Source organism: Orbicella faveolata, unplaced genomic scaffold (assembly GCF_042242905.1).
Source record: "Orbicella faveolata isolate gen_17 unplaced genomic scaffold, um_ofav_v1 contig_25, whole genome shotgun sequence".
Taxonomy (NCBI): Eukaryota; Metazoa; Cnidaria; class Anthozoa; order Scleractinia; family Merulinidae; genus Orbicella; species Orbicella faveolata.
Genome location: NW_028301553.1, coordinates 1,725,324 through 1,780,330, shown reverse-complemented (window position 1 = coordinate 1,780,330; position 55,007 = coordinate 1,725,324). Strand labels below are relative to the sequence as shown.

The 55,007-nt window shown below is 36.6% G+C and overlaps 2 protein-coding genes and 1 long non-coding RNA gene across 4 annotated transcripts; 1 reads left to right on the top strand and 2 right to left on the bottom strand.

Annotated features, from left to right (window-relative positions):
* Positions 1-14,197: 14,197 nt before the first annotated feature.
* On the bottom strand, positions 14,198-15,872 carry LOC149108536 (uncharacterized). Of its 2 annotated transcripts, XR_016208728.1 has the most exons (3): positions 15,757-15,872; positions 15,242-15,371; positions 14,198-14,551 (listed from the first exon to the last, which is right to left on the bottom strand). It is a non-coding gene; the product is annotated as an uncharacterized LOC149108536 (long non-coding RNA). The 2 variants fall into 2 exon arrangements; XR_016208727.1 differs by lacking the exon at positions 15,757-15,872 and having other exon boundaries at positions 15,242-15,745.
* Positions 15,873-21,837: 5,965 nt separating this feature from the next.
* LOC110040597 (beta-galactosidase-1-like protein 2) lies at positions 21,838-36,631 on the top strand. The gene is made up of 17 exons (XM_020745850.2): positions 21,838-22,322; positions 23,313-23,381; positions 24,058-24,153; positions 24,998-25,106; positions 26,369-26,464; positions 27,448-27,535; positions 27,934-28,004; positions 28,580-28,730; positions 29,179-29,241; positions 29,571-29,666; positions 29,942-29,989; positions 30,821-30,873; positions 31,570-31,719; positions 32,535-32,733; positions 33,236-33,323; positions 33,733-33,973; positions 34,563-36,631. The coding sequence occupies exons 1-17, from the start codon at positions 22,009-22,011 to the stop codon at positions 34,635-34,637; spliced, it is 2,007 nt and encodes a 668-aa protein (XP_020601509.1). The 5' UTR covers positions 21,838-22,008; the 3' UTR covers positions 34,638-36,631.
* A 305-nt stretch (positions 36,632-36,936) lies between these two features.
* Positions 36,937-53,229, bottom strand: LOC110040608 (beta-galactosidase-1-like protein 2). Its single transcript, XM_089294799.1, has 18 exons — positions 52,724-53,229; positions 52,499-52,567; positions 51,187-51,282; positions 50,863-50,971; positions 50,498-50,599; positions 49,864-49,954; positions 49,307-49,371; positions 48,850-49,000; positions 47,789-47,869; positions 47,292-47,390; positions 47,086-47,121; positions 45,597-45,649; positions 44,738-44,887; positions 43,921-44,043; positions 42,843-42,924; positions 41,948-42,035; positions 41,415-41,652; positions 36,937-39,030 (listed from the first exon to the last, which is right to left on the bottom strand). The coding sequence occupies exons 1-18, from the start codon at positions 52,987-52,989 to the stop codon at positions 38,938-38,940; spliced, it is 1,992 nt and encodes a 663-aa protein (XP_089150925.1). The 5' UTR covers positions 52,990-53,229; the 3' UTR covers positions 36,937-38,937.
* Positions 53,230-55,007: the final 1,778 nt, after the last annotated feature.

Sequence of the window (55,007 nt, the reverse complement as noted above, 5' to 3'; positions counted from 1 at the left end):
ATGCCGAACAAAAATTCATGCTTGCTCAAATAAGAAGATCAACCGAGCGACATCCTCACGTACCGCGCAGAAAGATGCGCAGTACGTTTTCTGATATCTGAATACTGCAACCGTTTCAAGTACTGAAGTTAGCTGATCATGAGGGCTATAAAACAAAATGTTCAACGTTCAGAACTTTTGCATCTATTAAATCGTATTACAGTAATAATCATTCGTTTGCTTTCCTTGAGAAAAAAATCAATAAGAATCCATTCAATAGGAGAATTTTAAATATACCCTGATGTTAAAAGCTTGCAAACAAAAAGTCAGCGACGCGCTTATTCCAACAAAAAATAGCATTCCGCGTTGATGATACAATCGGAGTGCGTGCTTTTCTCAAGGCATTGTTGAAGTGATTAAAGGCTAAAACATTTTAATGAAGAAATTCCGAAGACGCCTTATAATGCATTCTAGATCTGTTTGATTCAAAATTTTTCTCGAAGCAGCGTGGAATGAATTTTAATCAAATATATAAAGAGGCGTCAAATGACACACCCTTAGTTTAAATTTTGTTCATCGTTGTACTGTGAAGCGAAGCTGCGGACATCTTTCATGTTCTTCCTTGAGATAAGTTTATATTTTCCTGATCTTGTTTGTATCATTTCTATTCATTTAATTGTTATTTAGCTTTAGTTTCATTTCTAAATTTCGCTAGCCTTCCAATTTTGGCCCCTAAACGGACTTGTGACCACGCCGTGAAGTTCACTGCGAGTTGCCCTTCGCTCGGGTCGCGGGAATCATCAAAAGTAAGTTGTTGCAGGTTGTTGGAATACTGGGTTAGCAAGTACTTTTTTCTAGTGAGCAATTATTGCATGACTCTGCTTGTTTCCCTGCCAAATGCGACAAGTCGGTTAAAATGAAATTTTATTTTCATTCTTGTTTAAATGAGAACTTTGACGGTCAAACCGCATTGCTCTGAGATGATGACGAAACGAAATTTCAAGTTTCTAAGCAGCTTCATCTAAACTCTGCCAGTTTCCATAGCCCTATTTGCAATTGCTTAAAAAATTATATTCCGAGCGAGTAAGTATTGCAGGTAGCTGATGTTTATGTATTTTTTGTTTCGTGCTTCTTTTGTAGTCACCGTGCCAGTGTCGCCTCAGATTTTGGATTTACTGCACTGTTGCTGTCACTTCAGTTCTCCTTCCCGACAACAACGGTTTGAAAATGCGCTTCAAACCAGACATGAAGGAGGAACGTATGTCAGGTATATATTGGCTAATGAATCAAAAGCAAGATTTCACCGTAGGACTTTGTAGTCACACACCAGGCTTTCAGGATTTTGCTTGTTCCCTCCGAATTTCCTCTGAAATTTTGAATCAGGTACAAACATGGCCATAAAAAGAGTAATTGTGTGCTTATGATGGCGAATTACCGCTTTCGAATTCAAGCTGTTTTAAACTAAATTATGCAAGATTCATTAATCCAGGAACTAAAAACTATACCACAAAAGCTCTGGACGTTAGCTTAAATTTATTGATTGAATGAATCTGAGTTAAAAGGTTTTAATATTCCATTTTTCATGTAAGCTTATATCATAAGCAGCATGGTTTATACAGATCCTTGCCTGCCCAGGAGATAGATAATAACAATGAAAAAATTTCATTAACGGCTAACAACGTTTCGCTAAGCTTAAAATAAAAATGGCCTTAAGTATTGTTTCTTGTTGTTTTCACGATCCAGCGGAACAGAGCAACAGAGACGTGTCCAAAGAAATTGTGTTGGAGCAGTCTCTTTCAGCAAAACAAACTACTCTGGACGTCAGATTCTTAGCGATTCAAGCCTCCACTTCAATTTAAGTTAAGTAATTGTGTTGTTTTTGGATTTTTATACCCCTGTCTTGTTGATAACCCCATGCAATTCTATGGTGTTGGACAATAGTCTGAACCAGTCTGAAGGGGCGATAAGGATTTTTGACACTTCGCTGGATGTCCAAATAAAATTTGGTAAATTGAGCTAAATTATTTGAAAATGCTTTACTGATGACAGAGACAATGGTAACATGTTTTCTCTAACTGTTTTAGTTGCAGCGTATGTGCTTTGAGATTCTGTCCAGCCACTCTGGAGCTCAACTAGATGTAGCAGTGGGTTTGTTTTGTTAATCCATTCCATGAAGGTGAGTTTTTATTCGTAAGCACTTTAAAGACTTTGCAACGCTTTTATTCGCGCGAATCGAAAATCACTGTGACATTTGTCCATTGGTTTTCTAGGGCATTTCTGGAAGTACCCAAGCCTGTACTAAAAGTTCAGTAAGGATTTGGTTTGTTTGTTGGTGTTTTTCTATTTTCCAGGTTGAGCCGTGGTTTAATGCTGTACTGGATCAAAGTGTGCAGAATGACGTGTCAGGCAGCCATGGGAAACATCTTATTATTTCAGATGAGTAAATGGTGGTTTCATACTTCTGTTGTCAAGTACTGTTATACTTTTTCAACTTAATGTACCTTTGCCATAGCGTGCATAAATTGTCAAGTGTCTTGGAAATTAAGAATACCATCAACCAGGGGATAAATGATGGTCTTGATGTACTTCCAATTCTCAGAACTGTCTTTTGTAAAATGAAAGACAGTTAGTAAAGACAATTGATATTTGTCGAGCCTGGGACTGAAAGTTGATATTGGTCGTTGAAGTGAACATTCGAGGGGTTATTTTCTTTTCATATCAATTGTATTGATGAACAAATCGACATCAAAAGATAAATTGAGTTATGGAATTGAAATTATCTCTATATTCATGCAAAATAGGCTTAAGTTATATTGAAGTTTACTTTGTTTTTCTCTAGGTCAAACAAGAGATAAACTAAATAAAGAGGCAAGTGCTCCTATAGTGCAAACAGTTGGATGGAAGTGATGACACATACAGCTCTTGGCCTCTAGTCCAAGTTGAATATTGGATACATCATATTTAAAGATAAGTCCATTTTAATTTACAATTAGACTATGAGCTCAAGGTTTTTATAGGGTAATAGGCCCTTTACACGATCCGGTCACATGGTACAGAATTAATTATGCTGGGACGCAAGTTACACAGTAGGATTTTCAAAACAAAGGAAAGTCGGGCTGGACTGGTGCGAGTTCCTTTGTTTTGGAAATCCCACTGTGTAACCTGCGTCCCAGCGTGATTAATTCCGTACCATGTGACCGGATCGTACAAAGGGCCTATTGTTTTCATACTTAAGGGCCCATTAACCGATTCATGCGCGCGCTCGCGCACGTTGCTAAGGATGTGAAATTTCACTTCCGGTTACTTACGTCAGCCTGAGCGCGGAAAACTCAAAAACTTGCGAATTCGCTTGCATTTTAGATGTTTTTCTTTGTGTTTCACAAAATGCAAAGTAAAAAAAGTACAAGCAAAGACAAAATAAGAGAAAGACAGAAAAACAAGAGCAACAGAAAGAGAAAAACTAACTCCGTGTGGCTTTGTTTCATCTTACCGAAGTGCGCTGGTAGTGTAAATTGCGCACGCGCTGATAGGGTAACTTCCAATATATATCGGGTGCACTTCCGGTTTCTTTAAATGCTAAAGGAAACGCGGTTTTTCATTAAATCCAGCCCTTTTCGACGAATTTCGATTAAAGCCAATGTTAGAAACATAGCTATGCATTCCTTTTTCGAAATCATGCTTTTTTCAGAAAATTACGAATTTTTCAATATTTTGAAATGCTCTCAAAATCTGGCCTTTTAGAAATGAAACAAAATCGATGCATAGCGTAATGAGGATTTAAATTAAAATATTAAATCAATGAAAAAAATCTCGATAAAGTAATTTGCCTGGGAGCCTTTGCATTTTTTCTGTATTAGTCACATGACCATGGGCGTGGCCTGATGACGTCATCACTAGTGTTACTGATGATGAAAAAGTTAAAACACATGAAATAACTCTGAACTAACTAAAAATGATGAAGTTATATGAGAATAAATTTTCCTTAGCAACGGCTCGAAAAGATCGGTTAGTGGGCCCTTAAGGTGGCCGAACACAGTTTTCGCGCGCGCTTTTGCTGATGCAATTCAGCGCGCGCACAAGGATTGCAAAAAACAAACGTGCCGTCAATAGAGGGATCATTTTATTTACTCAACACCCGCAGTATCTGTGCTATTTTTCTCTATAATTGAACGCAGCGTATTGATGGCTTTAGTCTTTTATTACAAAGATATGTTAGAAAAGGTATCGATGCACAGAACCCAGCAATTCTCAGCTTTTTCTTTCTTACCGAAAGAACCCAGTTAAACGCAGCGCATGCGTAGCAAGTTAAAAAATTGCGATTGAATGAAAATTGCACTCTCGAAAATACGCCTATTTCTCGAGAACCACTCATTAGAATTTCACGAAATGTGACACGAAAATACTTTAGGAAATAAGTAACTGGAATATTAAAAATAATTGAACTTTGACAAAGGAAATTCTAGATATTCCAGTGAACTTTCAACAAGGGATAATTAAAGATCTCTCTGTTAAATTATTAGCAAAATGGTGTTAACTTGTGAGAATTGTTACGAGCTTGTTGCATGCAAATTTTAAAGAAAATCTAATGACTAGATTTTCTGCAAATAAACAAAACCGATTTAAAGGCCTGTTTACATTCAATCATGTTGCCATGGCAACGGCACATACGTCAGCTTAACCATCAAAAAACGAAAGTTTGTGTTGTTAACTAGCTCTCTGCCATTTTTGACGACCAAGGGATCAAGGGTTTTAGAGAAAAAGGTGAATGAAACACAGGTATCAAAAACTGTGTTCAGCCACCTCGTGCAGACTGAAAAGTTGTTTGAAACTTGTAACTGTATTCACACGCTTGTCAGCTTTTTGACCGCAATTTCCAGTTTTTAAAGTCGAGTAGCATTCAATGTCATTGGTTTTGTATTTTCCTGAAACCTCGGAAAAAACGACAAAACGTTGCCATTTTAGACCTAACGGATTGCAGGATTTGCATTGGTGCTCAAGTGGAATTCAACTGATTGTTTTTGTTCCTTCTGTCATTTAGCACTTAATGGTTTCATCTCAAAGGAATGAAAATGTAATTTTCCTGTGAAAATTTATTCATTATCGAGAGTCTCACACACAGAGAATTTTATCATCTATACGAGGTTGCTGTGTTGCCAAATTATCAGAATTAATATTGAGGGCCAATTAACCGATTCGTGTGCGCGCTCGTGCGCGTTGCTAAGGAGGTGAAATTTCACTTCCCGTTACTTACGTCATCCTGGGCGCGGAAATAAAAACAACTCAATAACTTGCAAATTCGGTTACATTTTAGATGTTTTTTCTTTGTGTTTCACAAACGCAAAATACAAAAAGTACAAGGAAAGAAAAAATAAGAAAAAAGCAGAAAAACAAGAGCAAAAGAAAGAGGAAAACTAACTCCGTGTCGCTTTGTTTGATCTTACCGAAGTGTGCTGGTAGTGTAAATTGCGCACGCTAGGGTAACTTTCAATATATATCGGGCGCACATCCGGTTTCTTTAAATGGTAAAGGAAAGGCGGTTTTTCATTAAATCCAGCCTTTTTCGACGCGTTTCGATTAAGGCTAACGTTGGAAACATAGCTATGCATTGCTTTTTGGAAATCATGCATTTTTCAGAAAATTACGAATTTTTCAATATTTTGAAATCCTCTCAAAATCTGACCTTTTAGAAATGAAACAAAATCTATGCATAGCGTAATAAATCAATGAAAAAAATTCCGATAAAGTAATTTGCCTGGGAGCCTTTTTTCAGTATTAGTCACATGACCAATGGCGTGGCCTGATAACGTCATCACTGGTGTTACTGATCATGAAAGAGTTAAAACACATGAAATAACTCTGAACTAACTAAAAATGATAGAGTTATATCAGAAAATATTTCCCTTAGCAACGGCGTCAAAGATCAGTCAATGGCCCTTAATGGGTAATCCTGAAAATCCGGCCAAAAAAGAATAAAATCCATTGTGTTGCTTTATTTGTCAACGTGAAACCGCGAAATACTGTTTTACTGAACGAACAGAATAAAATTTAAGGGTGAAATGATTCAATAACAATATTCACTGAAACAAAAGTCTTCACTTACCAAAGAGCTGTTTAAGAAGGTCCCAAAACAAACTCAACATTTAAAACTATTAAGAATTAAATAGATTGGTTAGAGAATTGATTAAAATGATCAAAAAAATTTCAAAATGCTGCAAATACGGTAAAAGTGAAAATATCTACAGTTAACAAAAAGTTGAGCCGAAAATAAATATATTCTATGACAAATTTGTAGTTTAGAGCCGGGATAATCACACCTGGCGTCATTTCAAGAAGAATTTTATGAAGACTCTTTACCAGGTCATTTTTATCTTACACGCTCAACACTAGAAATATCATTTCGTATATATGAAGTATCTTAATTTTTTTTTTACGTATACCGTGGCTTCTGTTGAAGAAATGATACCTAGAGTTGTCTTGATGGGCCAATTTTCAGAGAATTTTTAAAGAATTATCAAAGAATCGTCAAAAATTGTCAAAGAATTTTCAAAGAATTTTTAAGGAATTATCGAAGAATTGTTAAAGAATTATCAAAGAATTGTCAAAGAATTGTCAAGGAATTGTCAAGGAATCATCAAAAAGTTATCAAAGAATTATCAAGGAATTGTCAAAGAATTGTCAAAGAATTGTCAAAGAATTATCAAAAGATTATCAAGGAATTATCAAAGAATTGTCAAAGAATTATGAAAGAATTATCGACGAATTGTTAACGATTTGTTAAAGAATTATCAAAGAACTGCCAAAAGAATTGTTAAAGAATTACAAAAGATTTGTTAAAAAAATGTCAAAGAATTTTCAAGGAATTGTCAAAGAATTGTCAAAGGATTGTCAAAGGATTTTCAAAGAATTTTCAAAGAATTTTCAAAGAATTATCAAAGAATTATTAAAGAATTATCAAAGAATTGTCAAAGAATTATCAGAGATTTGTCAAAGAATTATTAAAGAATTATCAAAAAATGTTCTAAGAATTTTCAAGGAATTTTCAAAGAACTATCAAAGAATTATCAAAGAAATGTCAAAGAATTGTCAAAGAATTGTCAAAAAATTGTCAAAGAATTGTTAAAGAACTATCAAGGAATTATCAAAGGCTTGTCGTAGAATTATTAAAGAATTATTAAAATATTTTGTAAGAATTTTCAAAGAATTTTCAAAGAATTATCAAAGAATTATCAAAGAATTATCACAAGATTATCAGAGAATTGTCAAAGAATTGTCAAAAAATTATCAAAGAATTGTCAAAGAATTTTCAAAGAATTATCGAGGAATTGTCAAGTAATTGGCAAAGAATCGTCAAAGAATTGTTAAAGAACTATCAAGGAATTATCAAAGATAAAGATTTGTCGTATTATTTTTAAAGAATTATCAAAAAGTTGTCTGAGAATTGTCAAAGAATTATCAAAGAATTATTCAAGAATTATCAAAGAATTATCAAAGAACTATCAATGAATTATCAAAGGATTATCAAAGAATTATCAAAGAATTGTCAAAGAATTATCAGAAAAGTGTTAAAGAATTATCAAAGAATTGTCAAAGAATTGTCAAAGAATTATCGAGGAGTTGTCAAAGAATTGTCAAAGAATTATTGAGGAGTTGTCAAGGAATTGTCAAAAGATTTTCGAAGAATTGTCAAGGAATTGTCAAAGAATTGTCAAAAGAATTGCTAAAAAATTATTAAAGAATTGTCGAAAAAGTATCAAAGAATTTTCAAGGAATTATCAAAGAATTATCAAAGTCTACTTGATTACGTATTGATATCATAGGGAGAAATTAGACGTCGATTGCTAGCTCTTGAGTTCAAGTAAAGGGTCCATTAATAATTTAAGAGCCTGTTTGTAAAAGACGAACGCATTGTTATGTTCCGCATCTTGCCCCAATTTTATAGGTTTAACATTCGAAAAAGGGAGTGTTTATGTTGACTCTTGTATAAATTGCCCATGAAATGAGGTTTCTCTGCCAAAGTTCAGTTTATCCTTATTCAGTCTTCCAAATGAATGAAATACACTCAGGTATATTAAGGAGTGGGTCAGTTGTTATTTAGTGTAAAACTTCCAGGGGTGGTCTATCTGGAGAACCATGCGTACTAAAGGCTTCTAACTTAGCTATGGTAAACGACGGCTCAAAACAAGTTTAGTTAATAGTGTTGTTGCCATGGCAACCAATCACGTGACCCAATAACAGCTCACTTCCGGTTTAGATTTTAAGGCCTCTGCAGACAGGGAAGAACGGTACTTATTCAGTATTTTATTGTGTAGTCTGACTACTTACCCAAGTACCATACCCAATGTAATTGGAGTGCATGTCCAAGTCACGTGACCAAAGAACTGTCACTAATGTAACTTTATACACACTATTTAAAGAGACTTTCAGCATGGTTTGACAACCGTTCCAATTACAATGGGTACGGTTCTTGGGCAGATAGTTAAACTACAGAACAATACGCTGATAAAGAAACGTTTTCCCCTGTCTGCAGAAGCTCTCAAAATTTAACCGGAAGTGGTCTGTTATTTGGTCACGTGACACATTTCAAGTAAAACAACAACGTTAAGTTATCTATTAAGTGGAGATGCAACCTGCAGCCAAGATTTGTCCACATTGTATGAACCGTTTCCAAGATTGACCACCCCCACCCAGTCCTTAATATACCTGAGCACCTCTCTATTTCTACAGAGCCTGTTTTACCTTAAGAAACATGGATCTTCCACAAAAAAGAAGGCAGTTAGAGCTTTGATTTATTGAAAGAATCTGAGGTACATTATTTCTATTCTCCTTAACCATTTAGTGGCCTTGGTGCAAGAATGATCAAAATCTAAGAAAGTCACTGAGGTTTTTGTTTTTATGAGGAACCAAATTCTCAGAATCAACATAAAAAAATATGAGAAAACCAGTGATGAGAATTAATATTTTGGGTGAGACAGGGTGTGAACCTCAATAGCTTTGTATCCACATAGCTCTTCTTACCTTAATTAGGAAATATTGATCATCATTAAGGATCTTTCACAAACAAGAAGGCAGTTATGGCTTTGATTTATTGAAAGGATCTCACTTATCAAATGGAGCCCAAGACAGTTTGCATCAGCAAGTTCTAAAGTAAATGTTGATATTTGGTCACTATTTTGACATCAAACTTCACATTTAACATGGCAGTGAAGGAGGGAGGAAGTTTATTGTTAAAGAGATTTTGCATCTAAAAAGAAAGGGTGTGTTTTCGGAGGGTGTGACTAATATTCGAGTTTGAAAGCACATGACAGTCAGTAAAGGTACATGCTAGAAGGGGGAGGGGGAGGGGTGCTGGATGGAGGGTAGATACCATGAGGAATATTCACTTTTCTCCGAGATCTCTTAAGCAAATGTAAAACCACAGCAAATCACTACGGTTCAGTTTGAAAATTTATGAAATTATCAAATGTATCTTACACGACTACAAATTTATCAGTCGACTGCCTGAATTAAAACATCAATATTATAATATTTTCCAGGTTGGAAACAGATCAGTATTGGAGGAAAGTACAGCCATCTTGGCCGATTGCAGTGTACTCTTAGACTTTGGTGCACATATAGGCTATTGGAAACATCAGATAAGTACATTATTTCTACTCTTGTTAACCATTTAACAGTTACAGCGAAAGAGCGGTGAAAATCTAAGAAAATCAGTCGCTGAAGGTATTGTCTTGATGAAGAATGAAATTCTCAGAATCAACATTAAAAAGGACACGAGGAAACCAGAATGATAGATGTTGGGTGTGGTAGGGTTAAATCTGAATAGTTACCCCTCAGTGTTTATCTTGGGAGTCGACCTAAAACTGTTTAATATTGTATCTTGTCAATTTCGTTAATAATATAATAATACTAATATTAATAATAATGATAATCGAATATTTCCCCAAGATAACCCTTCTGTACAAAGTATTGTTATCAACGGGGTCTTGCTGACTAAGAATTAAACGCTAATAAATAAGAATTATCAGTAGCTGAAGGTACTGGTGTTGTCTTCATGAAGAACAAAATTCTCAGAATCAAGAGAACTTAGTTCCTTCTCTTGTGAAGTGTCTCAGTTCAAAAGGTTGTGGCTTCACGAAAGAGTTCTGTTTATACATGGTATCACTGTGGATGAGTCTCAATATAAAACTAAAACTAAATCTGCTAGAAAAACTAAGGGAAAATTCTATTAAATTTTTCTTTCCTTCTCTTTTTTCAAGTAAACAAGGGCTTTTGAATCTTAAAACGAACGTTCCGGTCTCTCCATAATTTTCGAGAAAAATTCAATTTGAAAGCAACAACTTGTAAAATAATCAGTTACAACTGTTTGGTTTTCATTATAAACCGAAGAGAACATGTTGCAACACTGGATTGCAATAGGAGATTTGCATGACGGCGTCATCTGACTACAACTACCAGAATCCTTCTCTTTTTCATTTTCTTATTTTAATTAGGGCAATTGTTATTTAAACCCCACTGGGAATTCAAAATTTAAATAATAAAGAAAAAACGAAAGGAATTCTGGTGGTTGTAGTCAAATGACGACAACGTTCAAATAAGCTATTGGTAGCCAGTTTTTGTAAAGAATAAGAACATTGTGAGAATAAAGTCATCGAGTAGTTTTCATTTCAGTGCATAAAACCAAACCTTGAGCGATTACTCTGTCGATAATTTAGGCATAATTTGGAGGGTAGATACCATAAGGAATATTCGCTTTTCTTCAAGATCTCTTAAGCAAATGTGAAACCACACCAAATCACTACTGTTATCTGAAAATTTATGAAATTATCAAATGTATCTAACACGACTACAAATGTATCAGTCGAATGACTGAATTAAAAGATTGTTAATTATTACAGTTGTTCCTTTCCTTCTCCAGGTTGGAAGCAGATCACTATTGAAAGAAAGTACAGCCATCTTGGATTGCAGTGTACTCTTGGACTCTGGTGCACATTGACAATTGGACAAACCTTATTTAAGATAAGTACATTTCTCTACTCCCTTTAACCTGATTTAACAGTTATCAATCTAAGAATCAACATTAAAAAGAATATGAGGAAACCAGTATTGAGAATTAACATTTTGGGCATGCCAGGGATGAACCTTAAGTTACCACTCGGTCCTTTATCTTGGAGGTGAACTTGAAACTGTCGAATAGTTTCTTGTGAATTTCGTTTCAAAACTAAATTACTTTTCCGTAATGCGTATAACAAATTGATCAACAACCAGAACCAAACGTTTTTGGAAATAGTTGATGAAAAACAATATTTTTCCTGAAGAGTTCAAAGCAATGGTCCTTTCTTTCAAGAAAAATTTAAATGATAAGCAACAGTCAATTAAAACACTTGGTCTTAAGAATAATAAGGTTATAAAATCTACAGGGGATGCAAAAATGAGTAATATGTTGGTCACTTTCAAAGTAGGAGCTAACAATTTTATTAGTAAAAAGCCTTTACATTCTAGAGAACTAGTGATCAACTTATGATTTCGCCTTTCTGTACTGTATCAAGGCAGTATAAAATAGTAATTGAGCCAGTGTAATCAATTCATCTTACGGAAATTGACAATTGGTGAGAAAATGAACAATATTAATGTTCTTCATTTACAAAATAAGGGCTAATTAGTAATAAACTGTTCAATTCTCAAGAACTGATCAACTTATAAAATTCTTTTTCCTTACTATATCAATACATTGTCAAGCAGGTATGTGACGAGAACAAAGGAAATAATCAACTAAGGGATATTGTCTTGATGAAAAATTTGTCAATGTTGTCAAGTGTAATGGCTGGCATATAGAAATTACGACAAGCAAAAGAGAAATTACTTTTGGAAATTTGATACCTTTAAGTTTTTAAAAAGACATCGAATGAAGGGTTTTTTTGCACATTCGCTTGCATTGTTTAGGGAAATGGCATCAAAACACCAGCACTGAATTGCCAATTTCCAGTTGCATGTTATTTGACCAAAGCTGACTGTATTCATTGTTACAGAGTAGGTTCAAAAATGTACATTTTTCAGTCCAAAAGGGAACTCTTTGGTGTTTACCGTCAGATTTTAAATAACCTACAGGTTTTTGTGGCATATCCTGTGCATTTCGTGTCGATTCAGTGCTGGAGTAAAACCCTGTTAATCAGATTAAAAGTGTTTTCAGATTTGTGACAGCTCGACTTAGCATGTTTTTCAAATGCTACATAATGACTAAGATGTTCAATGAAAAGATATGAAAAATTTCCAAATTAATGCCAGGGTGGAATTTCTTAATTCTAGGCTTAAGAGTCTCGCAAACAATGATTCATGGAAATTCAATTGTTGGTTGAAATGTCTTGCACAAAGAAAAGTCAATATTCATTCTAAAAAAATTGCTGCGAAATTCTTACAAGATTATTTCTTTAAGAAACGTCCGAAAACAAAGAAAATTTGACGGAGTTCTGGAATTATTACCCTCGTTCTTTCTTAAGTATGGTGGTTAAATTAGAACATAACTTTGCAGTTCTCGAATTTTCAATACTTCCAAACAGTTTCTTGCCTTTTAAATAATCAATGATTTATCTTGTCAACAGGCATGCAGAGATTAGAGGGATCAGGCAAGGAAATGGGCTACAGTACTTCAAACTATTAAATTTCGACCTGATTTAAAAGAAGTCCTTGGTATAAATTAAGTGACACTTTTTACCCATATTATTAAACTTCAAGCAATCATACCAAGAAGACAATCTCCAGCTTGTTTTTACACGATAAGGTTTTCTCATAAGCTATGTCTCAAAATAAAATACACAGTAAAATTTTGCAAAACCTTTCTACTGTAAAGAAGGAGTCAGAGCTAATTAAAGAAGTTATTACAACAAGCTCTTAAAACCTTCTACAATATTCAATAGCTAAACTACTTAACAAGGAGATAAAAAACAAACTGCACAACAAGACTCTGTGCAGCCAAAACCTGTGTCCTGGTCCATTGATATAACATTAGATCAATTAGGTACAGGAAGTAAGATATATCTTATACCTCCTTTTTTGCATTTGTATATAAAACACCAAATTTTCGAAGGGACCGCGAAAAAACCTTTAAAAAACTAGATAACAATATACAAATGCGAGGAAGGAGGTAGTAGGAAGGAGGTAGTAGGGAGGAAGATTACTCTTCCACCCTCCCTCCTCCTCTCCGTAGGAAGGAGGTAGTAGGGAGGAAGATTACTCTTCCACCCTCCCTCCCTTAGATAATTTATTCATATATTCAATTAATTAACAACTAGAAACAAAAAATAATGATGAGAAATTGAACATGGTTTGAAAAACTACTTGTTTATTAAACTTTCATCCTTTGTTTCTTGCACATTTTAATTTAGTTAACTCCTATCTCCAATTTTTTCCACTTAAAGCAGAGCATAATGCCAGGAAGATTTAATTATGCAAAGATTGTTCGAGGAGCCCTTAGTCTTGTCCTCCACCGCGGACTCTCTGGAGGATTAATTCTAATTTATAAACCTCTATTTTCTTAGGGAGAAGATTTGGAGAGGAAGTTTTAATCTCATTCATGATCTTCCATTCGGCCTTTTACGTTCAAAAAGGTTTGTATTACTAAAACTTCCTTCCATAATTTTCTCTCACTAGGTTGAGGGCTAAGAGCTGGCGGTAGGACTAGACTATACATTTATTTCTAGAGTTAGTCTAGTCTTAACGCAAGTTCTTAAACCTTAACCCTCTTTGAGTAAAATTAATTTGGGAGTTTTCATTCGTATTACAACCCTTTTTGAGCGTAGAAGGACTCGAGAAAGATTGTGGATGAGAGTTAAACTTAGTCTTCAAATTCTCTCCCCAAGAAGGCAAAAGATTATGGAAGAGATTTAACCCTTCCCACTGTTTTTTCATTCAGGGGAGCTAAGGGTTGGGGGACAGGAATCAAAAGTTTTCGAACAATCTTCGCCCGTAGGAATATGGAGGATTTTCAACGGGAGTTAAACACTGTGTACAAGGGGTCGTGGAGGGGTGTTTAACTCCCTCTGGCGATTTTATCTTGGCATTGCCCTCCGCTTTAGGCATGAATGGTCGAAGGAGTAAACTAAATTTAAATGTCAAGTAAAGGACAACGACACACGTTAAACCGCATTCACCTTTCGGGTTCTGCGGCATATTTGTTTTTCTTTAGTTCGTTTCTTAGTTATCTTTTATTATAGGAAGGTTTAAGAGCTTATTGGAGTTTAGTCTTTAATTTACTCTTTGCACCTTCTTTACATCAGTAAAGTTTTCTTTCGTTAATTCAAAAATCTCGTCCGATCCTTTCTCTTTTTTCTCCTCTGCAGTGATTTTGATATCATATACATATGATATTTACAACTTTATTCGTTAATTAGCTATCTCATGGTCAGTCCACTACATGCATGTACGAGGCTCGAACGATCTACATCAAAATGAGTTATTTTTTCTTAAAGTTTATTGTTAAGTTTGAAGCATATATTTCAAAGTGTTTCTACACTTGTCTTGTAGCCTGTTCTTGCAGTTGTGCCGTGCCACTATTTATTTTCTTTACTATTCTTCAGTCTACCTGTTGATAAAACCAAATATTAACATTAAATTAGAATGTGTCAACTAGAATCAACATATATACGGTGGGCTGTGCAAATGCGATGCTGCTCTCATTGTTTTTTATATTTTGTCTTCAAATAGAACTTTAAGGTATTCGCTTAAGTGATTATATATTAATAAGCTGCAGCTATCTTCTGGCTTCAGATTTTCCTGACAAGGAGAGAAAAGCAGCAAAGGTGATGGTGTACGATAGTACCTCAGCTAATCACAATGCAGCATTTGCATTAGTATATACACCAGTAGAATTCCAATAATAATAAGCACGTAACTGTATCATTGTAAAGTATAATAACGTTTCCTTATTAGTCTTTACATTATACATTATACCCAAGAGTGATCAAAATCAAAGATATCTTCAAAAGGCCATTAGTAAGAACTCTGAAATCATCAGGTGGACTGCATTGATTTTCTCACCCGTTTTGTTCTTAACTACTTTTAGACCAAGAAAAAGACAACCTTTAATAAATCGACCCTTGCTTCATCTAACTGGAATGTTAGCACGATCTTGTTTCTTTATTAACCATCATAAACACGCTCTGCCCTAGTTGATCTGAACAAGTGACAGGAGTTTACTTTTAAAGTTTCTGTTTATATTTTTATGGACCTATAAGCACAAATCCAAATAAAGATAACGAGCATATTCTTTTACCATGTTTAAGCTGGACGCCCTCGCAGCCATGGGCTGGGTTCGTAGCGCCAAGTCCCTCTTCAAAGAAGTCCTGTGATATTAAATTTAAACCCTACTCGGCTGTGTTAATACTTGGGTGCATGGGTAGTATCTAATATTAACAAAGCGAAATTTCGTGTTATAGTTTTTTCACGTTTTTCCTGTTCCAGACTTCAGGCATGATGCCAGTGATTTATGCCCCAAACCGGTATTGATTGCAGTAAACGAAAAAAGAAGAACAGAAAAAACAAAAAAGAAAAAGCTTCAATCAGGTTACTAAGCATCCCCGCGCGTTTGGTCTTCTTTAGCCCGTCTAAATATTGGAATTGGTAACATAGTTCTCAAACTGTTTATTTAGCCTTGCGTTTCTTCTTGGAACAGTATCAGTTATAGCTTGTAAGGTTGCTCTACCTTGAGCTGGTACTTGACGGTCTTAAAACTTGCGAGTGTTTTCATTGATTACTAAAAGATCCTTTATTAAACTACCAAAAACTTACCACATTTCAGTTTGAAGGAAAGAACTTGTTTGGATGCAACGCTAAACATCCTTGCTTTTAGAGACCAAGAGGTCCAAAAAAAACAATCTTTAAAATGTGGATTAGAACACAACTTTCATCAGAAGTGATTTGAAATAACTTCTTAATGCAAATATACAAGATGTTGTTATGAATTACAACCAAAACTGCCATATATGTTTTTGTCTGACACGTGATTGATTCTTGGTTTCTTGGAGGTCCTCGTCACAATACCTGTACAGCACAGCAGCAATATCAGTAGTAATCTCACCTTCAAGTTGAGCTTTGATCATGCAAATACATTGTGCTTCAGTACTTTCATATCTTATGGTCAGCGCGTCTCAGAAGAAAATCTGGAGTCAATGTGTTTTCCACTGTCTTGGTATCAAGAAAAATACAAAATATCCTGAGATCATCACATATTTTATCAGTTCGGCAAGGCAAAATTTTTTAATTTTTACGAACGAAACATGTCAGAGATGTTTTGCGCCTGAAATTGCGAAAATCTTTTTTCAATCTAGTTACTTTTGAAAATTTGATAATACATCAGAAAAATTCCTGATTGCCCGACCTGGAGGTCCTGTGTTCAAATAAGTCGGGGATTCAGATGTTTCTCTGTCCCAGACTCCCGTAATGCTAGACATCTCATCTTTCACGGTTCTTCATTGTTAACAAATTTCTGAACAGGATACTTGAAAATTTTCTCAGCAACAGATTCAGGTAAAATGAGAAAACGATTAACTTATCTCAAATTAATGAGATGTTTCGAGTGTCAGGTTACAGCAGAATCCAAAAGCTACACGCTGCAATCAAATCAAAATGGCTGATGTATCTTTCGATCAGATACCTCAGTGTTTCACCCTGGCAAATAAAGAGCAAGAATCAATGAAATAATAGAGTTGTTCTTTCATTAACAAATATTAAGTCAATTTAAGAGAATACAATTCTGCAGTGTCACTTCCTAAAGTTAGCGGAATTCTAAAGATTGTTGTGTTTTGTTCTTATGGTTGCTTTGTTGCAATGAAGTATTCTTTATGAAGGAAAAACTAGGGAAAAATGTGATAATTAATAATAATTAACAACTTATATTGCGCCTTTTAACATGCAATGATCAAAGGCGCATTACATCATTAATTCCGAAAATTATAGCAAAGTTTTAAAACTAGTTTAAAAAGGTACGTTTTGAGTAAGGATTTAAGCTGTTGAACTGTGTTTGATTTCCTTAAAGAGAAGGGCAAGGCATTCCACTATGTGGGAGCAGCGACAGAAAACGACCTGATTCCAAAAGATGTCAACATCTTCCCACGAGGGAAATGTACCATCCCTCTGAAGGTCTCTTATGTCCAACTAAAATTTATCGAAGCACTGAAGATGCTGGTTGGAGAATTTTGAATACCTGCTTCTTAAATATCCGTTTAGACATCATTACCATGTTGCTACAAATTTTTGGTTGCATTTTTTTTATCAATATACGTCAAAAATCCAGGATTAAAAGATCATAGAAAGCCTGCGATAAAATCTAATCGTGATGGATCCAAATCAGTTGTTAAGTGAAAGTCTGACTGATTAAAATGATAGTGAAAAGAGTTCCAGTTCGGTTGAACTGCGTTTATAACAGGTGGCCATAAAACAGAATAAAAACTAGCCGCGATAGATCATCTGTCAGTATCAACTATCAGTGTTATTTGACCTCAAACTATTAGATCGTTAAAATTTGCAAAATGCCAGATCAGGAAATTTAACGGTAAATATCCCCTAATTGATGGTTTTCGATCTGTATTCTTCTGAATATTGTTTTTGAACAATATGTTACATCTAACTTGTGAAGAGAACATAAATTTTCGTCCCAATTTGATTCTAAGTCAGCGGAAAACCAAACTGTTATAGGTACAGTTTATATTATCATGTCAGTGAAATCTCTCTAAATTTCGTTAAAAGTCGATCAATACTGCAAAATTATCAGCCACAAGCACTCATTTTACTCAGAATATCCATTCACGCTAGCTGTGGAAGTTTTTTTTTTACCGCTTCTGTTATTTAGGGCTGTGTGTTATCGATCCATATTTTTTACCGGCACTTCTATACTATTTGTCAATAGTTTAGTAAACTGCAATGAATGATTATTAGAAAACTGTTTTCACAGTTCTTTTATGCAAATTGGGTTTGTAATGGCTTGTTTGTCTTTGCTAACATCGACGTCTTGTCACAAGTTAGTATCTCAACTGAATCGTTTGCATGTCTATTTTTCTTGTTTGTGAAATTCCTTTTGCAAAAATATCTTATTTTGCCGAGTTTTACGATCAAGTCTGTATCTGGTTTACGATGGAAAGGATGAGATTTAATACAAAATTTCACTGATATCCGAGGATTGCTTGAAATCACTTTCACACCAAAATGACGCGTTTGTGAAAGTGATAATTGAGATTAGAGATCTGGAAAATTCACTGAAAGCTGAGAGATTGGCTGTAACATTTATGATAGATAAAAAGTCGACGCAAATTTGAATGATAACTGAGATTCCAGCGATTCCGCCCCCGGCCCTCTTCTACATAGACACTATGAAATAATAATTAATTGACCTAATGTTTGCTGCTAGAAATATTAATTCTCAATCGTTACTGTTAACATTTTTCTTCATTAATGAAAAAATTTAATCCATTAATTTCAAGTCACTAAATTTCGCTAATTGACAGTGTATATGGTAAGGAGATTTAATAATTTGATCACTTGGACTGAAACCTGTTGGTGTAAACGACAAAAAAGGAAAGAAAACGTGATAGACTTATCTGAAATGAAGTGCTTCCAAAAGTGGCCAATCGCCAGGGTCCAAGAGCTGCACACTGCAATCCACAATAGATGCATTTTCTTTCAAAATACCTGTGTTCAAATTGCAGAATTAAAAGAGGAGACCTCATAAAGCTTAGTTAAACTATTTATCGATCTCTCAAAGCAAGCTTTTACGAACAATTTTAGCTCTGGTTTCAATACTGTGTCAATACGTGATAGAAGCAGCACAGTAATGTAATTTTATATATTTTTGATAATAATTGAACAATATCTGCCAGTTTGGCTTTGACTTCATACCCAAACTCCATATTATATCAACTGAGGGGGACTTATCTGAAGTGAGATATTTCCAGTGTCAACTTGTGCTTGCGTCCACGAGCAACACAGTGCAATCCAAAGACGCCGCTCAAATGTAAGCATTCTTGTCAACATGTCTCTGTTTAACCTTAAAATAAGAAACATCAATAAATTAAGCTGCCTCTCTTCGTTTTGTCAAATTTTTACCAAAAGGTTTGGTCCTGATCCACTTTCAAAGTACCACTGAACTGAGCTTGAGCAAGCCAGGCATTTACAAAAAGTTCAGCCGTAAGTAATCGTGCACCAAAATCGGCGACAAATTAACAAATTTGCAAACACTCTGATTAACCTATCTGAAATTGAAGTTGTCCCTTCACGAAGAGGCCTGCTAGGATGGTATAACAACGTCAGCCACACTAGCTTACTGGTGATTGGCTCCAATACTGAACACAATCAGCTCTTTGAAAGACTGCAATTTCGTTGAACTTGTTATCTTGTGAGTAACAACAAGCAAAATATTGATAATTTAGTAACCTTTTATAATTTTGGAGAGGTTAGCGAGTAATAAGTTAGGTATCATGTAGAGGACCTTATTCAGGATTAGTGCGTGAGCCCGAAACTAAAAATTGAATACAGTCGTGCAACTTTCAACACGAGTCTTGGCATCTTTGTTCGTTCCTTTGCAACTGAAGTTTGCCGGGCTTCTTAACCATTCCCTTTTTTCACCGTGCTATGCAAGAAGACCTAATATTTGGATATTGCAAGAAGACCGATAACATTTTGATTACTAGCTGCCTGAAATCGTGGAATTGTAAATGTAACTGTGAGAGAAATAAGAAATCTTTGAAGTACTTATCTGAAAAGAGACGTTTCCAATAGTCAACTTATGGGCCAGATTCCAAGAGCCACACACTGCAATCCAAGATGACGGCGGTACTTCCTTTTGGAAGGATATCTAACCTGACGAAAAAGAGGAGACATCAATAAACCATCAAATTATTTTTATCATGAAACTCAGCCGAATTGTCAGTCATGATGTAGCATCTTCAGAAAACAATAGAAAAGAGTTGCAGTGTCCTTCTCCTGTTTCTAAAGCAATAGCTAAAGTGAAAATGGAGGGATTTTGTCTTTCGACTTTAATAGATCAAAACTGTGGAAGATGAATGTACCCTTACTGCGCCTTTCAATAACATGCGGACTCTAAAATTCAAAGTTCGCTACCGTCAATCAAATGTTCTGCGTCTCCTCCCATCTTCCGAGTACTGCCGAGCACGCGGTAATCAAATCAAAACGTTGAGCACAGCTCAGACAACATAGTCGGAAGCTGCGATTACGAGCGAAAAGGCATAACTTGCGGTTGAAACGGGCTCAATATTAAATATTGGTAAGAAACATTTTAACTAGACTGAATCTTTATGAATTGCTTACGAACGAAAAAGCTTGTTAATTGTTTATAAATCGGTATTTCATCAACTTACTTATTACATGGCGCTTTCATTATGGCGTCTCTTGGGCGTCACTGATGAACACCGAGCCGAAACGCTAAACGTGCAAAAATTAAAGCGACAGCTAAACGAGACGAAAAACTGCAGCAAATCAGTACACGAATAAGCAAGAGAAGAAAGATACAGTTAGAAACTGTGGATTTACCTGAAGGGACTCAATCGATGGAAGATACAGGTTCGCTTTGTTAGCACACATGCAACATGACCGACACCAGAGTGACGGGTGTGTCCCTTGAGACTTTGCTATATAGGCAATTAAAATTCACATCAACTGTGAGAAATATTCTTCGCTCACACCGAATTTTTCACCATTGTTGTGCATTGAATAATTGGCAATTGGGAGAATAGATTGCGTGAACAAATTCTTGGTTACCATAGCTTCCTGACTTGTAATAAATCTACGAAAAAAACATGTTTCTACGTTTTAGGAGTCGACCATTTGACTTTTGAGGCGGCTGGGGTGGGTAATTTGATATAGTTATGATTTTTTTTTGAACCCTGTCATGCAGCAGGAATTTGTTATTCTCTCGGGACATGTGCGTGCATGGAATTTTCTCTCAGTGTAACATGCTTTTTTCTGGCTAGCTAAATGTGCGTGAATTTTTCTTCAGAAGTGGTTGTGGGCATGAATTGCACACATGGACATTTTTTTTTTTCAAAATCTACCGTGTTCCCTTTGGATGAAAGAAATATAATAATAATAATAATAATAATAATAATAATAATAATAATAATAATAATAATAATAATAATAAATAGGAGAAACTGACCCCTTAACTTGAAGACCAGCTTGTAAACGTTGTAACCAGCTCGTTAGCTTCAAAACCAGACTTGAAAAAAACAATCTTTTTGTATGCTTTTTGCAAATCGATAGCAATCGATAAGCGGATTGTTCTGTGGGTTCGATTGTTATCGATTGCCGATATCAATCGATAGCAATCGGCGATTTAGCCTCCGAGCAGGCTCTTGCGAGAGATCAGTCAGTCAGCGAGTGAGCGAGCCTTGTTCGTGCCACCAATGACGAGAGCCTACTCGCAGGCTATCGGTGATTGATATCGATTGAATCAATTGATTCCCGATATAGATGTTTATCGATTGACTACGCCTGGTGTATGAGCAGCCGTGTGGGGACGGGAGTATTGCGGACTAGCTGGGGCCTGTTTCTCGAAGGTCCCCGGAAGTTTTCGCACCCGGGAAGCCGTGGCAAAATGTCAAGCGTTATGATTACAAAGCTGTTTTATTCACATATTTGTAATATCAACAGAGGTTTCCTTCACACAAGAAGTTTCAGGTGTATACACCTCTCTATTTTTAGATACAGATTAACCAAAAATGGCTTTGCGGGCCCGAAAAAGTTCCCGGGACTTTCGAGAAATGGACCCGTTTATAACGGTGCCAGTTTAACCCCACCCTACCCTGCTTGAGATGGCATTGTTAGTCCCCAGTTCCCAAAAAAGTACCTGTTGGCAAACCAGAAACATTTCTTTACATAAAGCTATCAGTCTGATCGGGCTTAGTAATCGCCGAAGTAATATCGACTTCTTATTTTACCCGGGTGCCAGCAGCCTGCAGGGAGCACGCTGTTAGGACCAGGCGAACTGAAGAATAATACTTCTGTAAAGTTTGGTGAGCTGAGTCGACAAAGATGCGAATTTTCACCTTTCGCTTACCACAGATCAGCAAACAACAACTGTTACTGCTGACAATCGCTATCGTATGTTTCATCGGTTATGTGCTCCTTGAAAGAAAACCTAACGGTGGCGATTTTTCAAACTTAAAAGACAATAGCAAGGAGAGAATATCTAGAGGTGGTTTAACTTTAGGAGAGAAGGAATTTTTCCTTGATGGAAAGCCCTTTCAAATCCTCAGTGGGGCAATACATTACTTTAGAGTTGTTCCAGAGTATTGGAAAGATAGATTGCTAAAACTCAAAGCCATGGGATTAAATACCGTTGAAACGTGAGTAAAATTTTCGTTTACTTAAATTGAATCTGTTAAAGTTAAGTATTAATTACCTTGAACACCTCACCCGTATGTAGGGTTTAGTTCAAGATTTAACTGTGTGAAATTAATTTATAACCTGTTTATTGTACACAGTAGTTGTTTATTTACGTCTTTTAATTTTCTTGTAAAGCAAAAATATACTAGATTCTGTGACGACGTTGTTAAATACCTAAAGTGCACCTCATTGAAAACTTTTTAACTTAATTGTTGTCAACTCAAATTAGTTTTTAGTTAGTTTAAGTTAACTTTGTTGAGTATGGATACTCTCTTTGCTGAGTCCCGGGGGTTATAGTAACTTTTGATCTCAAACCCCTAATCATTAATATGACAGCAATCATCTAGCTGGCTAAGAGACAAGGGGAGACAGCAACTTAAATTATAAACATATGTTTATATTCAGTGATATAGGCGAAGATTTCCTTGAGCTTTATATGCATTTGATTTCAAACTTGTTGATGCAATGGATTTCCAATTTTTCAAACACAGGGAATGGGAGTTGCTTCAAGAAATAGGGAGGTCTGCAAAATAAAGTGGAAATTTCTCCCAACAGTTTTGCTGAGGAAAAAAAAATTTGCTTCGAATAATTAAGCATCGCAAAAAATTGAGTGTTTGAGAAATCAGGATTCTACTGTTCCTAAAAATATCCATATACTCTCCCATAGAGGGGATTGGAATTTCCTAGGGGTGGAGGGGTTTGAAATTAATGTGTGAAGTTTAATTGAAATTTCGAGAGGGGGCGGGGGATCCTTAAAAAGCTACTGAAATTGGAGGAGACATGGATATTTTTTGGAACTACACATTATCAAGTTGCCAGTAACGGTAATGCAATAACTGATTCCTTATGACAGAAGTTGAGCAGCTACACTCTAGCTAGTTTGCATTATAAGATGGGTTGTTATTTTGTAGTTTCAACAGGGCTGACTTTCTAATCTTGCATCAATACAGGTATGTAGCATGGAACTTACATGAGGAGGTAAAGGGTGAATTCAAGTTTGATGGAAACTTGGACATAAAGTAAGAGGTATTAGTGAACTAAAAGTTTATAGCAGTCCAGAGTTCAAAATGGACCACAAAATTGTCTTCTTATTTGTGGCAGAACAAGTACAGATATTTTATAATAGACTAATGACCATCTGGTCGGTATAGCCATAATCTGTAGAGTCTGAGATACACTATTTAAATTCTCTGTTATTCTCTGGCTATCCTTTGGTGCTGTAAGATTTCTTGTCCTTTTACCAAATGAATAGTTTTTCCTAGATACCTTAATTGCACGCATGAAGTACGGCTTTGGAGTGACTTGGTCATAGTGTTTTCTCTGATTCTTACCTTTCTTAATCTTTGACAGGGAGATCTCCGATATACCTTGTAAACAGATCTTTATCTCAGTCATATAGTAACTGTACATGAAGTATCTTTATGCTCACTCAAGCTACATGTGACCCACAAATTTACTTCTATCAGTCTCGTTCACATCTCAGTAATATGCATATGGTTTGTGCAGCGCTAATAAACTTCCATTTCTGTCATGTTTTGGATTCCCCTGTAGTGTTTATGGTTTTTGAAAGAAGTATTTCGTTTGCATTTTTCTACTGTTTCAAATTTTTTTAGTCTATTAGCATCAAGAGAAGCTTACATTATTTGGGAAATTATCAGCTAAATCTGCTGTTCTCTTGTGTGTTTTGTTTTAAAGGGCTTTTATCAAGTTAGCACAAGATTTGGGTCTGTATGTTATTTTACGACCTGGACCCTACATTTGTTCTGAATGGGATTTTGGCGGACTGCCAAGGTAAGGAAAAATTTAGAATAGATAATTATGTGGTAGTGGAGTAACATTTACGTGTACTTTTTACAGGTAACAGCTGAACAGTAGGTTAGTAGCCGGTTAATTGTTTTTAAAGTACATACTTCTATTTAGGCTCACTGGCATGGTTGGCCAAGGCCAGAAGAACACTCTAGTTGTCTTGTATACAGGTATCTCTCAATAATGGCAATGGAAGCACAGTACAAATATTTATTAAGAGATTACCCTTTGTAAACCCTTAACTGTTTGCCTGTTACTGTTTACCTGTTACCCATTATGTACCCTATATAAGAATGCATTGCATTGTTTGACTTGTACATGAAGCACAACAGACACATTCAAACTCTGTGATAAGGTAAAGTCTGCAGTGAAACCTTATTGGCCCATCTGGCTTGCTCTTGTCTCTGGTTCAGCAATTAGGATTATTTCTACTCCTCCCTGAATGTGATGCTAGTTAGTCCATCACAGGGATTATCCAGAGCATTAAATTCACCCATTTAAACACCTGGGTGGAGAGACAAACTACTGTATTAAGTGTCTTATCCAAGGAGATAGCACAATGACCCTACCAGGACTTGAATCTGGACCATTCGGTCTGGAGTCCAACACACTAACCATAAGACCTCTTTATTTCCCACTCAAACTTGGTCCAAGATTCATGTACACTTATATCTCTGTGTTATCTTTACTGTTCAAATTAAATGTGCAAAGGGAGAGGGAGAGAGAGAGAGAGAGGGAGAGGTTGGGGGTGAAGTCAAGGAAGGTCCAACATTCATGTACACTTATATCCCTGTGTTATCTGACTTACTTCTTATCTTACTGTTCAAAGCTGGCTGTTAAGTGATCCTCACATGAAACCAAGATCGATGTATCCTCCATTCGTCCAGGCTGGTGATCAGTATTTAAAGGCACTTTTACCAATTGTTACTCCTTTACAGGTAATGTACAAATCTTTTGACCTTTTATTTTTAAATGACTCCGTTATTATCCTTCTCTATACATTGTTCAAATTCCTGGCAGACAGAAGATGGGAAGACAATGTAGTCTGAATAAATTAAAAATTAAAGGTAGATTTTATAAAATGAAAACTATCTTCAGGTTGGAAGGAGACACTCAATCAAAGCAAATCATCCCCAACCCAAAAATAGAAGCATATGAATGTTTATTATATAGACACGAGTATTTTACTGGAAAATACACCACTTGTAAAATGCACACGAAACCACATCCAGGACATGAGTGGCATGTTTTCCATATCCTCACTAGTGAAGATATCGATGATTTCACTGATATCAAGTTTGTCTCTAAAATTCTTCTTCAGCAATCTGGCTGTTAGTGTAATGTTACTTAAGACAAGTTATTAAATCTAATAAATTAAACTTCCAGCCAGAATGTATATGTATATTGTACAGTACAGGACTCCTACAAATACCTCTGCTACCCAAATTCAAAAGGCCTTGAGTTCTTAGGGCAACTATAATTATAGCAACTCCTGGGGGAGGGGCATACTCCCTATAATGGCCTATATGTGGAGCCTCCACCCAATGATGATGATTTCACTGATATCAAGTTTGTCTCTAAAATTCTTCTTCAATTCATTGGTACATTGAAACATCTTTGGGTCTTCCTCGAAAGTCTTTGGCAATCTTTCGAAATCTTCGGAAATCTTCGGAAAATGTTTGGCAACGTTGGTGTGACCTTCGGACAAGTTTAGGAGAATCTTTAGAAAGTGATTGGAAATCTTCAGAAAATCATCAAAAACACTGTCATCTGTATGTCTGTATAATAAAAAGAACATTACACGTTGCCTCAAAGATATGAATTTTATGTTCTTGTGGCAAGAACAATATCTCACGAGTGAGCGCAGCTCAACTCATGAGATATTGTTCTCGTGAGATATTGTTCTCGTGAGATATTGTTCTCGTGAGATATTGTTCTCGTGAGATATTGTTCTCGTGAGATATTGTTCTCGTGAGATATTGTTCTCGTGAGATATTGTTCTTGCCACTCAAGTAAAAAATATCCTCTATATACTAACAATAGATACAAGTCATGTTGGATTTAAAACAGACCAACATGATTAAATTGGATGAAACTGTGAGATTGTTTTTTAAGTGTCAGACTAGCTAAGAGACAAGGGGAGCTTGTCAAAGTACAAACCTGTTAAGTTGACGTTTTTTATTTTGTTTACCTGCACTAGTATTCCAAGGGTGGTCCAATAATAGCATTTCAGATAGAGAATGAGTATGGCAGCTATCCAGGTGCAGATGTCGTATATCTAAAGCACCTCAAAATGGTTAGTACCGGTACCTGGAAATCTAAGTCTTTGCATTTCATAACAAATTGTTAAATCATTAAATTATATTCGCATGGGCCAGCAATCTGGCTGTTAGTGTAATGTTACTTAATACAAGTTATTGAATCTAATAAATTAAACTTCCGGCCAGAATGTACATGTATATGTATATTGTACAGTACAGGACTCCTACAAATACCTCTACTACCCAAATTCAAAAGGCCTTGAGTTCTTAGGGCAACTATAATTATAGCAACTCCTGGGGGAGGGGCATACTCCCTATAATGGCCTATATGCGGAGCCTCCACCCGAAACTGGTACTTTTTTCAGGCTTCAGGTATATTAAAGGGTAAGGATTTTACAAGTTGAGCTATATGAAAGGGTAGGGAAATCTCTCATTTAGGTACTTAAAAGAGATTTTAATTAAAATATTTCTAACAGATGCCTTTAATACAGAATGATACTGTAGTATCATACTGTAATAATTTATTAAGCTCTACATAATTTAAGTCATTTCAGAGGTTTAGAATAGAGATGCAATGTTCTTACACGTAAGTAGGTATGTGAAAGGGGTACTTGTTTTTCAACAAAAGGTACATATACGAAAGGGGTACCTTTTCTGTTAAATTGGTATACAAAAGGGAAAGGGGTTGGACCTCAGGGCAGAGCCTTGCCATATAAAAGTTTGTAAAGTCACCCCTCTCCAGGCAGCAACAACAATTTTAAGACAACATTCTTGTGCCTTATTATTTACGAACTGCACATGAACTACATGTAAGATAAGTATAATCATTTAAAGTGGCTGCAGAGGATTTATATGACCTGATACATGGCAAATAAGAAATTCCAAATACATTTTGTAGCACATTTTGTATCTTTAGTTAATAACATGGGTGACTATGCCTAATGTCCCATTTGGTTGTAATGTTCTATAGCATTAGTAGAACTCTGTGTTACTCATTTTTGTGTTTATATACATGTAGGTAATGATCAATGGAGGTATAACAGAATTACTTTTTACATCAGATAATTATTGGGGAATGCAAAACAAACTTCCTTCACTGCAAAATGGTGTGTTACATTTAATATTATAAATTTGTTAAATAAGCTGCGTAAGACTAGCCATGAACAATGTATTATCACAAGTAACTGTCAACTTTACATCGTGAATTTGTGTGGTCGGGCATCTGTATGCATTATAAGGCGAGATTACTATCATCATTTTGTTAGCGAAGGGGACTTTGGGCACAATGCCCAACGAATTTGCCAAGCAGAAAGGTCTCTGATGAGGCCCTTGCCCGGGACAAAATGAGCTGCGTAAGACTGGCCACAAACAGTGTATTAATTATCACAAGTAACTGTCAACTTTAAATAAATGTAATTTACATTAAATTAAAATGTGTGGTGTGCTACAAAATATTAACTTATTTATTAACATGTTTAACATTTTTGATATTTTTAAACTACAGTGTTAAAAACAATCAACTTTGGAGTTGAAAAAGATGCAAAAGTAAGACTGACAGAGTTAAAGGAAACACAGGTACAGTAGGCATAGTTTCATGTAGTGTTAAATCTCTCACTGATTAAATGGTAAGTTACTAGTAATCTTCTCCAGCTCCCATTAAGGAGGTTAGGCCTGGATCAGGCCAATGTTTCTGTAGCATTAAGGAACTAGAAGTATTTTACTCCCCCTGGATGGAACACATTGTGCAGCATTATCCTTTTATATAAATTTCCTCCCACAAATAATTGCCTCATGATCTCCATGATTCCAGAATACTCTAAAGTCTGCTACTAAACAATTAGATCGTGAGCTGAAGATTTCTATCGCGTGATAGTTGACGAGGGTGCAGCCCTCGTCAACTATAACACATAGCAATCAAGAGCGAATAATGTAATTGTTTTAGTACAAATCTACTAGTCGTTCAAAATCCTCTTTACAGACACTGTCATTTTGTTAACAAGCGCACACTGCTTCGCTACTCTCTATCTCAGGATAGATAGTGAGTAGCGTAGCCAATCAGAGAACAGCATTCGTTATAGAACGCTAGTAGATTTATACTAAATGAAGTTAACTCTGTTTAATCATTTCCTTTCTTTGTTTAAATTGTGAAGCCTGACAAACCTGTAATGGTAATGGAATACTGGTTAGGCTGGTTTGATCAATGGGGTAGACAACATAGTGTCAAAGATGTTAAAGCAGTAGCTGACACCATGGAGGAAATTCTCAAGTTTGGAGCCTCTTTTAACCTCTACATGTTTCATGGTAATGAATGTCAGTTACAAATGAATATATGCAACCAAGTAAATAGTGAATATCCCTACAATAGAACTGTGATTCCCATGTAATATAGTATGAATATTAATATTTCAAACAAATGTAACATTTTGACCTCGTAAGTCTGGGTCAATACAGTTACAAACTGCATAAATATGTGTTTTTGAATTGAACTTATTCCCTGTAAGTTAATTTTAAAATTTTAACTCTTTTTTAAAAGAAATTTGAGTGAATTGTTCAAGTTTAAATATTCTAGTATTGTACAATAAAATTTGTCTGCTTTGTCTTCAAGTTACCTTTTTTATAATCTAAATTTTAGCCCCATAAACCTCTGACACATCATGCTTTTAATACTCACATTTCTTTCCAAATGTTTAAATTGCAAATCGTCATCACTGATAACTGATGCTCAATATCTCAAATATTTTATTTTTAGGAGGAACAAACTTTGGCTTTATGAATGGCGCAAATGGACTTGTACCAGTAACAACGTCATATGGTACAGTGAAGTAAAAAAATAGAACTAATCATGCTGTTAATATCATATCTGACAAACATTTCCTCATTCCCTTACCATGCTAAAAGTGCCAGTCTAAAAGAAACTGACAGGCATCTCTTGCTTTTTAGCATTTATTGAGCATTAGCGCTGGAATTATTAAAGAATAGAACTGAACAGAGATTGCCAACTAATTTCCAACTAATCTCCAACTAATACAGTAAGAAATTCATGCAGACTAATAATTATCTAATATGAATAATTTATTTGTTATAATTAATATCTATGATATTATTATTTAGTATTAAATAATGTGCCTTTTTTACTTACAGACTATGATGGACCTTTGTCAGAGGCTGGAGACACAACAGCAAAATATCACACTCTTAAAGCCATGATGATTAAACCATCTGCTTCACAAAACTCCAGTAACTAATTAAATGAATAAATTAACAATTAAAAGAATAAATCAATTAATTACCAGATTCCTTCAATTACTGTTACAGACACATTTCTTATTATGCGGTGAACATGTATGCATATAATTAGAAAACTTATTTATAAGCTGTAAACTGGCATTGTCATCATTGGATTCTCTGACCTCAAAAAAAAGTAATGAAAATTTAAAAATGTTTAATGCTATGAATATAACAGAATATATATTGGTATTCAATGAATACTATATTCACATCTTTTTCACCAGTGCCCCAAAATCTTCCACATGTTCCAAATTCTCCAAAAAAGGATTATGGTAAGTGGCAGCTTGTGAGGGAAAGTCAAATGTACTGCTGTGCCACTGCAGGGACCTTATGGTACAGACGGCATTCTTTTACTCACTTTCAGTGGTGTAGGTTAATGCTTATAAATACAGTTGTTTCAAGAAAGGTTGTCCTATCAAGGCATAAAAGTGTATGTGACAAAAGGTCAAAAGGGATTATTAGTGATGGTGGTTTATGACTCCTTGTTTAATGCTCGAGACGGTTTTTCAACACTTGTATTCATGTTTTCTCCTTCCCTCTTGCTAAAACACTGTCAACCTTAACTGTAACACCAAACTATTACTACCCATAATACTAATCAGCATTGTCGCGTACGCTTCTACTCTTTTATAGGACAATCTTTGTCAAAACAGCTGTATAATTGGTGCACAGCTCTGGACACCTTTGCTAGGCTGGCTCACATCAAGTCATCTGACCTACACGCATTAGTTCATGGGATTGTTCAGTGCTATGCAGAAACATGTCACTAAGTCTGTACCTGTAGAGGCATAACACACTTTTATCAACTAACAAAGATGATTTAAGTCTAGTTTGCACTTGATCAGCCTTGTTGATTGTGTTCACGAGTAGCTTGATTTGTTTTATTTTTGGTTTGATCATTTCATTCAGGGCAACATCTGTTAATTCCTGGTCCAGTTCTCTTTCAATATTAAATGAAGCACTTGTTCAGAACAGTATTAAACAAAATATCATGACTAGCTTACTGTAACATATCACACAAAGTAGCCTCCCCGTAAATACCGCACTGTAAATATAACTGTGGTACTGCAAGTTTTTCTTCCTCTTACATTGCCACCCAACAGGAAAAGTTGAAATGCAGCAGCTAATGTCATTAACTGAACTTCTTCAATATCATGTAAGTGGAAAATGATTATTGGCTTGTAACAATAATTTGCCACTGTAAGGCCCCAGTTACCGGGTTGTTATGATAATAACTGTCCGATAGGCAATGTAACAGTGCATTTGAGCCATTAAAATTTTTAATCCCTAATGAAAAAGATGAAATGAGATCATAATTATTGTTAGTATTTATTTGTTATTTCCTTGATATTGCTTTCAAAAACCACACAATGTGTTTGAAATTCATATTATATTAACAAGTTAAACATCTTAATTTATCCCTTTCATACTAATAATTGGACCGTTACTTTAGTGTTATATTTTCACGTTTTTGTTTCATGCCTTAATCCTTAATAAGTCTTATTTTCGTCACACACTGTTAAACTATTTATGGCTCATTTATCTTGGTATTCTTGTAAAACTGATGATGTTTCATCCGAAACATGTCTTGTTTGTATAATATGAATTTCAAACACGTTGTGTGGTTTTTGCAAGCAATATCATACTTTGTACTGCTAAGAAGCCTTGGTAAGTTATTCCATGCATTTTAAAACTACAGTGATATCACAGGCACAGAAACTGGATTTAGAATTTATTCAGTTGTATGATTGTGAGTCTCAGGGTTTTTATTATGCAGGCTGTTTATTTATATTTATGACTGTACCCTCTATCTCTCTATTTGATCCACTTTCCTTTTGCTTTATTATATTAGATTCCTGTTGAGCGTGATCATGTCATGCCGATGGAACAATTGCCAATTAACAATAATGGTGGACAGGGTTATGGCTTTATCCTTTACCAGACAGAATTAGCTACATTTCCTGAAGAAATTGAGATGGAGCAAGTGTTTGACAGGGCACAGGTATTCATTGTTACTTTTATTAGAAGCACTTTTCTAGTCAGTTGGGGTGCTCAAGTGACCTGCATAAAAATGGGAATAATATTCCTAAGCACATGGTAGTTTGGTTTAAATTATTTTTTGTTGTGTCACAGTCAAACCTTGATTTGAAATTAAAACTGAATGACATTCATTGAAGTATAGCAAAGAGAAAGTCAGAATGATGACTTGCAGATGACTTTTTAAAAGCATTCACATTCACATTTAATGTTGAACTTGACATCTGTTCCAAAAAAATCACACAAAATCAAGACTGAATATTGTTAAGCAACTTGAGAATTATGGCAGGATCTTCAAACCCCAGATCCTGAAAAATCTTCAAGGATTTTCAAAGATTCTGCTCAAAGATCTTTGCAAGACTTAAGGACCTTTTAAGGATACTTGAAAGATTGTTATCTTTAAGGACTTTAAGATATTGAAAGATCCTCAAATATTCTGTGAAAGAGTTTCCACCAGGGAGAAGAATAGTGTTCCAAAATATGAGTTGAATATATGTAGAAATAATATATCAAACACAAGCAAATTAAGTGCTTCATCGCAATTTCAAATGCAAATAAGACAATAAAAAAAAAATAAGTCCAGTGGAGTGTTTCTGATGAAATTTGAGGAATGTGATGTCGAGAACACTTTCTTAAGTATTTGTTATATTGTTACAGTCCAAGCGTGGCACCTAAATATGGCAATGACGTGTTTGATTGCCAAATAAATGAAAAAGATGTTAATTAATTCAGAACTGAAACTAAGGGTTAGAGTTTGAAAACTGAATTTTTCCTTGACAGGTTATTATAGATTCTATGTTGATTCATACATATGATGCAAGTTTGGAAGACAGAAGTTCTGTTCGTGTAACAGTGAGTAGGCATCTGACTCAGCCAACAATTAAAGATTTACTTGAGTTGAAAAGTCACAAGTTGGAGATCTTAGTGGAAAACATGGGTCGAACAAATATTGGCTGGGACATGAAAAAACTGCGAAAAGGTAACATCAGCAAGTTAATTAGTATTTATTTGTAAATCGCTTGTCTGAGTAATTTGTATTGTGACTAGTGTGTCGGAGGAAACTTTTAACAGGCATGCGACTTACGATACTGATCCATGGTCCTCGTAAAGCGTGGTTTCCTTAAGTCTTTAACTCCCACCTGGGTCATCTTGCTGTGCAATCTGTGTGGGCTACCGAACAGCATGCTCGGAGGTAGTAGTGTGGGGGGAGGGGAGGGAAGATGCAAATTCCAAAGGTCAGCTCCAGGGCTCTTACACCATTGTGATCAAGGGCTTTAATATACTACTAAGGTGTGCTAGATGCACCGGGTCTTTCTCTCATTTCCACATACTTTTAAATACATTGATTAAATAAGTACAAAAGATCAACTCTGATTACAAGTAAAAGTAGTCTGTTGGAGTCACTGAGAAGTTATAATAGGAGAAAGACAATTTATTCCTTGTAAAGTTCTCAGTACATTTTCATTTGTATCAACTTTCAGGAATCAGTGGTGACGTGAAAATTGATGATAAAAGTTACAACAAATGGCGAATCTACCCGCTTGAATTCAAACCACACATCCTGTCAAGGTAACGACTGTATAGCAAAACAATTATATCTAACATCTGGAACAGAGCAGTGGTCGTCAACACTCGAATGTGTCTGGTGTGACAAGATTGCGCAATCAATCGTTATGGAAGATCGAAGGTTTAACTCCTGAGAATGTTTTCGAGCCAGGATGTCGTCAGTCCATTCAGTCAAACCATCCTACAGGAAAGTCTGTTAGTTTTTCCTGGCACATTCAGCTGACTGGAGTCTAGAGATATACTATCACGACACCCAAACGTAATTACTTTATTTGCTTACGGGCGCTTCAGTGCTTGAGAAATTGCAACTTCTAAAAATGAATAGAAGAAAACAGGTCTACTTCTTATTTCCTCTCTGATAAACCTGTAAGTAGTACACAATCATAATCAATATTTGGTGACTGCTTTGCAGAATCAAAGAAAAAGGAACATGGTCTGATATGTCAGCTGGGAGTAAGAGTCTACAAGGTCCACACTTGTACAGGGGAACCTTTCAAGTCAATGATGTACCTCGGGATACGTTTCTGAACATGGAAAACTGGACCAAAGGCGTGTGTTTCATTAATGGACATAACCTAGGCAGGTACTGGACAAAAGGCCCTCAAGGGACACTGTATCTCCCAGCACCATGGCTACAGAAGGGAGAAAATGAGGCAAGTATGGTAACAAATATTTGAAGGGAATTTGCGGTAGACTTCTATCACCTGACACAAGACATTTAGTGTATTTCAAATGTAAGGAGCTATACAAATATGTGCGGCCCCAAAGTCAAAAATAGGCTCTTGATTTTGATCACTTTGGTCTCAAATAGGGTATGGTTTTTACACTCTAGTCTTAAATCGGGTATGTTCTTTTTGGAAGCTACTTTTTCATCATTATCGATAGGACCATAAGCAAAAGCCCTTCACAATGCCTTCAACATCTGTCAGAAATAGGTAGCTAATTATAAGGCAGGTCTGAAACAGGGTGTTGATCCAATGGTAAGGTCTTATATAGGGTATCAAATTTTTGATCAGGTTATAAATAGGGTAGGGAAAATCACAGATTTTGGTCTTAAATAGGGTCAGGTTTTTGGGAAGCGGGCCGCACACACCCACTGGATTTTTCTGGGAGTACATCCCCCCCCTTTCCCGCTGGGATTTTAAATTCAATTTGTCGATTATTTACCACTTCTTAGTTCTTTAATAATTCACTAAATTTGAGCCTTTATGTTAATTGATAACTTTTTCTTTTGATTTTCAGCTGGTAATATTTGAGCTTCACGATTACAAGAGTGCAGAAGTGTCATTTTCAACATCACCAATATTTAAAGAATAAAACGCCGAGGCTGAAACAAAGATCTACCCAATAAAACAACTCATCTCTTGTAAATCAGTGAGATTGAGGAAGACGTCGTAAATTTAATAAACTCCGACTGGTCGTGCTAAATTGAAAACGACTGCGAGCGACGCTGCAAACACCGGGATTGGTACATGATGGTAGCCCGATGTCGCTATGTGTGTGCAAAGTTGTTATGGAAGTGACACTGTACTAGAAGAGCGAAGAAATGGGAAACATTTGTGTCAGTGGGGCAGAAGGATTTATAAAGTTGTGCACTTTGAATAATTGCAAACCGTTAAAACATTTTACAAGAATTAGGGCCTGGATAATTTTGTAATACATGTAATATTATTATAGACATTGACATATTATTATAGGCATAATGGCCTGAAAACGTTTGAAGATTTAACCGATTTTAGAGTAAAAAAAAGTTGCAAAAAGATTTCAACACTCATAATTTGCCGTTTTGCGGTTACGTGACAATGTAAAACATGTCAAGGTAAGAATAACACGAACTGTATTTAATATAACGTATTTAATTTCCTCATGTTATTTATGAGGGCAAAAGCCTTGTAGTCATAGGCTACCAAACAGTGCCTCTTCTGAATATCAAATTTTTCCGCGTTCGGTATGACACAATAAATCATTTTGGGAACAAGAACCGTTGTTCGTAAATCTTCCTCGAAGGACTCGTTAAGTCTCCGATTTTCAATATCCAATCAAAGAATAGCTCGAGCACTCGAGCGTGCTCCAAACGTTGTACGTCATCATCGTTTCGTCAGTTGCCCAGCAACATTGAAATGAGAACTGCGGGCTGAGTTGATTCGTCATTGTTACAAAGGGTTCAGAGTTTTGATGTGCAGAGCGGGGCCTGGATGGAACTTGATTAAATGCTAGAAACGATGTCAAAATTTCAAAAGTCAGCTGTTTGAACTTATAGCAGGAAAATCTGCTAATAGTTTAAAAACTGGGCAGGAATTTTAACTGACAGCCATTCGGACCCTCTATACATCGGATCCAGTCAGAATCTGATTGAATATCAAGATTCATGGACGTGATATTAAATGTAACGCACGTGACAAAATACGTCGTCTAGACTGGTGAATAGAGTGTTTTCATTATCACGCAATAAAAATAAAATCAAAAACCATCCAGTGGATAAAGTCAAGAAATTGTGATATTATAGAAGATAAATAAAGAAGGCAGTTTCTCCAAGTTTAAGAAGTGTGCGTTGCCCCAAAGTTGAGATATTCGTGGAAATGTGCCGCGCAAATTTACAGATCCTAGTATGGAGCCGCCATGTTGGTGTTCCTCTTTGGCACACCAATATGGCGGCTGGAAAATAGTGTAAACATCTGGAACTTTCTTTGGTTATCTAGGAGACTGATTGTCTCCAATGAACAAACAAGCCTTTAAATAAGCACTTTTCCAAATACTATAACGTCTTAAACGGCTTAAAATCACGAGATAACTACATATTTTTCGACAAACGCGATCGTAGTGGCGAGTCTAAAACACAGGTCACGGGTCACTGGCTATTACTGTTTTTACTAATACTGAAAAAACCTTAAACCTTTACTAATACTAACCTTAAGCCTAAACATTGTCTTAGTGCAGTATTTAAACCTAAGGTTAGCATTAGGAAGGGGTTAGGGTTGTGGTTAGGGTTAGGGTTATTGGTAACACAATGACCCGTGGCCTGTGTTTTAGACCCGCCGTGATCGTAGCTTTGTGTCACGCACCGCCATAACTTTGAAATGCAAAATGCGCTGGTTTCCAAAGACGCTATTGAGCTGGAAAGTTGTAAACAGATATAAATTTAGTACATCTTATGACTGACGAAGATAAAAAGTTTGGTGGCTCTTTAGTTTTGGCTTTAAGAATTTGATGACGTCACGTGAAAACGCTCTGTAACGCTTGAGTAGTAATGAGTTCAAGAAAGAAGTGGTGCAATAAGGAAAACTTTTATTAATAAAATATCTCAAAACGAACCCGCAGGAGTGGTCAGTCATTTTAGTGTGTACAAGGAGGTAGAGGTGTGGTACAAATGCCAATGGCACAATTACTTCCCTCGTCCCCCTCTCGCCCTACCCTTCTTCGCCTTCTCTCATTATGAGCAGATCTCGATTCCTCAAGTTACCGTTAGAAAACTGAATGCGCACAACATAGAGTGAACCACTGGAGTTCAATACGTCTGCAATACACCACGTGAACTATCACACTCAACTTCACCAGGTTTTCTCACTGGTCGCTGGGACCACTCCGACAAATACAAGTTGAACAGTTGGATACAAACTCCCTTTATATTTTTTTATTTTCTTTATCATATAAATTTCCACAAAATGTACCTTTGGATAGGAAATTTTCGTCTTATTATCATCATGTTCTCGCTATCATTAGATGTTTAACAAACTGACTTCAGTTTGTCATTCGTCATAACATTGTCGAAGTAGCTGTGGATCCACAGCTACTTTGACAATGTTATGACAAAATTCATGATCAATACCTGAGCAGACGCATGAAAAACTGACATCAAGTTGTTTTTTTTACGATAACCAACTGTCAAATTCTCTGCTCTCGCTAGTTGACGCAACGCATAAATTAAAAACTCCTGGGTCTGTCCGTTTACTGACAATGAATACTAGCCAATGAGCGCGCGAGAATTTCTGCAGTTATCTTAAAAATCTTTACTTCAAAGCATTACAAATGATCCATTCACGATGTGCAATTTAAAACTTGAAACAATACGACTGAAGTATCTAACGTTACTTTAGTATCACTCAACTAGTGGACTAATGCAAATCCTGCATTTTAATTGGCTACGCTACTAGAGGACTATTAGTAATAGTCCTCGAGTAGCGAAATTGGCGCAATCGAGCGTGACGCTCTCTTTCGTTTTATTACCAAATAAATATTTCTTCAACTTTACTTGCATTTGCTGATTTTATTATTGCCTTTTCTGTCCTACTAGTTGAGTGATACTAAAACAATTAGACCCTTCGCCCTCAAGGGCCACGGGTCTAATTGTTGAATAATACTAAAAGTTTTTTCCGTTTTTTATTCGAACAAATGTTTAAAACTGCGGACCTCTCTAAAAGTTCTGTGTAAATGACAATCTACAAAACAAATAAGCCCAGCGCAGATATTCCTATAGAAATGTATTAAAACCGCCTTAAAATTAGGGATGTAAATAACATGTATCCTCTCATAATAATTGTAATTTTCTTTTACAGTTGGGATATGTACGTGTAAGCTTTTAAAAGGGAGTCGATATGGGGGAATTTCGATAACTATAGTTTAGGTTTTCACATTTATTTAGGAAGGTTGTAGCTAGTCAGTTGAACCGCTAGGATATTTATTTATAACACCGCTAGGATATTTATTTATATTTCTTTTACAGATTACTTACTCACGTGTTTTCTAATGTGTAAGGGAATGGGTGAAACATATTAAATTTGAACTGCGGTGAAAGATGTAAAGACATGATTGATCATCGCAGTTGTGTGCACAACTTATAAGCAGTTGTGAAAATAAAGCCTGAAAATGTAAGATGAAGATAGTTCAGGCTTGAACGTTCACGTTGTGTACATAACTACGGCGATCATTCCTGTCGTAGCATATTTTGTAAGGGTGAATATTTTCAGAAATAACTATAGAAACTACCCTTACACTGAAAGGCTAATTACAGAGCGTCCAGAAAGCAATGTATATATGTATATGCTACCCACAGAACGTAATTACCCTGGTGATTCGATTTTCATCTGGCCCCCTGGACCCTGGAGCTGTGCTCTTTTGCGCATGCCCAATGGCTTGGTCCGGAAAGCGAAGGTCTGGGGTCCAGAATCCATATGGTCTTTAAGTAAGTTTCCCACAATCAATATTTATGCTTTATTTCGGACCAAAGCAGGTGATAAAAACACAAAAACACCTCTTGAAGCCGACCATTCCTTTTTAGCTGAAGAGTTATAACGTTTACATAGAGCGCTCTTTTTTTGAGCATACAAAATCCAATCTGAGCCCCGGGAATTAACCGACTCATTGTGGTAATTCAAATCAATTCAACTTCAGTTGAAGACTTCTTTCCACTTCAATAAACGTTGTTGGGTAAAGTGGGGAGTACTCTAGCAAATATGTTGAGCCTGAAAAAAAATCGGGCTTTAACTTCAGAACTGCAGTTGCGTACAAAACTTCGATGACCATTCATGTCTTTACATCTTTCTCGGCAGTTCCGGTTCAAATATATGATCTTTCATGCAATCATTAGCTTACATAATTCTGTTCATAACATCACTTTTTTTTAATGTCTATAAACAGGTTCTCCCATAATCTTTGGCTCTGTGACAAATGAAACATCGGGAACTTCACATTTCTGCAATTCAAACACCACCAACTGAAAGAGAACCAAAATTGTTGTCTATAGAATCTCTCCACGCTCAAACTATTGTGACATCAATGAGTATTTTAATACTTCATCATGTCCATTCATCGTGTGGGGCATCAGTATTTTCATCTTCTGGTACGAAGATGTTTTAAACACCAAAGGTGTACACCACATTAGCTTCGATGCATGGAAAATGAATCATGGTGCCCGTCGGAAAATAGAGTACATCAAAATACCTTAAGAGGGTGTGGACTAGGTTCAAAAATAATCCCTGTACACTTCTTACGAACTGAGCAAGAGGGCCGTACTGGGGAATATTGACCCGAGGTCGTGGCAGTAGGGACCAAGCGTGACGAAGTCCGTAGGGCCAATATTCCCCAGTAGGGCCCGAGCAAGCCAGGTTATATTAGTAAGTAGTTTATTATATGGCACTCGAAAACAACAAAAAAAAACCCACACGGTTTATGACCCTTTCAATGGAAACGGTGCGAATAGCAAAATCCTGACCAGATCATCAAGAACTAGACGCTCTAAGAGCGTTTACTCGGGCTTCGTACCGCAAGTAAGCGTATTGAACACACTAAAAACTTAACATTGCGTCTAGATACCCGGCAGCCTGAAATTATTATAGAATTTCCACGAAATAACTCACTACTTAGAATAGTAGATCTTTGTTTAGAAATGTCAAGCGATTTCACGTATTATTTTGGCTTTGTAGTTGAGGAAATTTTCGAGCTTGGACATACCATAAAATCTCGATGTTTTGACATTCAGTCCAGAATGAAGATATATTTGTTCAGAAATACCAGGTGACTCTAAATAATTGTTTTGGTTTTGAAGTGGACGAATTCTCGCCAGTCATACTACGACAATCTCGACTCACGGGCAAGGTTGTTCAAAAAGCTAGCTACCCGGCGGTCAAAAATTCCTAGATAATCAATTTCTACGAAAATTACTGTTATTATTTCAAACCTCCCGAAAGTATTTAAACAAGTAGTTTGATCTCTGGTCATAAACACCAAGAGATTTTATTCAATAATTTGAGTTTGCAAGTTGTCCAACGAACTTTGTGTGACTCACAGGCACGGTTTTTCAAAAAAGCCACATATCCCCGGAAGTCAGAAATTCTTTCCGTTTTTTCCACCGAAATGTCCATTCGAACCTGCTGAGAATGCTCGATCTCTGCGTAGAAATACCAATCGCAATGGATTTCCGAACTGCATTAAATTCACATTGCCTCGGCATGGAAGCACATAACAGACCATAACATGACGACAGTCCGCTACAGGTTGCAATTTCAGACTGCCAGGTATCTAGCTTTTTGAAAACACTTCCCGGCTGCCGGGTAAAAACAAATAAAAGAATCAGGATACTTTTTAACACACAGAGTTACGCTTAGATGTTTACTATTCAAGTTGCTTCGTTGAGTATCCTCTTTATCCAATTGCATGTTATTTGCCTCATCTTCCAAGTTCTGCTTACGACGATTCGTTGATTTTTCGGCATCCGAGTTGTTCACCTCAGCATCATGATTTTCGTAGTTTGAACTCGTAAATGGCTGCTTTGTTATCTCATGAGAATGAGCATGAACTTTGCCTATCCGGCGGCTTTCAAGCAATATAATTCGTGGGCCAAACCGTTCTGAAAACGATCGACATCTTCTTCGAGTCTTTCCCAAACTTTCCTCGCAAAACACAGCATTCACATTGATATTAGGGAGCTTAAGCAACGACGACGGCGACGCCGAGGACGACGCCTAGTAAAAAATGTATTTATATTTCACAAGCGAAATTCGCGATTGTTTAGATCTGTTCAATACGCCAATGGCTCTTAAAACCTGCTTAAGCTAAATATGCAACGACGGCGTTCAATTCCAAATGGAAAAACGAAAAATTAGCGTTCGTCGTCCACGTTCCGTAGACGACGCAGAACTTGGTCATTTTACGTTGTTGTTTTGCAGAGGACGGCAAAGAAATGTACAAAGATTTATAACGTACGTGCACAGCTACTGTTTTGCTCATTAAACCTTTTGTTTAGTGACGTTCTCGTTGCCGTCGTCGTCGTGGTTTGCTTAAGCTCCCTGTTCACGAAGAGCGAATCCCCAGTTTTCTCGCACTACGCTAGGAACGCCTGCGACCATGACCCCCCATTTGGCGACCAAACACGGCGACGACGACGACGAACGGCTTGCATTTTTTGACTTTGGCTTTCCTACGGAAGCCCGAGTAAATAGAATAAACCATGATATACCTTGCCATATAATAAACTGGAATTCCACATTTTCCGTACCTTATATTTTTCGAACCGTTGGCAAAACGTTCTTACAAAGGTACCAATGTCCGTGGTTCAAAAAACTCAACATTCCACTGTACAGTACTTCATAAGTAACATACCTCGTTATGTCCCTTGTTTAACCATGGTGCTGGGAGATATAGCGTCTCTTGTGGCCCTATTTGCCAGTACCTGCCTAGGTTATGTCCATTAATGAAGCACACGCCTTTGGTCCAACCTTTCATGTGCAGGAATGTGTCTTTAGGTTCCTCTGTCACCTCAAATGTTCCACGGTATAGTGATGGTATGGAGGGTAACTCTCCTTCTTTCATTTTCGTCCAATCTGATTCTCTACTTATTCTACAACACAACGTAATAGTGTTTTTGTAATGGTGGTAAATAGTGTTACAATATGCATATGGTAGTTGTAATACAACAAGTCACAAGTAAAGCGATTTTCTATTGCATTCACTTAGCAAGAAGATTAAAAACTCGCGAAAAAAATCCATTACGGCTGATAAAGGTTTTTCTTCACTAAAATTTCAATGTGTATGACATTGCAATAGGTTCAATACAATATTTCGCTAGTAACACTGTTTTCGGTAACAATCAAGAAAAAAGATTAATAAATGCTTCTGCTCACTAAAATTTTTACCTTTTGAAAAAGTCTCCCTTGAAGTCCATTGGGTAGATTTTCCAGCCTCTTTGTTTTTTTCCATCTACCAGAATATCACCAAGTATACCTGGACAAAAAATAACATTTGAACACTTTACCGCGCCAATTCTACGTTCCTTAAAACAGTAGCTGAGCACAGACGATAAAAACTGCTTTTATTATAGGTTATCACATGATTTCCAGTGCAATTTGGAATAAATAAGCACTACTAATTTACAAATTATGCTTATTTATTCCAAATTGCATGGGAATAATCATGTGATTACCTATTAATAATACACTTTAAATTCACAAGACTTCCAATGTTCGAATGTTCGAAAGTCTTCGGCAAGCTTCGGGTGATCTTTGGCAATCTTCGTATATCATTGTAACGTTTCGGCAATCTTCGGAGGGGTTCGGGTGATTGTCGGAGGTGTTCCTGAATGTTTGGGCGATATTTGTTGATCTTCCGAAGTGCTCCTAAAACGTCCAATAACCTTCGGCTATCTTCGGACGGCTTGGAGTGAACTTCGTCTACCTTCGAAATACTTAGGACTACCGTCACTAGTCACGAGTTTCTCCGTTCTAACTTCGGAAATCTTCGTTGTAATTTGCACTGGTGTTTCAATTTTGCACTTGCGTGTCAAATTTGCACTCATGTTATATGGAAACTGCACTCCCGTTTAGCCAATCAGAATCGAGATATTTCTTCAAGTGTATTAGTAACTGTGTAGTAATTAAATGTACGCTCGGACCGTCCCTTGTGCTTCCACTGCCTGTGTCCACGAACCAGAAGTACAAAGTTAGAAATTCACAGGTGCTGTAAACATTGTCAGTATATCTTTTCCTTGGCAGAGATAACCAGACTCAAAAAGGGTAAAATAAATACCCTCACCTTTCCGTTGTCTGTTCATGTCTTTCAAAAAGTTCACACGTCCCATGTTTTCAACAAGAATGTCAAGCTGAATTTTAGAACCCTGCAAGGACAAGAAACAAATCTTTGCTTGTGTTCATCTGATTGTTTGTGAGCTCACGGCCTAATCTTTTTCCTTCCATGAGAATATTACGGATAATTTATACAAGTGTAATATAGAGATTTAGCCAAGCCTAAAAGCGGAGCTCCAGGGCCGGGTTGTCCAAAACCCGATTGAGCTAACCCAGGATAAGCGAGAAGTTTGATTTGAGTTTTGTAACTTTGCGATTAGGTTTTCTGTTTATATATTGTTTGGCCTTCTGTTCTGAGTTTGAATAATCTCAAACTACACAAAACATAAGCAGTTAAAAACATTTTTACACAAGAAAAATTTATACTACAGTTAACATTTCGGGATGTGTCTACCGACTTCTGAACAACCCAGCCCTAATTACAACAAGTAAACCTGGCTTGAACTCGAGATCCTATCGAAAACTAGTACTTTGGTCAGCAGTCAATTTTACAAAATGAGCCTGCGACAAGGTCACGTGATACTGGTCAGCAGATAACTTGTTTTGACAGGTGTCAATTGGCAAAGAAGTACGTATCAAAGAAGTACGCTATGAAACAAAGCTGCATGTCTCGGTCAACGTATTAGTAATAGTAATTGGACTGAGTACCATAAGTAATTGAACTGGAGTACAATTTAGGGAGTAATCGCGCGAGTAATGTCAAAATCGGACGAGTGCGAAGCACGAGGCTGATTTGAAATTACGAGCAGGATTACTCCCTAGATTGTACGACACGAGGACCAATTGCTAATTAATCAGTAGGGCTTTCCATAAGTTCTAAAAACTGTAGGAAACATTAAGAAGGAAACTGATAGCCATGATAACCATGAGATTATCCATTCATTGGTTTTCTTTTCTTTCCTATATGAGTATGGTTCTCCGCTTGGCGGCCCAAAGGGCCACTGGAGCCCCGCTATAAACTGTACCGAAGTCACCGTCGAGAAGAACAAAGAACAACATAAACTATGGTAATGAACTAAGTTTGTCACCTTTTCACTGTGCTTTTGGTGATCAAGTTTTATTGCCACTTTCCAAAGCTCTTTCTCGTCAATGTAATGTTTATCTCGTTTCATTGCATCAATTGTGTGGATCAGTTTGAAGTCAAGGAAAACCTACAACAAATCGAAAATAAAAGAGTTGAATTTTAGTAACAAATCTACCTTTCATTAAATATAGGACGCATTTGTACTACTGATTCGCTGTAAAAGTCAAGAACCTGTCTATACACTAAGAACGTTATTATAAGAATTGATCTGTCACATTCCAGTAAGTGTTTTCAACCTATAGTAGAACGGACCACCAGGAGTCAGCAACTTAGAGAATGTTCCTAAAAATCTCCTTCCAATACAAACTTGTGAAAACAGACTGAAGTGCTTATTTGTGTATAAGAGCTATCCCTTTACAAGAGGTTCCAATTGTGCGGTCGGCTCCATGACTTGATGGCCTTCAGTATGCATGGGAGATGTTACCTAGCTTCAGGTTACAGATGTAAAGTCCATGGGCAGCAAACGAAGGTAAACGAACTTTATGGGAGTGGTCTTTGACCGAGGTGCAGCAATGGGATACAAGGTACGAGTTTAAACTAAAGGTGGGGGGAAGGAACAAAGCGGATAGATGGGTTATTTTTAACATATTTATCCACTTCTCACTCTTTCCCCACCTTCAGTTTGAACTTCACTTACAGTCAACTCACGACAACATAAAGGGATGTGGGGGGGGGGGGGGGGGGGGTCAGCTCAATAAAGTGGAAGTGGTCACTGTACGAAACTTCAAGCCCAATCCAAAGTTCGGTGATTTCCGTACTACCTGTGCTCTGTCCTTTACGTCGTTGATTGTGATTTCTCTGGGGATTGTATCAAGCTCTTTTTGATACAGAATGAAGCCATATCCCTGTCCACCATTGTTGTTAATAGGTAGCTGTTCCATGGGTATCACATTCTCTGTCTCCACTGGCGTCTTGAAAAGAACAAACAAACAAACAAACAAACTTACAACAACTATTCCGAAACTGTTTCCAAAGTTATCCTGTTAACGTATACTTTGGAAAACAAGAACAAGAACAAGAACAGGAGCAGGAGCAGGAGCAGGAACAGCAGCAGGAGTAGGAGTAGGAGCAGGAGCAGGAGCAGGAGCAGAGGTAGGGACAGGGGCAGGAGCAGGGGGAGGGGCAGAAGCAGGAGCAGGGGCAGGGGTAGGGGGAGGGGCAGGGGCAGCAGTAGGGGCAGGAGCAGGGGCAGGAGCAGGAGCAGGAGCAGGAGAAGGAGCTATGTGTTTACCACTAGTAGTGAGGAATATTAGTTTCCAACTTGTAACAAGCTTTCCATTACAAGACATCATTATGGGTTATTGACCAAGTGTGAGGTCAAGATGGCTAGATATTGGCCTTGTTCTTTTTTTGCATGTTTATGGACCAAAACAGAGTCGAGGTCCATAAACTCGCAAAAAAAGAACAAGGACAATATCCAGCCATCTCTACCTCACACTTAGTCAATAAAGGATTTATTACATGGCTTTGGGGAAATTTTTCTTGCAGGACGAGGCGGGTAGTCCCGAGCAGGCAAGATAGCTCCATCTTGCCCGCCCAGGTAGCCAATCACAGTGCAGGATTTGATTCATCTTGCCCGCTCATGGAGCTAGCCATATAATAATATACCTTAATACTTACAAAGAAATGCAACATTTCTCCAAGCTGTAAAACATGCTGCATCTCAACATCCTCTGCAAAACAAAATATTTGATTCTAATATATATTGTAATACTATGCCCAATAAATTTATACCGTTTGAATTCCGAAAGTAATGGCTTCAGTTACTTTCAGATTTAGCTGGCAAAAGGGGCTGCTACTTTCAGATAGCTGTCACTTTTGGGTAGCCATTTCTTTTGGATGGTTAAAAACCGTTTGTTCAGTAATTCACAGTTGTTTCAAACAAAGTACCCACATTATAAACAAAGCAGGCTGTATATAAACAAACAAGGCACTACATGTTGGTACTGTAGGGCGAAAGTATAAACTACAGTTGAATCTCTATTAAGCGGCCCCCTATTAAGTGGCCAACCTTTATTTGGTGGCCAGCAGCCAAAGTCCCAGAAAAATTGTCAGCTATACTTGTACACTGTAATAAAAACCTCTATTCAACAGCCACCTCTATTAAGCTCCCAACGCCAGCTTCTTCCCGTCCCAAGGGTGATTTTGCTTTGTTTTATACCTCTATTAAACGGCCAGGAAGATTTGAAGTTGGATGCTTTTATCCAGATGAAGGTAAGAGAATGACAATGTGGAAATGTAACTGTTTCATTGGCTTTTGTTAACGTTATGGACCGTATTATAAACATCATTGTTCTACTTTTTCTCCACTAGCATTTGTTTGTTCTTATGTTTGATAAATTGAAAACTAGACTATGCCCAACGTTGTTTTCGGGTGAACCACTATCAAACAGCCACTTCTATTACTGGTAAGTGGCCAGTCGTCTCATCCCCGAGAGTGGCTGCTTAATATAGGTTTGACTCTAATTACATAATTTGTACAGTATTATTTGACTTTGCTGCCAGATAATTACAGCTTATAAATCATAGTTTCAAGAAACAGTCAGTCAAGTCAGGAGCACAAAAGTTCGAAATAAAATCACAAATAACTCTTCCAAATTGTTCAGTGCTGCAGGCAGGCTGTTCCATCTGCATTGCGATTGAGATAAAAGAGTTTCTCTTTTAGTGACTTCTTCAAAGGGCCGCTACTTTCATGTGGGCCATTACTTTTGGGGTTCAATAGGAAGATAAAAAATTAGGGTTACTTTCGGGAAGCTGTTATTTTTGGGGAGCCGTTACTTTTGGAATTCTATGGTAAATTAATTAATTGGTGTATGGACTAAATTTGTCTAGGAAGGGTAGCACACATTCAACTCTCAGAACTCAGATTAACTTGGAATTTGGAATTTTTTTGGAGGAAGAAAACCTGAGAACCTAGTGAGATACCGTCAGTAAAAGGAAAAGAACCAATGGCAAACTCAACTTACATATGATAATGGATTGTGATTCAAGTTAACATGGCCATTGTGCACCTTTATAACCATTATAAATTCACGCATTATTTTATGCAAATGGTTCCTACCCTCACTGCATCAGTAAAGCTTCATGTTAATATTATCAATGTCCCTACCATATGTTGTCCTCTTGTGGTGCTCATTAAATGAAACTGAAAAACAAATAGTTTGAGAAATATTGTCAATGCACAGCTTTTATTTTTCATTTACAATCGTTTAGTATTTTATGGGCAATTAATGGCTGGAGAGTGTTTGCCGATATTCCAATTATTGAATGAGGTCCATTCCACAATAACATCATGTCAGGTACATGTTTAATCACCTTCTTTGTCAACATCTGGATTGTATTTTTCAATAACTTCTTTCAATGCGTGGAACTTCTCAGTGATGTCACCAGCTTCTGACAATGGAGCATCGTAATCTACATAATTTAATAATTACAGGAAAACTTTTGATCAGTGGATTAATTTTAAAACACTATCAGGTTAATGCAGCTGTTAATGTTATGTTAAAAATCTATATTTGATTCTTAATCAAGATTTACACTATATACTGTATACCTCATATATTAAACCTTAGTTTCAAGGAATGTTTGGGATAATTGCATAAAAACTTCAACAGCAAAAAAGTTGCTACTTAAGAAGAGAAAAGTTGCTTGACATTATTTTAAGCTCAGGGCAAGAATGATGATTAGTTACTCATTGTAATACCTGAGGAAGTGTCAGTATTGTTTCCTAGCTTTCTGTTTCATTAAGTCAACAAAAAAATGGCTGGTGAAGTGAAATGATACTGAAAAACATTATGCAGTTGTTCACATACCATAAGAAGTGACTGTTGGCTGGTACTTAGACTCATGTGCGATAGCATTGCCACCATTCATGAAGCCAAAATTTGTTCCTCCTTCAAAATGATAAAACAAATATTAGTATCTGTAATGATCATAATTTCTTCATTATAACTTTCTGGCACATTTTATAATTACACAGTCCAAAATTCTTCATTTTAAGTCTTATAGGCCTGTATGGCAAGGACGATGTTAAAAAAACAGGTCAGGAATACAATCATAAATTATTACAATGTAATAGTAGCAATTAATTAAGACCGCTGTAAACATGCACTGTGAGAGTGTAACATGATGAACATTGCGAAAAGATGCTCGAATTTTCGGGCAAATTTTCTTCGAAAGTTCGCGGAGACAAAGAAAGAAATTCGCGCATTTCGCTCTCATTACTTTTGTACAATACTGCAGTTCACCCTTTCCTGCAAAATTGTAAGCACAAGACCACACACTACAGTTGAACGCCTATTAAGTGGCCATCCTCAGAGAAATGGAAGGTGGCCGCTTAACACTGGGGTTGGCCACTTACATGTAATAGGCGTTGGTGTACTTTGAATATTTTGTTGACATGGTTGGTTGCTTGCATGGTGAACATAGAAGTTCCTCATCAAGACAATCATAGCAAAAAGTCTGTTTGAATGTTTTTATAAATTGTCACTTCCTATATCAGACTCTTAATTGTCATCGTCTTTTCCAAAACAAACCCAAACTATGTCTATAAAATTTGGAATTCTCATCAGGACAACCAACAGGTGGCCATGGCTGCTTAATAGAAGTGACTGGTTAACAAAGGTTCTATTTACTGTATTTTACTGACTATACCTTTGGGACTTTGTAAACAAGCCCATTAATAAGGGGTAGCCCACTCAATAGGTGGCCTCTTAAAGGAGGTTCAACCATATAATTTTTAATATATCATACTAGTTTAGCCTGTTCTGATAGGTTCATCAAACTGAAAAATGTCAAACAGTCAGCTTGAACAGAAGAAAGTGAGAAGATCTGAGATCACGCCACTAAATCAGGCTACTGGTGTCCAACCTACCATGAAACATGTAGAAGTTAATAGAGGCTCCGGCTCTCAGTATGTTTGATACTCTTTCTTTCACTTTCTTCACCTCCATCTTGTGATGCTGTTCACCCCAATGATCAAACCATCCTGGCCAAAATTCTGCCACCATTAGTGGCTTATCAGGCTATAGAACAAAACAAATCATTGTTCATTCTTAATATGTACTTCTTGTGCTATCACCCCTCCTGTAGGCCACCATCTAAAATGTCACTCCTTTGTGGTTGTTTAACTAGTATTCACAGTGGTTCTGTACTCAAATTGTTAATATTACTATAAATTATTAATTAAAATAAATTAATAAATACCAGTACTCTCAATTTGGACTTTGAAACTTGGCTTCACTAGCATTAAATAGAGATTGATTTGAATTCACTATTTCTGAAAAATGTTGTCACCTACATGATGATTACAGCATAACTGTTATATTTACCTGTAGCTGCTTGAGCCTCTTAAGATAAATGGTCTCATTGTTCTGGAAATTGGCAGTCTTCAACACTATCAAGAAATAAATAAAAAGAGAAAAAAGTCCAAACAAAACCTAATCACATGTAACAGGTATTCTTTCATAGTTAATGGAAAAATGCATCATGTACTCTTGGCAAAATTGTGGAGGCTAGCTATTTGTTGCCAAACAAATTGGATTATTTGCTCTTAATTTCAATGAGTTGATCATCTATACAGGCAACTGAGCCTTTACAGTCTATAGAAACTGTGAGTGTTCTTCTTTTAGTGCTACCAGGAATTTAATTAACATTTGTTAATTAAAATGATGCCATTTTGTAGAAAGCCTACAGCCACTGCACACTAATGGCCAAACTAGTTCACAATAGTTCAGCCAATCAGACTGCAGCAGTTGCCATTCTTAAGTGTACAAGTAGAGATTTACTAAACATAATTAGAGGATACCTTTTGCAAGCTGAAATTAATTCGCAACTCTTTTCAGGATAAGGTAAAAAGACATTTGATGGTTCATGTTTTCCTTCTCACCTCCTGGTAACTCAGGATAGTGTGATGACTCCATTTGTTTTATGCCATCTGATGTAAACAACAGCTCTGAGATGCCTTCATTTGTCATAAGCTGAAATGTTTCCACATTGTAAGTTAATTAACTACACTTACTGAAAGAAAAAAAAAAACAGTCAAATCTCTATTAAGTGGCCACAAATTAAGTGGCCACCCCTTATTTCTACTTCCCCTGGATGGGATGCTAGTCCATTGCAGGGTTATACCCCCACCTTTTAGTTTGCCGGTACCCATTTATAAACCTGGGTGAAGAGAGGCACTGTGAAAGTAAATGTCTTGCACGAGAACACAACACAATGTCCCCGGCTAGGGCTCAAATCTGGACCAACCAATCTGGGGACAAGCACACTAACAAAGCCTCCACGTTTGAAAAATAGAGCTCTCTAAATAAGGTGGAAGAATTCATTCTAAATAGGCCTGTTTAGCATCATTTCCATCCAATATCATTCTTTCATCTGAGTCTATCTGGGGCAGAAAATTAAAGAAAATCTCCAAGAAGACCTCCCCAAAAAGCAATAACTGGGATTAGTCAGTGACAAATTAACTTTATGCAAATTGCTTTCTTAAAGTCACATTATTTATAGCTAAAATTGCTCACTGTTTTGAGATAAGCCATGTATTCTTTGCTGAGATCATGTTCTCCATAGCTTCCATATTCATTTTCTACTTGAAATGCTATTATTGGACCACCAAGAGAGTACTGAAAAACAAGCAAACAAAACCACACAACAGTGACACTCCAGAATAACACAAGCTGTGTCACTTAAAGAAAGGGTTGTTATGCATGTTCAGAGGTATAGCTTGTATGCTTCAGATGAAATGTTCTAATTACGGAACATTAGCATGGTTGTTTCCCAATAGGATTGCCCTAACCATGAAGGTTACATAATGACTGATTTCCTACTAATAACAAAATAATTTAAGGCAAAATATTTTCTACCACTAAAACAAAGCAAAAATTACCTGTAAAGGAACAAGTATTGGGAGAAGTTTCTTGAAATATTTCTCAACGGCATGAATGTATCCAGGATACATAGACCTAAGCTTCATTTTGGGATCACGTAAGAGCCAGCTATATTTAGGAGAACAGAGTAAACAAAATATTTGAACAAAAAGCTGAAAACAAAGTTTCCCCATTCTCTTATGGCTTAAAACTAGTCAATATCCTCTAAGCAATATTATAACAAACAAATAGAAATTAAATAAATATATTTTTTTCTTTTTCTGTTATGGAAGTAAATTCCCGTAAGTAATATTATGTCCTCATTGTTTAGCAATATTCCTTACCTTGGCAGTCCCCCAAGGTCCCACTCTGCACAAATGTACGGTCCAGGACGAACGATCACATATAAACCAACTGATTGGGCAATCTTAATAAATTTACTGCAAAACAGTTTAAACATAGAATGAGACAGAAGACAAAAACTGCAATACTGGCCAACATAAAGGTGCCTGAGTTTTTGCTTGCATATTTTTCTTATTTTTGTAGGGTTTCTATTTTCCAAATTTTTAAGAACCTTGCAACTTGCACCGATCAGCACTGTGTACCAACCTGTCAGTAATGACCCTTATAAGACTGAGAAAATTACTTCATTGTGATTGGCTGAGAGCAGGCCAATTTATTGTTACTGCAGTAAAAATTAGTAACGGCATGTTCATAATTTTCTCAGTCTAAAGGCTCATGGATTTGAAAGGGTATTAAAATATCATGAGTGGTGTAAAGCCTTAATAATTAAATTACACACACATTAATAACTGAACTAACATTATCATTTACAGAAACTGATGCAATGACCTCCCCCCTACCCACCCACCCCCCCCCCCCCCCATATGAAAAGGTCAGTGATCCTTGTCAGAAAATTTAAGGTCATTCCCCAGTATTGCATTGCGCATCCCTACTGCACATAATTTCACGTGTGATTAGCCCGCGCATTAAAAAATGGCGGCTTTTTATTTGCGGCTGGACCTTGCCATAGAGATAAATCGTCATTTTCTCAAAAACGAGTACGGTGACCTATCATTTTTTTCTGTTGTGTTCAATTGAGTAATAAATTTCTTTATGTGAAATAAATATGGGCCAATTCTCAGTGTTGAGCAAGAAACAATCGTCGGAAACGTGATTTTAGCAAGCAATCGTGACTATAATCCTGGTGCTATTGTAAGGATTTATATGGTATAAACAAGGTGCTGTTGCTCCTAAATGAACATGGGGACCCCTAGTTTTTATTTCCAAATTTAAGTTCCTACAATATAAACGGCCAATAGGCAAAGTTTGACAGTGGAATGACCTTAAACTAAACTCCTAAGGGAGACCAATCTGGGCATGAGCCTAGCCGCTGTTCAGGAAAGGAGCCCGTGCTAGTAGACCAGACTCAAGAGATTGGCAGAAATTGAGCCCAAAAACGGAAATAACAACATTTCTCTTATCTCTCTCTTATCAACATTTCTCTTAAGGGTAAAAATAGTGGCCTTTTGTCATCAACCCCCTACGTGAGACCAGAATCCTTGACTTATACCCCTAAGTGAGACGTCACGAGCTCACATGGGAGTTCCCCCAACCACGGGCCTGATACAAAATTTTAATATGGCATAGACTCACACTATATCTAAGATTCCTTCAAAGTTGAACTGTCCTTTAATTTCTTCATGAAGATTCCAGGGAACGTAACTGTGGAGAAATGTTTGTTGATTGAGTATGCATAATTAACGCATTTAAGTACACTCGACGTTTGTTTTATTCAATGTTGTATGTTATATAAGGCGAAATCGCGAGTTTAATTCGAATTACTCAATTAAATTTAACTACCTTACAATAAAAACTTACGTTTCTACGGTATTCAATCCCATAGCTTTAAGTTTCAGTAGCCGATCTCTCCAATATTCCGGCACAACTCTAAAGTAGTGTATTGATCCACTGAAAATTCGAAGAGGCTTTGTTTTAAGCATGAATTGCCCCTTGGTTACTGTTAAAGCACTCATTTCTAGGGGCACTCTTTTGTAATGTTGAATCGCCATCCATAGAATAAGACATACTGAAAGTCCGACAAGTATCAGCAAAGGCTTCTTGCGAAAATAAATGGTTTGCATCATTGTTCCACGTAGTTGATAAACAAAAGCATTGACGATCGGGTTATTAAAAAGGCTGCACCTGAAGACAACGATAATTTAACTTATTGCACAACTTGAACACATTGCGAAGACACGCAACTGGTGTTAGTGTAAGAAGAACATGCATTCAAAACAGCTCCTAAAATTTCTTCCTTCCTCCCTTAGATTATGGACCGCAAGGTGTAACGGTGTGGGTCTCGCACAGGTAGGCAAAGCTTCGAGTCAGTCAGGCCGTGAGTCAGCGGTATAATGACTAAAGTAATCTACGTAGCTCCCAGCAGCGCAGGGTCCGCGGAAATTCCGTCAACTATATTGATTTCACATGCAACATTGTCAAACCAACTCGTTCAGTTTTTTTTTATAATACCATAGTACTCTGAATTTTGGGTTAATCAAAACTATAACAAAATTCGCGAACGTGATTGGCTATCAGCAGCCCGATTTGAGCATTAATTGGACAGTGTACTCGTCATGCTTGTAATTGGACAGAACGCGTCATTTTGCTCGCGCTGTTGCGTACGGTAGCCCAGAAGGGTCACCTACCATTTTTATTTTTTTAATGTTTGTTTTAATTTGTGTTTTCATTTTCGTTTTTTGTTTTTTGTTTTAAATTTTTGTTTTCGTTTTTGTTTTGTTAATTTTTGTTTTTGTTTTTAATTTTTGTTTGCGTTTTTATTTCTTTTGTTCGGACCAGAAAAAAAAATGACAATGAAAAACAAAAACAAAACAGAAACAAAAATTTAAGAAACAAAAACGGAAACAAAAATTAAAAACAAAAACAAACACAAAAATTAACAAAACAAAAACGAAAACAAAAATCAAAAGACAAAAAACAAAAACGGAAACAAAAATTAAAAAAACAAAAAACGAAAATTAAAACAAAAATTAAAACAAACATTAAAACAAACATTAAAAAAATAAAAATGGTAGGTGACCCTTCTGGGCTGCCGTAGCTGCGGTGTTCTTTGTTGAGTAAACTGCTGTGTTTTTCGGCATTCATATATAACGACGTTTAATCGTTCAGCGCTCAATCGATGGTTTGTTCGTTTCTCGAATTTTGATTAATCAATAGTTTTGATTAATTGGTGACAGGGCTTCGCGTCGTCCAATTCAATCTGTAATCATACTCGTGATTAACAAATCGGACTCCCGCTTCGCGGTCGTCCGATTTTGTTAATCACTCGTATTATTACAGACCGAATTGGACTCCACTCAGTCCTATTACCATTATTAATTAGCTGTAGAGACCAAACCTTACCGGGCCCCTACACAGTATGTTACTCGACGGATGTCGAGAGAGGAAGCCGGATAACTGGCGGCTAAAAAATTACCCATGGTCTTGAAAAAACAAGAACAACAAACACAATCCGTGCCTAAGCTTTTCTCATATCTGCAGAATATTTTTCTGAGGCGGCAGTCAAAGCCGAGCTGTTCTTTCGATTCAAATGATACGGACAATGAGCTTTCTCTTCGTAGCTAACAAAAATATGGACAATGTTAAAGGTGCTTTGGCCTCTTCTAATAGTTAACTTAACCCTTTGACGCGCAAGTAGCCATATACGGCCACTTAATGGTCGTGCTCTTTGTACCACTTGTGACGTCATCATTTTAAACGTCATCAGATATTATTGATAAGCAGATGGTAGTACTTGGCTAGGCCTTACCTTACAATGGTCAGGTTTAGATATCGACGACATTCCGACGTCGCAAATGGAAAATCAACGTTATCAGTTTTGGTGCCTGAAAAACGATGGTAAAATGGTCCACTATGCCTATGATTGATCAAGGTCTATTTCTAAGCTTCGCCCATAATTAACATGCAACTTTTCACGGCAGCCAGAAAGAACATGCAACACAAAAGGTAGCCAGAGAAAAAGGACCGAGAAAATTTTAGCTTATGCGCATGCCCAGAACTGAAATATTGCTTAATTTTGTACCTAATTCTCGAAAAATCTCTCCTTTTGGGGAAAAAAAACTTTCTGGGCAAAACTTAGGCTTAT

Coding starts and splice junctions, on each gene's coding strand:
- LOC110040597 (XM_020745850.2), top strand. CDS start 22,009: ATGCGAATTTTCACCTTTCGCTTACCACAGATCAGCAAACAACAACTG. Junction 29,242..29,570: donor ACCAGTAACAACGTCATATG/GTACAGTGAAGT, acceptor TTTTACTTACAG/ACTATGATGGACCTTTGTCA. Junction 31,720..32,534: donor AAGTGTTTGACAGGGCACAG/GTATTCATTGTT, acceptor TTTCCTTGACAG/GTTATTATAGATTCTATGTT.
- LOC110040608 (XM_089294799.1), bottom strand. CDS start 52,989: ATGATGCAAACCATTTATTTTCGCAAGAAGCCTTTGCTGATACTTGTC. Junction 42,925..43,920: donor ACCAAAAGCACAGTGAAAAG/GTGACAAACTTA, acceptor TTGTCCTTGCAG/GGTTCTAAAATTCAGCTTGA. Junction 41,653..41,947: donor AAGGGAGACTTTTTCAAAAG/GTAAAAATTTTA, acceptor GTTGTGTTGTAG/AATAAGTAGAGAATCAGATT.